Raw genomic sequence first — 72089 nt, forward strand, 5'->3', positions numbered from 1 at the left:
TGTTTGTGCACATCTGGAGCGGGGAAATTGAATCTCTGAGCTCATTCTTTTCATTTAGTGCTGTGGCCTTCGATGCCAGGAGCCACCAGCCAACATCATTAGACTCTTCGATTCCCAGAAACGCTTCGAAGGATCATATATACAGCCACTAAGTCCCTCACCTCTCACACGTGGTGAATTAGGGGTGCTAAGTGCATTCACTGTGTATATCCCTTTAAAGAGTTCATACCAACAATCGCCAAAGTTCTCTCTATGGCCAAAGATTATGGAGAAACCATAAAACCGATGAAATCAATCAATCTTTACAATTCTTATTCTTCAGAGTCAATTTTGGTACCAAAATCTCTATCTGTGTTATTTAAAACTTTCTGTTTGGAAGGAAATTAATATAATATAATAAATATACTGTAATATGTAGTATCATAAAATGAAATACACTATGATACATCAGCCTATATATAAGCTACATATAGGTCCATTATTGTTTATTATATACTATAGGTCTAGATTTAAAATTTCCAGTGAAGCCTGACTCGTTTGCCCTTCCCAGCTACAGGCTGCCTCCTCCTACTGTGGATGTGGACTAAGAGACTGTGAGACCAATAGCTCATCACTGTTACATGATGGACACAGCAGGAGAAGTGGCATCCATGACGCAGCCTGTGCCTAAGGCTGTAGGCCCTGAATCTCCCTGGAAAGCTGCTGGTGAGACCCCACAAAAGAAGGCAGATGAGGCAGGAGGATGATGGCCTGTGATCAAGAGCCTTGATGACCACAGCAGCTCAGGAAGAACCTGGTTTTCAGTATCTTTTAGGTTTTTTGTTCTCTCTCCCATGCACTCCAGGCACATTGGATGCTGCCTCTTGTAGTTGGAATTCCTCCTACCTCAGCTGGCCTGTGATGAGGGATTCCTCTCTGTATGCGGTGGATACCATTGATTAAGAAAGAAACTGCATTGAACCGATAGCAGGGCAGAACAGAGGTAGGCAGGGAAAAACTAAACTGAATGATGGGAAAATGAAGGCAGAGTCAGAGAGAAGCCATGTAGCCCTGCCTGAGACTGATGTCAGAACTTTACCTGGTAAGCCACAGCCTCATGGAGATACATAGATTAATGGAGATGGGTTAATTTAAAATATGAGTTAGCCAGAAATACGCTTAAGCTATTGGCTATACAGTATTGTAAATTGTATTGTTTTTGTGTGATTATTTTGGTTCTGAGCAGGCAGGGAACAAACAAGCAGCCTCCTACAACAGGCACACATGGAAATTACCTCTGGGAACCTCCTTCCAGAGCAGCACAGAAGTAAAGCTGTTGATGGGGCTTAGTTCAGTCTGTGGTTCCCTATGCCTTAAAAGGCCAAGAGACTAAAATGAAGGAGAAAATTGAATTTATTTTCAGGTTGACAAAATTGGGGTAAAAGGTCTTCTGGATTCTTCCTGACATTTCTATGTCCATGTTAGAATTTTCGAAGGGGAAAGATCATAAGTCAGAAGATACATGGAAATCCAGTGCAATGTTCAAATCTTCCAGTCATCGTCGATTGCATCACCCACTGAGGCGTTCTAATAATCTACTCATCAGAAACGCCCTGGTGAGCTCCTCCTGAACTGTGCCTTTCTTGTTCCTAAGACGCTTCTCAATCAAGCTGGCAATGAAGATTAACCAGAAATCTCTTACCCAATTCTGAGTATTTGTTTAATTTGATTGTCACCATTTTCAATCTCTCTCTCTCTCTCTCTCTCTCTCTCTCTCTCTCTCTCACACACACACACACACACACACACACACACACACACATACACACACACACACACACACACACACACACCTAGTCACATTAATATATATCCTGGTGGTGTGGTCAAAGAGGAGTCACAGGAACTAGGAGAGCAAGAGTGAGTTCTTCAGGAGACAAAGAATAAAGGAAAGGAAAGGAAAAGGGAAACGGGCATCTGCCTTTCTTCAGAGGGCATCCTCAACTCTAGGTGCCTTCCCTGAAGGTTGCTCCAGCTTACTCTTTATTTCTTCTCCTCTAGCAGTTTCCTGCCACCTGATACCTCGGTAATCCTGAAACCTTAGAAATAAGGCCAGACCCCATTAGTGCTCAGGGATGAAGCTCAGGGATGAATTAGCAACATATATAATATGGGAAATCAAATATGAAGACAGTATACACATACCACCATATTTGACAAAAATTGGAAGAGATTAATCTAGATACTATTAGTTCCTGTCTTACCTTAGGCCCATAGATGTAGGCAACAGAGGAAGTGCCAAGGGAGACAAATCCTGTGCACTGTTCACATGGGCAAAGTCTCAGCACCTTGAGAATGGCAAAGACTGGTCCAGGAGACGCTCAAAGGAATGGCAAAGTATTCCTCACGGCTCTGTGTACAAATGAGTGGCCAGTGCGTACAAAAATCACCTACTGCAGCTTCTTCCTCCTAGCTGTGTTTACGGCCTGAGGCTGCTAACCTCCAGAGACCACCTACTGAGACTAGCCAGCTCCTTCCCCTCTGGTGTGTGTAATAGATCCTGAGGTTCTAGGTTCTAGGTTACTGTGGCAGTCAATTCTACCAGTGTGTACACTTCTCACATCCCCCGGCTTTTCTGTGCATGCCTGTGTATGTCTGTACTTCCTTTATTCCCTCACTAACCCAGTCAGGATTCCAGATCCACATGACATGAGTCACAGTACAAAGGATTCTAAAGATGAGTGAGTGGACCATGGCTCTTCCCCATTTGCTCTTTTCATGCCTGATTAGAATAATGAGAACATCCCATGTTTAATGCATTTTTTTTTCCTGGGGAATTGAAAAGTTCTTCTAAAACATTCTAAGTATACAGCATTGGGCCCTCCAATCCCACTAGTAGCAGATCAAGGCTCACCTCTCTGTCAGACCTAGCATGTTTTCAGTCATTAGGTAAAATTACTTACCAGAAGGTCTCTGGCTTCTACCAGCTGATAGCCAAGGACACCATCAGACAACTGCCGAGGTTAGATCAAGAAGGAACCAACACACCTGAGGTTTCCACCAGGACATTTGGAAAAAAGCTTTGATCTTTGACTTCTTTTATTCGATGGTTATAAAAAGTTCACAGGACACCTTCCACATTATGATTTGAAGTCCATAGATCTATGTTTCTGGGCCACCATCCTTCATATATAAGAATGAGCTGTCTCTCCTCCCCATTGAGGACATAGCTGTGTTTTATATGACTAACACTTGGAACTTAGAATTTTCACTTTTGGGATTTAGTTTTGTATGCTTTGATTGTCGTTGAAACAGTAGCAGGAAACATACTTATATTATTTGCTGTTTCGGCAATATTTTTCTCTGTTTTGTAATTTTATGTAAGGGTGGTTGTGACTTAACACTCACATATAGTCAACTTAAGGAAATGTTAGTTTTCCTTTAAACAATAAATATTAACCATAAACACACACACATACAAATATACATACACATATGAACAAACGACCACTAGAACTAAATCCAACCATGACCTAAAGAAACATCGAAATGTGTATTCAGTAGGTCTTTGCTATTTTACAGCATTTCTAAAGGTCCTTGCTGCAATATCTGAGCTAAAAAGAGCCCAGAGCAAAAGTTAATAACGTGTGAGAGGGGTACAAGTGCCTCTTTACAATGCATTGTCTGCCCAGGGACCGCATCTGTCTTTCCTGTTTGGTTGGTGCTCTGTTCCTGAGAGAGGATAAAGAGCCCCAGAAGAGATCTGGGACATCTTTCTGAAGAAGAAACGCAGTTATGAGAAGCACACTTGGTCAGCTGTTGTTTGTAGCCACATGGAATCACACAGCAGTAGTGGCGCCACCACCTGAAGGGAGGTGTAACTTTCCACGTAGACCAGCCAGGTTTGTATCTATCTATCTTAAAATCAACAAAAGTGGGCTCTGAAACATGATGATCCATTCATTTAGGCTGGCTTACTTTTTTAAAAGCAAATTGAATACCCACACATTTGGGAGAATAAAATGTTATTTATGCTTGACAAACCCTTCAGCTATGTTGATAGTTACTGGTCAATCTTCAAGAACTTGTGCAGAGAGTCTGACATGTGCAGACTTGAACTAAAAGCCAATTTTATTGGTAGAGAAAAAGAAAAAAAATTCTGACTAGGAGTCGGCAGGCCACCTCCACTCACAACAGTCAATGACATAGTTTGTCCCCAAGGAGACAAGATCCTATTTTATAGGGGTGGCAGAAAGGACATTAGCAGTAGACAGTAGGAGTCTGGGCCTGAGCTTGTGTGTGATGTCATGAAAACCACACATTCCCCAATCACTGTGCTGGGGAATTCAGTAGAAGCCATAACTCCAATCCTTCGCCTTTCTCTCCCTTTACAGTGGTTTTAGGGAGTTATAATTTCTTCAACTTATTTTCCCCAAAGTCATACATGCATATTAAAAATAAAAAAGGTGTGAAAAGTACATTTTGGTGCCACCATTTTACGGTCCCTGAGGGTCTATACAAGAGGTGGATACTACTGTTTGATTAAACAGGATCCTAGGGACTCTGGGCCGCAGAGCCAGGATTTCCTTCTGAAACGTACTGCATTTAAACCCTTCTCTTTTCCATGAAAACCTAAATGCTCCATTTGTAGTTAATTCAATTTTGCCTCCAAACTAAGGGGTACATGATACAAACAAGGCCATCACACTCTATCACCGTGTCTCATTCTTGACAGAGACTCAATAACCAGAAATACGCATGGCAATGACCAAGGACCAGACCAGGGTCCTGGGGAGACAGACCTACCAGGCTGATTCCTGCTAACAGCTCTGTGTGCTCTTTCAATATCTTTAATTGCCTCGAAATTGAAAGTTACCTGTATTATTTTTTAATGAGAGACTAAAACAGAATGAGAAATTATCGAAGTAGTTGCAATTCTCTATCTTTATTCTATACAAACCAGGTACACCCTCAGAACAGGCTGAAAACAAATCACCTTGAAGGAAACACGTGTAACATTTATCATGACACCTTGAGAATAGAAAATCATGGACAGGAGAAATCTGCAGTCTGTATGAGGCTGGCTGTGCACCATGTTGTGCTGGCCATCCCAGGTGGAATAAGCGGATGGGTTCTGTCAGCAATATGAAGCTGTTTAGTCACAAGTCAGGGGTGGTGTCACAGAGATAAGGCAGGAAGGAAACAAAAGGGAAAGCCGAAGACAGAAGGTCACAGGGTATCCCTTGTGACTTCCTGAGAACTTTGAAATTCTTTGTGCCAAGCTAGAAGGCTTTTGCTGTGGTGAAATGATGTAATCTCAAATGCATTTCTCAAACATGACTGCTCTTTAAGAAGAAGGAAGACAACAAGAATATGTGAGCACATGTGGCCCTGTTCACATGCAGCCTGTGTTCTCTCACATGGAACTGGACATTTGCTGTGGGACAATGGTCTTATACCCTGTAAAGATTTGTCACTTGTATTGGTTTAATAAAATGCTGATTGACTAGCAGCCAGGCAGGAAGTATGGGGAGGGGGGTGACCAGAACAGGAGAATTCTGGGAACGGGAAAGGCTCAGTTTGTAGTTGTCACCCAGACACAGAGGAAACAAGATGAGAATGCCTCACTGATAAAAGGTACCAAGCCACATGACTAATGCAGACAGTAATTATTTATGGGTTAATTTAAGATGTTAGAGTTAGTTAATAAGAAGCCTGAGCTAATAGGTCAATAAAGTAGAATTAAAGTAGACCTCTGTTGCCATGCTAGGCACTATAAAAACCTCTGTCAACAGGCATTGCTAAGTGACAGCTCAGCCTGGCTTGCATCAATGTGAGGAAAACACACACACATTGCAGAGGTTTCTGTCCTACCCAGTCCTGTAGTCATTCAGTCCCAAAGAAACACACAAAGGCCTACATTAATTACTAACTGGTTGGCATATTAGATCAGGCTTCTTATTAACTGTTATAACTTACATTAACCCATAATTCCAGTCTCTGTTAGTCATGTGGCTTGGTACCTTTTTATCAGTGAGGCAGTCTCATCTTGTTTTCTCTGTGTCTGGGTGACAAATACAGACTGCCTTTCCTCTTCCCATAATTTTCCTGTTCTGGTTGCCCCACCTATACTTCCTGCCTGGTCACCCTGCCTATACTTTCTGTCTGGCTACTGACCAATCAGTGTTTTATTAAAGCAATACAAGCGACAAATATTTACAGGGTGACCATTGTCCCACAGCACACACATATACATTCATATGTACACATCAGTTATGAATGTCACATGAGGAAAGGATCAGCCTGTCCAAGGGAAATACAAAGTTCAAAGGCTCTAGTCTGGGCCAGGAAGATGGCTTAGCATGTAAGAGCTCTCCCCGATACCTGAAGACCTGAGTTCTAGTCTATGACCTATATCGTGAAAGGAGAGAGAAGCCCCCCCCATGCAGTCACCCAACACAAGTTAAATAATGTGTTTAAAAATTATAGATATTGCTCAGAAAAATAGCACTTCACACAGACCATAATATGCATGCCACTCCTGGGGAGTGCCTAGCATGTCAACCAGTGTCAATCTCTAAGCCTGTACTTCAGATACCGTTTATCTAGGTCAGACTGGACTAGTAAATCATAACCACACATACAGACACCAAAATACCCAAATCCCAAAGTCTGCCTGAATCTAGGCCTTCATTCAGCAAAATCAGCAGCTGGAGAACAGGTACCGTTTGAAGGCAAAGTCTGCTCGAGGTGTCCTTTAGTGTCTGAGTGTCTGCACAAGCTGTGAACGGCGTGGGCCACCTGGCAGCTTCACAAAGTGCAGAAATACTTTCCTCAGTGCTGACAGGTTTGTTTTTCCTCCGCCATTGCACAATTTCACTAATTATTAGCTGCTGGGAGTTTCTCGACTTTCAGAGAAATGTCTGAATTTAGCTGATTGCTGTCTGTGCTCAGGACTTCAGAACCATCCCTGAGGCGTTCAGAATGCTGAACACATTTGTCGTGCTAGAGTGAGAAATTGGAGTCATTCATCGCCCTGCGTGTATCGTGTGGGCTGTGTAAAAAGTGCAGATGAAGTTGAAATGTGTGTGTACACAAGCTAATTCTGAGGAATAGATGCGGATTTTAACCCAGAGGTGGTGGAAGTGGGAGACTGGTTCTTGCTCCTCTATAGGACGTAAAGTTTGCGATTCACCAAGGAGTTCCACGTCACCCAGAACCGTCTCAGAGCTTTATGGATAGGAGAAAACCTTCTGGCTATTTATTTCTGATACATAAAGTTATGATTCCCAAACCATGTTTACAGACTAACTGAAGTTTTGTTAAACAGAGATATTTTCCCTGGGCTGGGGACTGCACTAAATTAACAGAGTACATGCCTTAAAAGGAGGAAATGCCATTTTTCAATCTCCAGCAACTCATAGACAGAATGTGGTAACACAGGACTCCAGCTTTTGTAAGATGGAGGTTAAAGGGTTATAAATTAAGGTCATCCTTAGCTACACAGAGAGCTGGAGGCCAGCCTAGGCTACAGAAATCTTTGAGTTAAACAAAAGGAAAAAATAAAAAAATATATAGTGTCATGATTTGCAGATGTGTTTTTTGTACTTTTGTATTATTGAGCTTATGAACAATGCATTCTGTCTTTTCTTCATTAATCCCATTCACAATGAAAGAACTGGGAGAAACATTACTACTTCCGGTACCCTGCCTCACATTCCCCTGTGACTTCCGGAAGCTCTGGCCTCAGGTGGACGGATTTGCAGCTTTTCTACTCTTCTCACTTTCAGAACTGGGACCAACAGAGCCACGTCAAGTTGACTAATTCCAGACCCTTTTAGGGTTCAGCTATTGGGCTTTTGACCTTCATTCTCTCCAAGTGACCTTTCCTCATTAGATTAAGCCAAGCATCCAGTTTATAACTTGTGAAATGTTTTACTTTTGTATCTGATGTGATAATTTTTAAAACTGCCTTCTAAATTCCGTACCTTTGAAAGATTATCCTTGTGTCTATTCATGGTATACGGTGCTGTGCTATGAGGATCATTTCCACTGGCGCATGCCTCTGGTACCTTCCCTCAGATCCCCCGTCTAGTTCCCCCCTCCATTACCTCTCACTTCCTGGTTCCACTAGACTTTCATGTCATATCCACACACAAGCTCTAACAGATCTGCATAAAACTAGGAAGCACAGATGATTGAAAGCATGTGACCAGCTTAATTGGATTAAATTTGCTTAATATGAAGTTGTCCAGTGCTTCCATTTCCTGGCAAATTATGTAATTGTCCTTTATTAGTTTAAAAACTGCATTATTACCCAGAGCTAATGAAGTCATGGATCTTGAAGGAGAACCCACAACTGTCACATTGGTAAACCAGCAGAATCTCTAACTACGGTCTAAACTCTTGTCCTTAGCCCCACAGAGAAGTGTGGTCCTCGCTTCTCATCAAGGAGACTTCTCTTTGCCAAAGATGGAGACCATTACAGAAAACTAAACCAATCTCATTGCAGACTGACAGAGCCCAATCCTAATGGTTACATCTACAGTGCACTCCCGCACTGAAGGCTCAGGGACATTGCAGAAGAAGGCGCAGAAAAATTGGAAGAGTCAGAGACTCATCAAGTTTGCTGTGAGACTGCGTCTGTTAGTAATGTCAGAAGTTACACCCATATTGTCTCACCAACAGAATTTTATAAACCTGAGCTGGACAAGGACAACTCCAACAGACATCCCAGAGTGATCGGAGGTATGACATGAGGCCGGAGTTCTACACAAAGAAGTACACGCTACTAAGGAATAACGAGAGTGGGAGAAATAGTCTTCCTCGGGGAAAAGCACACCAATTGGTTATCCAATACTACACAGTCAGCCCTGAAAACACATATGCAAGTGAGAATATCCAGACGTTTAGGAGTACATGTGTATATACATATGCATAAATGCATGCAACAACAAGTAATAAAAAAGAGGCCATGAAGCCTGGCAGTGGTGGTACATACCTTTGATCCCAGCACTCTGGAGACAGAGACAGGAGAATCTCTGTGAGTTCAAAGCCAGCCTGGTCTACAAAGCAAGTTCCAGGATAGACTCCAAAGCTACAGGAAAACGCTGCAAAAAAAATATGAATTTGGAAAAGCGAAAGGAGGGATAGTACATGGGAGGTTTTGGATGGAAGAAAGGTAAAAGGAGAATGATATAATTTTACCATAATCTCAAAAAAATAAAAGAAATAATTTTAATGGTAAAAACAAATATATTGAATTGAGTCAAGAGAAGAGGGGCAATCCACAAAAGTCAGAACAAGCCTTTCCCCAAATCTGGAAAACCTCAACTCCTCAGGTTTACACCACAGCAGCCAGAACAGGTGCAGGCCACACTGGTTAGAAGAACGGAGACCCCTGCTGCATCAAAAGCCAAGCTAACTGCCAGAAGACCGGCTCCCAAATCGAAGAGAGAATTCTTACTAGTCAGGGGTCATTCTGGTTGCCAGAAATCCAGGACACAAAGACTAGGAAACTGAAGAGGAAACAAAAACCAGGGAACAAAACACAAAACACACATCCAACAAAGATAAACCCCCAAATCAGGACCTAGACCTAATCATCCAAACCCAGGTGCCTAAATGCAAGCATGATAATACAATCACCAACAGTCAGGGCAATATGATACCACCGGAGCCCAGCTATCTTTGCAACAGCAAGCCATGAATATTCCAACACTGCTGAAACACAAGAAAATGACCTTAAAAACAATTTTATGAAGATGATAGAGGTCCTTAAAGAGGAAAGGAAAACCTTCTTTAATGAAATTGAGGAAAAGACAAGCAAAAAATTGGAGGAAATAGATAAATCCCTTAAAGAATGTCAAGAAACAAAAACAGACCAACAGCAAAAGTGAAGGAAACTACTCAAAACCCAAAAATTGATATAGAAACAATAAGGAAAACATAAGCTGAGCTTGCATAGGAAAAGGAAAATCTGGGTAAGTGAATAAGATCTACAGATATAAGCATCAACAAAAGAAGACAGGAGACAGAGGAGATATTTTGAAGATATGACAGAAGAAATAGATTCAACAGTCACAGAAAGTGTTAAATATAAAATACTCCTAACATAAAACATCCAGGAAATTTAAGACATATGAAAAGACAAAGTCTAAGAGTAATAGGAATAGATGAAGAATACCAACTCATAAACTCAGAAAATATATTTAACAAAATCATAGAAGAAAATATTCCTAATCTAAAGAAGAACATGCATATAAAGGTACGGGAAGCTTACAGAACATCAAACAGATCGATTAAGAAAAAGGAAGTGCCTGAGTCACATAATAATTAAAATCCACAGAACAAAGAATAAATATATAGAGCGGTAAAAGAAAATAACCAAAAAACATATAAAGGCAGACTTATTAGAATTACACCTGTTTTCTTAATATCTTAAAAATCAGAAGAGCCTTGCTAGGCATTCTGTAGACTCTAAGAGACCACAGATGGCAGAACAGATGACAATCGCCATAGATGGAAAAAGCAAGGTATTTCATGATTAAGTAAAATATAAACAATATTTATACAAAAATTCAACCCTACAGAAAGCACAAGAAGAAAATCTCTAACCCAAGGAAGCTAACTATATCCACAAAAACACAGGCAATAGATAATCTCATACCAGCAAAATACAAAGAAGGGAAACATACACACTACCACCACCACCAACAACAACAAAATAACAAGAATTAACAGTCATTGATCATTAATATTGTTCAATATCAATAGATTCATTTCACCAATAAAAAGGTGCAGGCTAACAGAATGGATACGAAAACAGGATCCATTCTTCTGCTGCATACAAAAGACACACCTCAACATCAAAGCTAGCCATTATCTTGGAGTATGGGATTGGAAAAACATTTTCTAATCAAATGGACTCAAGAAGTAAGCTGGTGTAGGTATTCTAATGACAAAATAGACTTCCAACAAAAGTTAATCAAAAGAGATGAAGAAGAGCATTTCATACTCATTAAAGGAAAAATCCACCAGGATAATGTCTGAATTCTGAACATCTGTGCCCCAAATGCAAGGGCACCCACATTTGTAAAAGAAACATTGCCAAAACTTAAATCACCACATGCTCACCACTGGACAAATTGTCCAGAGAGAAACTAAATAGAGAAATAACAGAAGTAACAGATGCTATAACTCAAATGGACCTATCAGCCATCTATAGAACATTTCACCCAAGCACAAAATAATATACCCTTTTCTGAGCACCTCATGGAACCTTCTCTAAAATTGACCAAATACTCAGTTACAGAGGAAAATCTTAAAGGATAAAAGAAAATTGAAATAAACTCCAGTATCTTATCAGACCACCACGGATTAAAACTGGATTTCAATAATAACAGAAAGCCTACAAACTCATGGAAACTGAACAACTCTCTACTGAAAGACCACTTGGTCAAGGAAGAAATAAACTAATGAAATCTTCCTAGAATTCAATGAAAATAAATACACAATGTTCTCAAACTTAAAAAACACAAAGAAAGCAGTACTAAGAGGAAAGTTCACAGCACTAAGTGCCTTCATAAAGAAATTAGAGATGTCTCATATTAGTAAATTAGTAAATTAATAGTCCACCTGAAATCTCTAGAACACAAAAAACAAACATACCCAAGAGGAGGAACTGGCTGGTAAAATCAAACTGAGGACTGATATGAATAAAACAGGGACAAAGAGAACAACAGGAAGAATCAAAGAAACAAAAACTTGGTTATTTGAGTAAATCAACAAAAAGAACAAACCTTGTCCAAACTAACTAAAAGACAGAGACAGAATATCCAAATTAACAAAATCAGAAATGCAAACAGGGACAAAATAACAGATACTGAGGTGAAAAAATTATTAGGTCATACTTGGAAAAACTTGTACTTTACTAAATTGGAAAATCTAAAAGAAATGGACAATCCTCTCAATAGATACCACTTAACAAAGCTAAATCAAGATCAGATAAACAATTAAAATAGACCTATAGCCCCCAAGGAACTAGAAGCAGTCGTTAAAAGTCTCCCAACCAAAAAAAGGTCCAGGGCCAGATGGTTTTAGAGCAGAATTCTACCAGACTTTCAAAGAAAAGTTAAAACCAATACTCCTCAAATTATTCCACAAAATAGAAATAGAAGGAATGTTGCCAAATTCATTTTATGAGACCTCAGTTACCCTGATACTCAAACCACACAGATTCAGCAATGAATGAGAATTGTAGATCAATGTCACTCATGAACATACATGCAAAAATACTAAATAAAATACTTGCAAATGGAATCCAAAAAAAAAAAAAAACCAAAAAGATCATCCAGCATGGTCAAGTAGGCTTCGTCTCAGAAATTCATGGATGGTTCAACATATGAAAGTATGTCAATGTAATTCACCATATAAACAAACTGAAGCAAACAAACACATGGTCATCTCATTAGATGCTGAAAAGGCCATTGACAAAATCCAACAACTTTTTGAGATAGAAAGTCCTGGATAGGTCAGGGACACAAAAGGCATACCAAAGCATAATAAGGCCAATATACAGCAAACCAACCGAAATATATATATATATATATATATATATATATATATATATATATATATATATATTCACCTTTTCTTCACGTATATATTTTCTTCATATATATATTCTTTATATATATGTGTGTGTGTATGTATGTGTATATATATATATATATGTATATATATATATATATATATATCACCTTTTCTTCATGCTATGGCATTACTAATGGTGAATAGCCTTGAGCAGAGCAGTTATAGATGTCATGCTGAGCTTTGCATTTTCCAGGGGTTGGCTTCCTCTGTTTTTACTGGACCCTATATGGGTCCCGTTTACTATAAATACCTTTGGAAACAAACACTGATTAGCTATAAAGTTTTAGAATCAATAAATCTACAAATTAGCATTTTTGGCTACCAAATAGCATTTTTGGCTACCAAATAGCATTTTTGGCTTAGGGAATTTAAATTATATCCATAAACTCTGTAAAATGAGCTCCACAGTGTTATTGAAAAGCTGCTAAGAAAAACACACCAGTACCTTGTACCCCATTACCCAGTACCCAGTATTCTAGTACCCCAGTAACCAGGACCCTAGTATACAATATCCCCAGGAACCCCGTACTCCAATACCCAGTATCCCATTACCCCATACCCCATACGCCTGTATCCCAGCACCCCAGGAACCCAGTACCCATACCCCTTTACTTCATTACCCAAATACCCAGTAACCCAGTACTCCATACCCCAGTACCCCTGTACCCCAGCAGCTAGGGATAGGTTTGGTTTTAGAATGTGAGGACAAAATTCATAAATTTAAGTAATTCACTAAGACAAACGAGATTTGATCTAGCATAGTGTCTTCATAAGCTTTCGGCTTCCCATCTGTAAGATGTGGATGAGCCTCATAAAAGCTTCTCCAATGCAAAGTGATCAGTGCTGGGACTGAATACACACAGACCACAAAAATGGACTTGCTTTTGTTTGATTTCTAGATTTATGCATTTATGTATGTAAAAATAATCAAAAATAGTTAACCATTTGAGGGGTGTATATGGGAGGTAGGAAAGACAAGAGAGATATGATATAATTATCTTGTAATTAAAAAGATAGTAGATAAAAACACTATGTGGAATATATATTTTATATATTATACAAAAATACTGTCTGATATATATATATATAATTTCAGATTACATATACTTTATATCTCATCTCAATATATTTTATAGGAGCTTAATTGTCTGCTATATGCATACATATAATCCTAACAGCCATGTGGTCAAGAGCACATGCTGCAAACATATGAAGCTGCAGAAGAGGGGAAAATCTGTGCCAAGGATGAAGCTCCAGAGGCAGATTCCTGAGGCAGTACCCAGTCCACCATGCATGCTAAAGGATGGGATGCTCTTTGCTCTGATTGGATGACGGGAACCTCTCAGGAGATTGCTCAGCATGCACCCAGTGAATGCCAGGCTGGTTCATGTTAATGTCACATGAACATTGTCAACACTTTCCCCTCCTGAGACTACTTACGTTCTTCAAAGAACACCTCCTAGCTCTAACGTCTGAAGGGTGGGATATCAAGGACTTTGGCAAGTGTCATAATTACAGAGAAAGCAATCAAATGGGGATTGTGTGTGTGGATTTAAACTTGGCTGCTTCCTACTTGACAGCATCTTTTCTTCCTTCCTGTGCTGCTCCAGCCGCTCTGTTTGGCTGTGCCCTGTATTTGGTTTCATGGCTCTGCTCCCTCTGTGGTCAGAGAGCAGTGACTTGCCATCAGTAGTCTAGGATGTGACAACCTTCTCCCTGGCATTAGGAAGGTCAAACATCATTTGCATATAAGAGGTGTTAAGGATATTAAATTCGAAGCCATAACAAAACCTGTATAGATGTGCACAAGGCTGACACAAATATTTCCTCATTTCATACCAGTTTATCAACTAGATCAAGATGTTCCCTACAGGAAACTTAAAGCACTGGGAATTCTCCTACTTGGAGTGTCATTCTTGAATGCCCTGCTTACTCTTAAAACACTGGCAGGGCACCAGGACACCCACTCTCTACTGGGAGGCCACTAATAAAGAAATGTCTGAAACAAGTGTTCTATCTCAATCTTAGCCAGCTCTTGCCTTATACTTATTTGTAAAATTGTCAATTGTTCAGGGATATGAATCTTCTCTAATAGGATTGTGATTGATTGAGCAATAAATATGGCTCAATAAAAGATGTCTAATTTGCATTGACTTATCTGTTTTTTGGGGTTTTTTTTTTGTTTTTTATCCCTATTAGAGGTTAAAAAATCCAGACAAGTAACTGTAAATTTCATTTCTAAAACAGGAATCACTGTTTTTTAATGTAATGAGTGTGGAGCTATATTAATGATCACTGTAGTTATTTGTTAAAGCATCAATGCATTTGAGATTCTTCTCTTACCACTACTGAGGGAAGAAATAACACAATGTGATCTTAACTAGCTCTCTCTCTCTGTGTATCCCTACACAATTAATCTAGTGTAGATGTAATTAGTAATATAGTTTTGGCTCATTAGAGCAGTTTTGAAGTAGGCAAGATTCTTCTGTGTCCACAGAGAAGTGTAATTTCTGAACCTTTGCTGGCACTTTTGTTGTCAAAGAGATTTATAATTGCCGACTGCAGTCTCCCTGTGACATTAGCGCTGGCCCTGGAGCCCCAGGCAGAAACAAAGAAAGCCAAGATACATCTAATAATCCACAGCCATTTCACCATTATTTTTTTCTCTTGTCAGAGCAATATAGCACAGAACAGTTTACTACTTTCATATTAGAAAGAATTTCAATCATGGAGTTAATAATGATGCTTTAGAGATTAACAATATGGATAGTCTGACTTTGAAAATTTAAAATAGAATCATAAACATCACAGTGGAAAAGCACACACCTTTTCACACTTCATGCATCAAAATAACCCATATAAAAGTCTGACTAAGGGTCAGTAAATTTCATGTTTTGACAGTGTGGATATACTCTCCAGAAATTAGTAATTTGTGTCGGCTTCTTGGGTCATTAAGGAATTCCAAAGAATGTTGAATTCAGATAAAGGGTACAGTTCACTCAAGGAGAGACATCCAGGCAGAGAGTCGTTTTAAGCAAGCTTCTTAACAGTGAGGCTGGATTAACCTATGTGAGACCCGTTCAGCATTAAAGAGAGAAATGTGGATGGCCAAGAGCTGCCATAGTTTTGGAAACAGCACAGAGAGTTTCCTGGACAGGACAGAGTAGCATAGTTGAATGTGTCTAAAGGAGAAAGGTAGCCTACTTGAGTTATGTATTGTTCTAGGCTCATTTCCTCTGGCCACTTGAAGAAATCATCCTAAATGGTGTATTAACCAACTGAATTTATTTCTTCATACTTCTCTACTATAAAAGCTGTTATCAATATGCCAGCCAAGTGACTCTTCTCATAGGTCCCTTAAAGTAGCTTCTCCTATCTTTTTACTCTCTGGTGACTCTGTTGAGGATTCCAAAGTCTGTGACCTCAAAATGTTCATCCCTGTCTCTTTCTTCTCAGTGCTGGGGATTCAAACCAAGGCCTTGAACATTCTAAGTCACTGCTGTGCCACCTGCCTACACACTCAGCCCTCTGATCCATCTCCTCCTGCCTTCTGCCATGTCAAGTTTCTACCGAAGGCAATCTCTTTGTATTTATGACTCAAATAAAAACCAATATGAGTTTGCCTCAGTCTGTAAAGACTCTATTTCAAGTAAAGTCACCTCTGAAGTTTGTAATAGGTCTGACCTGGGGCAGAAGGTAAACATCATTCGATGTACTATAAAGAATGTAAAGAAAAGAAAGTTACAGAAAAAATGGCAAAAATGTAAGACATAGAATGATCATAAATGCACACCCCAGTGACATTGAAGTACAGAATGCTACATTTTGTGAGGTCCTGAAAGATACATGCTGTCAACTGTGGAATGTCAAATATGGAAATATTTAAGTGCCAACAAAAGCTGGTGTGTATAGATGTGAATTTTACAAAAGAGTAAAGAGAACTTACAGCAGAAAAGCAAGACATGAATTATAAAATTATAAAGAAGGGAAACTGAAGAAGTAAGGAGGTGTGACCAGGGGCCAGGAGTATTCTCTGTCACAGGCTTCGATGGACACACTTGTGTCTCCCCATAATATCAAAATTTACTGAATGACTCTAAGCAGACAAGCGGCTTGGATATTGTAGGGTGCGAGTGTCCAAGTAGCCCTGATTTTCCTGGACAGCCAGCTGTTGGCAAACACAAGTTCTTTCTCTGCAGTATTAATTACCCTTCTGCGCTTCACACAGTGAGGCATCCTCTCTATTGGTATACACAGACATGTTGCTTACGGAACGGCAGCAGAGGTGTGAAAGAGGCAGCAGGAGAAATTAATCAGCTCTGAAATGCTCTGCTGGAGACAGAGGCAGAGTTCATGCTCATGCAGAGAGTTATGCAGTGGTTAGATGCATTGTTAACAACGCCACCGGGAGAGTCATTAGAGGCACTTTTTCAAGCAAGGCTGCCTGGAAGTGATGTGAGTTGAAGAGCCATGGGATGTAAAGAAGAGGTGCAGTCTGGGTGCAATGCAGAAACAGAGTTATTTGCTGATCTCTCCCTCCTGGGCAAAGCTAAACAGGAGCAGCCTTTGTGGTGGTTTGAATGAAAATGACCCCCGTAGGCTCGTAGAGAGTGACATGTGGCCTTGTTTGGGTAGGCATGGCCTGATTGAAGGAAGTATGTCCCTGATGGTGGGTTTTGAGGTTTCAGAAGCTCAAGTCAGGTCCAGAAGCTCACACTTTCTTCCTGCTTCTTGTTGAGCTATAGAACTCAAAGTCCCCTCTCCAGCACCATGTCTGCCTGCATGCTGCTATGCTTCCCACCATGATGAGAATGGAATACCTATACCTCTGGATATGTATTCATAGCCAGCCCAAATTAAATGTTTTTTAAGAGTTGCCTTTGTCATGACAGCTCTTCCTAGCAATAGAACTTTGGCTAAGATAGTCCTCCTCTGCTATTAGAGAAGCCAAATGCTTTGAAATGGGATCACTCAGGACAAGGCTCAACTGAAGACCATGTTTGGCCTTCAGAGGGTGAGACAGCAAAAGCATCCATTTTACAAACAAGGGAGAAGGTTTAGAATAATTGTCGGACACCACCAAGCTCTGATGTACTAAGGGTGACATGCAAAGCTGGGCTTCCTGTCCCAGTGGCCACAAGGAGATAAAATATCATCAAAAATCGCTGAGCAGAAAGACAGGTCTCAGGCCATACACCGCACACGTGAAAATCTGAGAACTTATCAGGGAAACATGTTCGTTCTAGTCCAAGACAAACTGGGAAAAGAAAATTCATACTTTCTCTTGAAAGACCTGGATAAATCCAGATCCCCCTAACAGGAAAATAGAGCCAAAAATCTAGCAGGAAGAGAAGAATCAGAAATCTAAGATTAACCAGTTCCAGGGTTCCAGGTACTAGCTGAAGATAAAGGTGGATTGTAATCTTGAGAGTAATCTTGAGAGACAAAGAGATCCCCCCTAGTAATTGTCACCCCCTAGTAATTATCACCGGAATAGGAACTAGCTGATTACGACCTTTGAGAATGATCTTGAGAGGCAGGGAACTGCCCCTTTGTAATCATCACTGGAATTTTCGGAATCTTCTGTGACAACCTCCCTGCCCCCTTTTTGGATTACTGGGCTATGTGGTTTCTTCCTATAAAAACTACTTCTCCCAGTCACTCGGGGTCGAACTCTTCCCCTGCGTGGGTTATGAGTCTCGGCCCCAGTGCACTGGTCCCCATCTTGTCATCTTGTCATTAAACCTCGTGTGATTGCAGCAAGGACGGTCTCTCGTGAGTTACTGGGGGGATCGCGTCTTCCCGAGGCTCGAGTGAGAGTCTCCCCAAATCGGGGGTCTTTCACTCTCAGTCTTTCCTCCGTCAGTGTTACAGTCTATAGAGGAGAGGAAACATAAGCCAAGGCAAAAGCTTGGGATTCAGTGGGTTTAGCTGTCAGATAAATCACCATAACCCCAAGGTGTCTACTCAGGTGGAGGCCCTGCCTGGGTTAAAGCCTTTTCGATATCAGCATGAGCGTTGCAGGGACGGAAGCACTCTGCTTCCTGGGTGCTCCCCCCCCCCTTGTATATTACAGTTGTGAATGGCTTCCCAGGGACTCTGCCCTCTAATGGTGGCTGATTGGCATTGTCTGAGAAATGACCAAGAGCGCTCCAAGTTCAGACAACTATTCCCCAGGAACAGCAAACAAGAGGGAGACTCTGCTCTGGATGGCTATGTTAACAAATGCGCAAATAGCTCACACTTCAATAGCAGACTACAAGGTGCTTGGTCAATCCTTTTCGCCTGAGAAAAGAGAAACATAATAACTATTTGTTCTGGCTATTCTAAAGCGTAACCTAGTACGGTGAGCTTACTGTGGCCAACCTCCATTCAGCACTTTATTTGTAGCTCTTAAGTTTCCAAATTATTAAGCATGCAAATTTTGGTCACTCTATATAGTTACTAACTGTATTCCCATGTATTCTGAATAATGTCCCATTATGGATGATAAAATATACTGTCCGAAGCAATTTATAGAAGCCATAATCATCATCGAAATATTACATTTTATCTGAATGCGAAGAGCAAGGCACTGGTGGCTATGGGTCATGGTGTATAATTTAGACCTTGTACTGCTCTGAGAATATTCCGCCTGTGTCCCTCAAGTGAGTCATATGAAGTGAAATGAGGAGAGGTGCATCAAGACTCTCCTTTTAGGCAGAGGGCTGGTATCTCGGGTTCAATGTCGGCGTATTTTTGCCCCCTTTCCCATTCTCAATTGAATTAGATTTCAGACTAAGAAAACCATCTTGGCGTGCCCGCCCTTTAAAGGGTTTAGTACACTGGTGGGGTTCTCAGTAATTCACACCCCACCTTCACCACAGACGTGTAAATCCCGAAACTGTGTAGGAGTGTCGCCGCACCCTTCCTGTGAGGTTAGTGACTCCTGTGGGGAAAGGGACACTCGTAAAGTCTAGGATTTATGAGTGTGCTGCATGTTTGTAAGGTGTGAACTGCAGAGGAACTCCAGAGAATGACTGAATGTTCAACTGTGGCGAGCCTCGCGCCCCTGTGTCCCCCTGGGGAAGCAGTGACTGTGAACAGGAAGGGAGAGGAAGGACACCTGGGTCCCTAGAACCATCACCACACACGAAAGCAGCCTTGGAGACATCCTGGCTGTTCAACTAAAGGTAACAAAGCTATTTCTAAACTGGCTGTGAACTAAGAAATTAGCACAACCATGTTTAGCATGAATGAAGTGAACTTATTTAAGTACCTGAAGCTTGTCTGCCCTCTAAATAGTATAGTTATCTAAAATGTACTTAATGCCAGAGGTCTCACTATTAAAGAGCGAGAAATATTAAGCGGGAAATATTAAAGAGCGGGAAATATTAAGTGTCAATAAACACAGTAACCAGAACTTTAAAATGGTCTTGCTTCAGACAGTTATGGACAAAATTAAGAGGACATTGAAAGTCAATCTGTCCAAAGGTTGTGAGCCCAGTAGCACTAAGTCAATGAAGTTCGTGAGCAAGACTTGCCCAGTTTGAATCTGGGAGCAAAGCACATTTCCCGTATAATTTTTCCACAGACACTCAAGAGTATGTTGGAAAAGCCCAGGCAGGAAACTCGGCCATCGATGTTCACACAAAGATCAAAGCTCCTCATGGTATTCTGGAAAGTTGGGCCCCAGGATTGTGGTTTAAAAGCATAGTTCTAGTAGCAAAGTTGATCACCCAAGATCCTAGGCACAAACGTACTCAGGGCAAATACTGGTAGAAGCTTAAGTGTTCCTTGCATTTAGGCCAGTGTTGTTGTCTTTGGCCCTGAAGCCTCCAATTCTTCTTCCCTTACTGTGAATAAAAAGGAGGGGACAGAACCATCCTGTCTAAAGAAATCTTAAAATTTCTCCATGATGGAAAGTGAGAAAGAACGCCCTGCCTCCAAATGATCATACCCTGCAGAATCACGGAGGTGAGGGTGGAAAGTCATTGGACCTTTAGGTCTCAGCAGCTCCAGAAGAATAGGAGAAAGAAAGAAATATATGGGGCAGAGAGAGAGAGAAAGAGAGGAAAAAAGAGGGGGGGGGGAGAGAGGAAGAGAGAGAGAGAGAGGGAGAGAGAGAGGGAGAGAGAGAGAAAGAATATTCCTAGGCTGTTTCTTGCAAAATGTAATTTGAAGTCAAGCACAAATCTTCATTCTTCCTTTGTGTCTTGTGTGGCCCAGTATCTCAGGGGCTTCTGTTCTTCCAGCACCTTGATATCTCCACGCAGGAAGCAGGTACCTTCATACTAAAGCCATTGCTTTGTGTCTGCTCTCATTTGAAGCCCACGTTCCCAAAGTCCTATGCTCTGTATCAATTAACTCATTTCAGCTCCCCCTACCCAGGCTTTTCTTTCTCATTTGGTCCTGTATACAAATTCAAACTTGCTTTTCTTACTTTACACCTTTCCTTTTGTTTTCCTGCCTAATAGTTGAAGCTCTCTTAAAACACAGTTTAAAATGTGTTTCAGCCTTTTCGTCTCAGTTGCTTATCTACAGATTACTGTACCACCATTTCCTCCTGACATATGTTTTGAAGAGGTTTGACAGACTATTAAGAATATGAACTTAGGAGGCACTAATTTGGTTTAAATCTCTTGTCGTTCACCAATTCTGTACTTTGCTTAGAAGTTCTGGAGCACATGTGCATCCTCAATTAGACTGAGATATTAACACTTGGTAATGCCTTCACAGACCCAGCTTGGTGATGTTCACTTGCTTAGTCACTGTGACCTGAAGGTCCCTGAGAAAACCATGCCTTTGATAAGACTGAGCAGGTTGGTAGACTGCCACAGACTCCATGTCTGTACAACCAGAGTGCTGCAGAACAAGATGCAAAAATGATCTTATTCTAACTGTACTCCTCTGGGTAGCTAATTTCCACCCTTGATTTTGTAACCCAGCATCCTTGTGGCTATCAAAAACAACCTTTGAAAAGCACTAATTTGGCAGATGCTTTATAGCTAGTTGCTGTGGGAACTCCTTCAGCTAATAGCCTTTAAGATACCGGCCCACTTTGGGCATGGTCTCATGTACTATAAATGCAGATGAAATGCATGCAAAGGTCTCTTGGCTGCTGGACTTGATTCCAGTTCCCAGAACACACAGAGGACTGAGGATCACTACCATTTCTGTGAGTTTATCCCTAAATAAATATACTCCATTCCAGGCTATTGTGGAACTCTTTTGTATGCCAACAGCTAGTTTCTCAGGATTGAAGAATCCTTTCTCATCAGAGGCTCTTAAAAACTTAGGAAGTCAAGAAAACTTATAAGTCAGTGTGGGGACCTACAGATACGAGCCTGTTCCACCTTGACTGGAGGTCAGAGAGTTTGAACTTGTTTTAGTTCTCTCAAAGTTGTTGACAACAGATATGGCTATAAGGGAGAGATTCTGACCTAGGGTGTGGTCAATTTGTATTTTGGGTATAGAAGTGGATCCACTCCAGCTTGACCGAAGATCAGAGAACTCAATTCTATTCCTTATATCATGTTAATGAAGTCTGTTCATTAACAGTCTGCATCCTCATCCCCTTTTGGAGTAAATTATATAACTGTTTGGAAAATAAACCAGGTGGATTCTCTGAGTGTCCCTCGATGCTGTTCTGTGTTTCTGTCTCTTATTTCTCTTATACCTCTGCTCCTTTTGTTTAATAATTCTAATCCTTATGCTCCTGCCCTGGTTCACATGCATTTCATCAAAGCTAGTCTTCTACAATGCAGGAAATAAATAAGCCACAAGTCTTAGAAAAGTTCTAGAACTTATCCAATCTGCAAGTACTCTTGCCAAGGTAATAAAAGCAGGAACACTTGCTATAGTCAGAGGGGCTGCCTGCAGGGTCTTCGGAAAGCCTTCACAGATGTAGCTGCCTCGAGTAATGACCCATGTTTGGGTAGGCTTTGTATTGATGTCACTGCCCTTGAGCCACACATGCTGCTGAGTGACCCTTCCTATACCCTTGTAACTAACCCAAGCTAGCTCCTTGGTTCAGAAAGTGACTGGGCAGTATCCTTGGTTTGTTTGTCATCTTTACCTTATCTAGGTGAGCACATTTGTTTACAGTGCTCCAAAAAGAGTCAATCACGAAATACACACTATTAATTTACTTCCACTGTGCCGGAAGTTAAGAATATTATCAGATTAGGCCACAACCTCGTGGTGATATACAGACTAATAGAAATGGGTTAAATTAATGAGTTAGCCAATAAGAAGCTAGAGCTAATGGGCCAAGTAGTGATTTAATTAAAAAAAGAATATTATCAGATAATGTCTAAAATCAATGGCTAAGCGTTTCCTAGTTCATTACCACCCTCCGACCTGATGCCCACCAATGCATTTGGTAAATGCTTTGCTATAGCTTTCTTTTGTTCTGTGTCTAGAAAAGTTGGGTCACTGCTTCCTTGGTGGAACCTGTCACTCAAGGCCACCTAAAACTCTCTTCCTGGACCAAGAGAATCACTGGCCAAGGTGAATCACTGGCTCAGAGGAGAAGATCTCTGACTCCCTCTGAGGTGAGAGCTGTGTTTTATATCAACAGCAGAGTGATTCTAGGAAACTTCTAGAAAGTGATTATCATGGCTCTGTTCATTTATGGGGAGGAAAAAAGGAGACTTTTAATTTTCCTTCTGTAAATACATGTTGAAACTTGGAAACTAGCACTGTTTGGACAATACAACATTGAACTGATGCAGGCGATGTGGACCTCTGGATTTCAGAAGGTCTCCTGAGCAGCTTGAACTGGGAATCTAGTTTGTAAAAGACAGATGTCAAGATCAGTGTTGCACTGTTACTCCTTGTTTGGGTAAGTGGGTGTTTTTATTTGTTTTCATTTTGGTTTCTGAGGCTCTCTTTTGCCCTAAGAGACTCTAGTATACAAGTACGTAACGTGAAGGGCTGGCTTGTTGGGGTATCTGTCCTGCCCAGTACCCCACAGCCGGCAAGCCCCAAAGAAAATCACACACAGGACTCCATTAGATTATAAACTGGCCCATTAGCTTAGACTTCTTATTAACTAATTATTACATCTTACAGTAACCCACGATTCTTGTCTGTGTTAGCCATGTGGCTCAGTACCTTTTCCAGTGGGGCAGGTTACATCTTGCTTCTCTGTGGTCTGGCCAGGAATGGAGGAATGGGCTTCCTCCTTCCTAGCCTTCTCCTGTTCTCATTGACCCGCCTCTATTTCCTGTCTAGTTGACCTGCCTATACTTCCTGCCTGGTCAATCAGCATTTTATTAAAATACATGATTGACAGAATACAAATAATTCTCCCGCACCACTTTCTCCTCTTTCTTCTGTTTTGAGGAAGGACTTGAGTACAAACCCCTACTCAATCCATTCTGAAGAAGCTGTATTCAGTGCACATGCACATTCCAACTCAGCTTCTCTCTCTTCATAAGTGAGGTTGATTTGTCTTCACCAAGTGTAACATTTTACTGGGAAAAGCAGCATGCACACTGCCCAGTATTGAAAGTTATAGAAAAGTGTCTATGTAAAATGACACTTCAATGAGGCAGAAGGTATTCAAAAATTTACAACCAAAATTACAGGATAGTGCCAGGGATAGGAACGTCATTGAAAGTTCTTTATCCTAGCAAAGTGATTAGTAATTTTTAAAAAGTTGATTTTTGGTCGGGCAGTGGTAGCACACACCTTTAATTCCAGCATTTGGGAGGATCTCAGTGGATCTCAGTGAGTCTGAAGCCAGACTGGTCTCCAAAACAAGTTCCAGAACAGCCAGTACTGTTAAACAGAGAAACCCTGTCTCCAAAAAGCAGTTTATTTTCTTCACATGTCTTTATACTTCAACCCTCAATATTAAAGTTTAATTCATTTGATGGTAGTGACTTCAAGTAAATTGTCAATCTTCCTTATTTGTTGCATTGAAAATTAAGAATGGATTAACCAATTCTAATCTAATAATGATGATTAGAGAATAATTAGTAGCAAATTAGCAGGCTTATTGTTAATAGAAAAAAGTAATAGCTATTCTAGATTTAATAAATCACCTCATCTAGAAAATAATTACTGGCAAACACTGGCTATAAGAAGGTGAGACACCCCAATCCGAGATCATCAAAGAATATGCTGTTTTCTTCTCATGACTGAACCATTTAGTTTTCAGAGCCAAAAAGTATGTCAATTGACTTTTGGAGATTAAAAACACAACGACTCTGTCTTTGTTCTTCAGTTTCATTTTGTAAACTAGTTCCTGCGGTTTTATAGATTTCTATCTTGGATATTAGTCTCTATATCCATACAGTTAGGTCTTTCAATGAACCCAAAAAGAGTGATGTACATATACAACCATTTATAGATGCATGGATTTATATTTAACATGTTATAGTATCCTACACTGTACAATCACAATCAACATATCTATTTAAGAGTCAAAAGTTGGGTGGTAAACATCTGTTTCTTTTCCTGTAACCTAAATGGGGAAAGAAATCCCTGAAAGCTCAAGGTCACATAGAAAAATGTCCATATACAACATAGACACATACCTTGCCCTCCCTGACTCTCATTTTTATGTCATTAATGATCAATAATGAAAATGTGCCATTTCATAGTGCTATAAGCTAGCTGGCCGTTTTCACTGACAGAGAATATGATATAAGTGAAAGATCAATGAGAAGGAAAGAGAATTTCTTGTTATGAATTCATCCCAATTTGTTCATAATGAGCAGACCTTCTTCCTCTGACTCATGGAAGTAGGCACCTGGACTCAACCTCTCTTCTGTGCGTGTGGTGTCTGCCAGGGGGTTACATGCTCTACCAAAAGAGACTCTGGAGAGTGAAGCACGACAAGCATGAACCTGTGTGTTTTCAACCTGAGAAAGTGTTTACCATGGAAGATGTAAGAGGATGCATGGCTTGGCTTTCACAGATAGCATCCCTTTTTTCTATGCAGTTTCTTCACATGGCTGCAGTATTTCACAAGGCTAAATTTCTTTCTTTCTTTCTTTCTTTCTTTCTTTCTTTCTTTCTAAGTTTCTTTCTTTCTTTCTTCCCTCCTCCTCCTCCACCTCCTCCTCAACCTCTTCCCCCTCCTCCTCCTTCTTCTTCTTCCTCTTCTTCTTTGAATTTAACAATTTCATACTGCAGATTTTAGGGAAAGAAAAGAGGGTTGGCACAATGTCCATCTTGTTCTTAAGTTCTCTGGTCATGGAACAAAAGCCCCAAGCACCTTGTGTAACAGCGACTCAAGCTTGTAAGGAAATACTGAGTCAACTTTTTGGCTTTTGCTCCTGCAGTAGTTGAGGACCATGAAATTTGACTCCCAACTCCATCTCTGTGCATCCACTGATCCATGTTCAAGTAGTTCCAAGGTCAACCATGTATACACACGTGTGTGTGTGTGTGTGTGTTCATTGAGAGAAAATGGTCACTTGTTCCACTCCTGTCTTTCATACACCTTCTGCATAAATAATCACACAACCACTGTTTTCAATAAATGAGCACTTCCCAGGGGACACCTGAGGATGTTATCCATTTCTCCATCTTCTCATTAGCAGTATACAGTACTCACCCTTCATGTAAGCACAGCACCTCCTTATGTAATGGTTCTTTTCTTGTTTATTCAAAGGAATATACCAAAATGCACACATATTGCTAAAGGAACTCCTGAGAAAAAACTACTGTGGCAAAGAAAAAGTTCAACAGGAGTCACAAACAATAACATACAAGCTAAAGTCACCATCGTAGCTGATGGGACCCTGGGCTAGCTGTCAGCAGGCAGACCTCAGGCCAGGCCCTTCCTTTTAATTTTATTCTATCAGCTTCCCCACATTGCTCTTTCTAGACTGTGTATGTTTTAGTACAGTCAGTTGTTAAAGACTTAAAGTACAGCCCCAAATTGGTGAAGGAAAAGAGAAGGGGATTAGGTACCAAGGCCAGACATAAAAACACTATTGCGCATTTTGTTGATGAAATATGTAGGTTTTCAGAGGCAATGGCAGGTTTCTTTTCTATAGTTTACCTCTTTAAGTACCCCATGTGTGGTACCTGCATATGTGTCAACAAAAACACTCATACACGTGAAAAGAAAAGGTTGGTTATATTTTCAGTGAGGGTGCTCTACAATGGTACAACTGAAGGAATGGAAGCCAAACATTAAATACAGTAAGAGAATGTTCTCTCTGCTTCCTAAGTATAACAATTATGTTCTCTTCAGTATTATGTGATATTCTAGTAACAACCCCATTATTTATTTGCACCACACCAAGCCTTCTTTCAATAATAACACAATTTGAAGAACTTGTCAAAATCCACTGAGCTACAGAATAAAACTTAAGGATGCGTCCCCTAGTAGATAAAGTGTCTGCTACAATGGACACATCTTACCCACTATAATTTAGTGAATTATACTTGAAAAATCCAACAACAAATATATAACTGGCATTTGAAGTCCAATATGAAGACACGTAAGGTTCGCATCCTCCCGGTGTCAGCTGTTTCAGGAATGTTTGTGACTCACTGGCCATGAAGGGCAGGACACATAGCAGTGGTGGAGAAAGCACTGTCTAGGAATTATGAGACAGTTGTCATTGTTAGCTCCTCCTCCTATCAAGGAGCTGGACAGAAGTGTCATTCCCACAGTGGCAACACATGCCAACATCACCAGTAAGCCAAATAAGTGGGAATAGTGTCTGTGACACGTAAAGAAAAGATACAGGGGTCTTCTTGGCTGGCAGGACAAGGGCACTGGCAAGCTGTGTCTTTAAAACATTGGAGGAACACGGCTTCCCAGGGCCAGGCTAATAAAGGGCACAGCTCCAAGCAGCCTCATTAACTGCAGGCATTGGCAGTCTTTGGAGTGTGAAGTCAGGAGATGGCCATGGCTGGCTTCACCTTCTAAATCATCCCTCATTACAGCTGGGAAGTCCACACTCTATTAAACGTTTTCCCAACATCCAGAGAACAAATCTGCCCACTGAATTATGTGAGGAATATTCCTGTTACTTTTCCGTGATTCTAAGTCATGATGCTCATTTTGGCTTTGAATGTGTTTGTTCTTCTACTTTTGTGAATTGAAATTGCAATTCATGTCTTTTTTCTCTGTTACCTATATACGTTTTATCTAGAATGTCAAAGTTGACAGCTAAAATATAATCTAAAGTTTATCATACCCTATGTAATGCATATTGTCGACCTAAAGAAATAAATTAAATATCACTCTTCATCTCATTTTTATTACTATAATATACATCCTTCAGGAGATAGGGAACATTTGTAAGTTCTGTCTCTGGTAAATGTTTAGAGAGGAAAATGCTTAAATGCCTTTCTGTGCCCAGAATGGCACATTTCAATAACGACCATGAAGCCAGTCTTTCAGGCAGTGCCAGGCACTGGCATCTCTCTCCTAGTGCCTTTTTGTCCGTGTTAAAAATATCAAGTTGCCTAAGAGAACACACACACAATATTAATAACACTTGAGGTAGCTCTGCTTTCTAATTACCCATAAAACAGTGGTGCCTCCTTTTGTCAGGCAACACACTTCTTAGAGATATCTATAAGATAAAATATTCAGCATTTTTTTTAAAAGAAAAAGTGTTTCGTTGAAATGCAAAAGAAATGTAAACTTTTGTCTTGCAGTGGGATGACTGAGCCACTGACTTCACTACACAAAGTTTTAAAATACACAAAGCCTCGGACCACCATCGTTGGAGGACTGCAGCTAGGCAGGGCACGACATAGCCGTCGCCATCTGCCATATGCTCCTCCACACAGCTCCCACCTTATGCCAGATCTGTGCAGGCTTTGGAGAGTCAAGGAGTCAAGTCTACTCCTCTCCTAAGGTTTCCATGACTGATCAAGGGAGACAGACGCAGAAACGAGCCCCCTCTGTGCAAAGCACCGAAGACAAAGCCAACCCCCTGCTTAAGAAAAGGAAGAAGCTTGAATGGGTTAGGACTTGAACAAGAGGATAATGAATTGAGAATGATGGTGGGTGAAAGGTGGCGGGGGAAGGGGATATGGTAGAATCAGCTTCTGAAGTCCAGCAGGCTGCAGGGGTGAAGAGAGGAGAGGTTTGGAGCGTCCTGCCAAGGATGTGACAGAGAGCACCAATACACTGTAGATCCCAGGCCATAAGGGAGATGTGAGTGTGTGTGTGTGTGTCAGGGAGAGGGGATGGGATTCTGTCCCCATCATTTTAGAGTTTGGCTTTCACATTTAACTCAAAGGCAGATTTTACAAAAAGTCCTGCTTTTAGGGCTTGAGACTTTGTGAAATCTTGATCTAGGGAAAGTATGAGTTTTAGTTTTGTTAGTTTTGTTTCATTTTCAAAGTGCTGAGGAAGATTTAATATGGTTTGATTTGTTCACAGGAGAGTCTCATTTCCAGTGTTAGGACAAAATATTCCTATGTGGTAAAGTGAATTAATCATGACATTAATTCTTGAAATGAAAAGTGAAGCCACAAACCAATGCATTTGTGTGAGTCAGTGTTGATTGGAGGAGTTTCACTGGAAATGTGAAGATCATCTGTCAAATGAAAATCAGGGATTATTTTCTGAGATTCTATTTCCTAAATACAGGTTATGGAAAAAACTTCTGCTACTGTGGCTTAAGAAAAAAAATCTATGAATTTCTCACTCCAGAAGCTTTATTTGTGTCACCCGCATTAATTTTAGGCTCTTAACTTTGATTCTCCAGAGGTACCATTGAGCTGGTCTTGGTATTCCCAGTAGACCTCTTGTCCAGCGGAGACCTTCATGTCTGAAGGTATCATGTTAAGTCCTGTGAGTTCTGTGTTTGTGTGTGTGTGTGTGTGTGTGTGTGTGTGTGTGTGTGTGTGTGTGTTCTATGGGCTGAGGTTATGGCTGAATACCCTCTATTCTCTTGTTATTAATAACGTTTTGGAGTTGCTTGCCACTCTTATCCACAGAATGTCTTCAAGGACAGTGGACAGTAGCTCCCTCAATAGTCTAGTCATCTTGAAGTCCTGGGGCTCCCCTCCCCCAGTGTCCTTAGAGAACCTTCTGTATGACTGAATTAAAACACCATTTCTTCTTAGTGTACTGCTGTACACTAGTTAGGATTAACTTTCCCATCCATCCTACATGTTCCATATTATGATGCATATGCATTTTGTCTAGGTGTGCCACAGTAGCATTGATTCCTAAGTATTTTTAAACTATTTAAAAGTTTAAAACTATTTATTTTATGTGTGTCTGAGTAATTGCTGGCAGAGGACAGGAGCTGGAGTTACTTAGAAAGAGTTTTTCTGTCCCAGTAGCCATTTTCAAAATAACCAACACTGAGGCTTAATATTACTTATATGTCCAACCAATAGCTCAGGCTTATTACTACCTAACTCTTATATTTTAATTATCCCTTATTTCTGTTCTATCCTTTGTCATGTGGCTCATGACTTATTTCCTCATGTTATATATGTCTTGCTTCCTCAGTGGCCTGCTTATGTCTCTTTTCACTCTGCCCCTCTTTTCCCCATCATTCTTCTTGCTTGGTTGTCCTGCCTGGCTACTGGCCAGTCAGTGTTTTATTAAACCATTTCAAGTGCAAAATCTTTACAGTGTACAAGAGGATTATTCCACAATGGTTACTATCTTTTTTCAGCCAGCTGATGTGAATGTGGAAACTGAACTCTGTTCCTGAGACAGAGCTGTAAGTGCTGTTAACTACTGAGCCATCGCTCCAGTCTTGACTCCTAAGATTTTATTGTCTCATTGAAGATCTCTCACACTTTGTGACACAAGGAACATTTTTCTAGCTGAATTATAAAACCATTTCCCTCTGGGGTCTTCCTACTCCTTGATGTGTTGACGGGAACCAGACTTGACCTTTTGTGGCCCCTGAGATACTTCAAGCTTTTCTGCTCAGCATCCTGAGAAGTTGCCTTTCTAGTTCAATTGAAAAATCCCCTAAAAGCCCAACACTTAGAGCAAGAAAATTGTTACTTTAAACAATTGTGGTTTTTCCTCGGGAGATTCTGTAGTGATTTTCTACTTGAATCTTTTGCTTTAGAATTTATATCTCATGATATATCCTCTCTTAGGCAAAGAAGTAGTTTGTCTGTTCTCTACTAAAATGGAAAACATAGATAGGAATAAAGCCACCAGAGGAGAACACAAATGCAATCCTAACATACGTTACCATGACTTCACATCACCTTATACAATTAGGGCTTCCTTAAAGCATGCATATTGTCCTCCCACCCCTAATCCTTAATTGGAAGCAAAACCCCTCTGTATTCCTGAATCAAAAGCCAATCAGTTACACAGATAATCAGTTAGTTATTTCAGGAAAGCACAGTCTATAAGCAGCATCACTTGAACATATGTTCATAAAGTAAATTACTCAATCTGATCACCAGAATGTTGCCTGGAAGAAAACACTACCTCATAACGAGGTGTCTTTTTTCTTCATTTGCACATTAACATTGGATGGTGAAATTAAGATTACACTTTCCTATGCAAGTTCAAGAAACAGGAACAGTGAGAGGATGTAGTTTCTAAGTACAGTACAGTAAGTAAAGAATCCATTCGTTTTCAGAGTCATTTTCTTGACCTCTAGCCTTTGATCATCTATCACAAACTCAGTCTATCTTGGAGCACCAGAGGTAGAAGAACAGAACAAGAATGCCACGAGTGCTCAGAGTCACTCGTCCTTTCCAGTGCCAAGTATTTTCCCTGAAGAGTTCACTGGAGGAAAACAAGGGTTGGATGCTCATGTAGGTTTCATGGTCATGTTCTTCAGAGCCAACCAATCTCATTCAAACGGTGTGTATAGTAGACTGGGCTCTGACCTCTTCTGCATGCTTGTCATCCGTGGAAAGTTTGTAGGCTGCCACATTGTGTTTTGTTGTTCTACAGGCAGTGTGAACTCCCCACTTCCCCATTAGGATGGACCTCAGGTGTTGGAGGCAGAGATGAATTCATCTAGAAGACAGCTACAAAATCGGGAATTCATGAAGAACCAAGGGCACCTTGCTTCTTTTCCTAAATTGTTTGTGATATTTATGGGTCTTCTCGTGATAGCTTAGAAACATCTTCTATGAACTGTAGATTGAGGAAACCCACTGGCATGCCAGAACACAGTGTCCCCATTGTGGAGGAGTATGAGATAGGGCAAAAGAATGACCTGTTGATTTACAAGACATCTTCCTTATGTGGACAAGCACTTTCCATAATGGGAGTTTGGGGAAACAGATATTTGTCTTAAAACATTACTTCATGATCCAATGAGAGGGGTGAATACAAATTCACAGTAGACAATAGGGCATTAAAAGTCAGCTATGACCAGATTTCTTACGTCAGTATTCTGCAGAGAATTAAACATTGGATCTTGTTGGTGAATTCCAATCTGACCTTTGACTTCAATCTCATCTGCAGTTTCTAGGCCTCTCGTTGAAAACGACTCTCCAGTGATTTCTCAGGCTCCTTCTGGTCATAAACTTCTAATATCCTTGAAATCAACAATGTCTGGTGAGAGTTCCCCCGACAGCTTCAGCAGCGGTCTTGCTCAGTCATTAAGACGCAATATTGAGTAATTTAATTCCTTTTCTGATTCAGAAATAATCTTCTTCAAAGACTCAATAACTCTCTCTCTCTCTCTCTCTCTCTCTCTCTCTCTCTCTCTCTCTCTCTCCTTCCTTCTCACCCCCTCTAGGTTTGGGTTTGGGGTGTGTAGACACACATGCATATTTGTCCATATGCATATTAAGGTAAGATATGAATAATCGGTGTCCCTCTCAATTACCTTCTACTTCATTTCTGAAACAGTGTTTCCCACTGCACCTGGAGCTCACTGATTCTTTGTCCAAACATAAATACCAAGGAAATAATTCTTTTCCACTATTTATTTGCTCCCTAGCTCCTGGTTCACATTCTATCTTTATGACTGTAACCATAACCATTTTTCTTCCTGGGGGTTCCCTGGGCTTATGCGCTGCACCATACTGTAAGAGGTTTCTATCAGGTCCTTAACTTCAACGGTCCAAAGGCAACAGCCTCAGAATGAGTCACCAGCACTGCAGGCTTCAGTTCACCGTCACACTATATCAGACTGGGTGTTTATCCTTCCCACAGCTGGGAAGGATGCTGCTTAGCAGAGCTTGTATATATCAAAATACAGTGCAAATCCTTCCCCTCCAGAATCAGGACACCTTCTGTTCACTGTCTTTTTCATCTGTTCCCATGCTCCTGTGCACGAGAAATCTGTCTCAAAGCTTTCCCACAGTCTGGGATATATACACATCCCTCTGGAGTACCAATACACACAAGGATTCCAGAAATTGAAGATACAACACACACACACACACACACACACACACACACACACACACACACACACTATGCCTTCTAAGGACACAACTATTGCGATTCTCCAAAAATCATTTTTTTTATTCCCATACAACTTCTTTTATTGATATCTGCTTGGATTCCTCCATTTGTTGGAGAATTTCAGTTTTCAAATGGAAACTAAGAACTGAGGTGCAGTGCATGAGGAGATCAGCAGCAGAGGCAGAACCATTCTGGTCAGTCAAGAAAAGAAAGTCTTGAACGCCTGAGGAAGGGCAGTCTTTGTTGCTTCCAGATGGAATTCTTCTTGTCTCTCTGTTTGAAGGGTGATGCATGTGTCCAGAGAGACAGAGACCCAGCTAGTTTTCCCAGAAGGAGACATTACCAGGACAAGCCAATCTGGTGGGAGAGAAGGAAAGTCAAGCCAGGGATGTTCCTGAATGCCCATGAGACACACCATTCTGAACATACCAAAGTAAGCAGAGCAGAAGGAAGGAGGCAGGTGAGCCATGCTCAAGCTTTAAATGCTGGGTGGTGGTTTACATTTTCTTCAGCTTATGCATGTAGAAAAGGCTCATGGCTTTCGCTGGACTGCTTCCTCCCGAGATAGGTGCAGATTTTAGTGACTGGCAAATGAACCTTTCTAGAAACAGAGTGTCTACTATGAGAGAAGTTCATAGTGTAGCAAGAACAGGAAATATCTCTGAGATGAGGAGACCCTGACTTTGCAGATAGTGATGAAGACAGTCATGCTGGTGTAACTTAGAGATTGTTACGAACTGCTAAGTCCCTGAGCTCCTGAGCATCAAGCAGAGACTGAAGCCAATGGCTAGAAGTTTGCCTGCTGAAACTAATGAAGGTCTGATGTCACTGACTGTTATAGGGACTATGAGGAGATAAATAGAGGCAGATTCTGAGAGAAGAGAGCAGACTCTACATGGTAACCATGGCTTTTATTTTCTCTTCCCAATCGTCTATGAAAACTAAGCCTGAAAGTCTGAGCCTATTCGTCTCACTTCCACAGGCTTTAGTACCTTAAACCTAGTGGCTGGCATTCCTCTCTGCTTCTCCAGGGCCATGACCTATAAAAATACCCACCTAAGAGCTTGCCTGGCCTATATGAAACTAACCAAGTTGCTATTGATTTTCCTATAGAGTTTTGTCGTATGAACTGCATTTCACGCTTATGACCTGTGCTAACCATCTTGCTGTACTTCCTCATTCTAATAACTCAGGGTTTCAGGAGAACGGAGTTACTGGTGTCCTGCCCTTCGCTCTCACTCCCTCTGAGTCTCATTTTTCCCCTTGATTATTGCTGTCCTGTTCCCCAGATGCCTGTCCTTGCAGCAGTGGGAACCCAGGTCCCTGTGCCTTCTTAGAGGCTTCCATTTCTCAAGTGCTGTCTTCCCCATCAAGGCCTTCTTCCCTCGACATTCTGAGCTTTGACTCTGACTCATCGTCTCTGCGATTTTCCTTCTCTCCTTTTCTGCCAGTTTTCGACTGGGATGGTTAAAATGCTCTTACAGGGCAGCTGGAATGGGATGGCGTGTGAGAGAGAGCTAGATAGGGAAATCTTACTTTTCTGCCACTGCTAACATTATAAAAAGAAATAAAAGGGGTTGAAGGTCAAATTTGGGAGAACAGGATATCAAGAAAAGCCTTGCTACTTTTGAAGTATAAACGGCAAAAGCGTAGAAACCAAGATGTCCAAAGTAATAATAATAGCAACAGAAACAATGGCTTTCCACACACCCCAGCCTGCAGGACCAGCAGGAACTGTGTTGGCCAGCTGACTCACTATAAGCTACCTCTGCTTTATTTGGAGGTTCATGTTTGGAGAAATGGTCACCTATCCTTGGTAGACCTCTGTAAAATGGTAAATAATGTTGATCTTCATTTTGAAACCTTCAAATGGAAGGCTCATATTACCATGCAGATATAACAAAATGCACCCAGTAGTGCCAAGAATGAGGACTGCCAATGTGTACTTCAATCTGGATTTGTTCAAGTCCAAGGCTGTGGTCTCCTGTTAGCAGGAAGCAGCTCCACTAGTTTGGCCCAGAATGAGTGACTTCATTTATCCTTACTAGTTCACTGGCAGGCAACTCATGTACCTGCTGAGAGGGCTTGATTTGATGTGGGCCTTGTCCCAACGCCTGTAGTTCCTGGCGATCTTTCCTGTTGTTACACCTCTGAACTTTACACCCCATGTTGCGCTTTCTCTCTCTTGGTTCTCCACGGGCAGGGCAGTCTTTTAAAAGAGGTTTACAATCTGACTACTCTTTTGTTGATATTCTGAGTAGCGTTCAGTTCTCTGCTTTAGTCATTGAAAACATTGGTTGTCATGGTATTGAGGTCTCCTAACCCTTTATGAATGGTTCCATCTCTGATTGACCTTCAACACTGAACTTACACTGGCATGTTAAGAATTGATCTGTTAACAATTACTCTATCTCAAGACATCGAATGCTGGGATCATGATGTAGCTCAGTTGGTAGAGCAAATTTCTAGTATGTACTGAACTGGGTCCCATCCCCACCACCATATAAAACTAGACATAATGATGCATGTCTGCAGGCCTAGAACTAGTGAGGTAGAAGCAGGAGAATGAGAAGTTCAAGGTCATCCTAAGTTACATATGGAGTTCAAGGCCAGCTTGGGATATAGAAGATCTTCTCTCAAAGCTGCAAAATGAAGATAACAAAACAAGCGTTATTCTACAGGAAAGAGGCAGAAAGTTAATTAAGAACAAACATGAAGTAATCAACCAACACTTCAATATTTTGATTATTATAAACTCTTATCTAAATATTTAGGTCCCATACAAAAGTGTAGAGCTCCACATCCGTTATTTAATAAAGCAACATTTTAAGGTTCAGTGAGGACCACATTTTCATTGTCTAACAAGACCAAAAACATAATAATGTGTGGCTCACATGACGGAGCTTGTTCTGAAATGGTAATCTAGCAAGAATGGAGGAGAAATGGGTGAGTTCCAATGTACTTCAAACTGGAAATAATTCATATTGCCTGGGCGTCAAACTCTATTTTACTACAGCAAGACAGATTTTCCAATCAGACTAGGGATTTGTATTCAAGTTTAAAAATCAATAAACAAATGTTATGCCCTTTCAGAGTACTTTTCCCCCCAGATGAACAGCCATATTTTAAATAGCAGAAAATATATTTCAGAATATAAATACAGTGCAAAAAGATGACAGCCCAATAGTCACATAAGAGATACCAATGTACATAGAACTAAATCTGTCTATTCTGTACTATTATATATGGATTCTAATTAAATTGCTAGCTCCAGTAATTGATGTTCACTTCCTACAGTTCATCTTCTCTGAGAGGACTAAAAGCTATGTTCACTTTATATAAAAAAGTCATTATTTAGTATCTTTCTCTTGAAGACAAATATTAATTTCATTGTCAATACTTGTTAGGTTGATATCAAGTGTTTCTCTCTCTCTCTCTCTCTCTCTCTCTCTCTCTCTCTCTCTCTGTGTGTGTGTGTGTGTGGTGTGTATGTGTGAGTGTGTGTCCTTCAGATATCAAGACTTTAAACATAATGTAATACAATTTCTCGAATGTTCATCAAATTTAAACTATATTTTTTGTTTTTAATTTTACTAATGTATTATCCATGTTCATTAAGTTTAAAAGAAAAATTGAAACCCTATTATTATTTTGTTTACTTGATATCCACACTGCTTTTCCTTGAGTACATTAAGCTGTGTTTCCTATAAACAATGGTATCGTGTTATGCCCCCCAACCCACAGACTTTACACCTACACAGTTTGCCATCAAAGGCCCAAATCTCACCTGAATTTCTTCAATGAGAGAGACCAATAGTAAGCAATGATCCCCAGGGCCCAATCCCATGTTACATTTAGCTTTCATTGACCTTTGTGACTCTCTATTTCCTTACTCTTCCCTTTACTTGGATAATTCTGATGCTTTCAGATAATAAACTGTTTTGTAGGATGATTCTAGTCTGGATCTGTTTACGCTGGGCTGTGGCTGCTGGGCAGGCCCAACACAGAAATAATGTAGGACGTGTGTGCGTAGTGCATCCTGTTATTGCCACCCAGTCACAGTTAGTTAGTTCCACTACTGATATTCATGTCATTGTTAAGAGAACTGCAGCTTAGAGCTGGAGGAATGACTGATCTCTCAAGAGCGCGTGTTGTTCTTACAGAAGACCGGGGTTCAGCTCATAGTACACACACGGCTGCTCACAGTTGTCTGTAACTCCAGTTCTAGAGGCTAAGACACCCTTTTCTGGCCTCCATGGGCACTGCTATACATATGTACACACATATGTACACAGCAAATCTTCATACACATAAAATAATAATAAAATTAAAATATTAATGGCAGAAATTTTTCACTGCTGAGTTATTTGCTGACCCTTGGAGGTTGATACTTCCTGGGAAGTAAGTTTCAGCAGCTCTTTAAATCTTCAATTAACTCATAATTTAATTATTCTATAAGGTAGATGAAATCTATTATTATTTTACCTATTTTAATAATGAATTTATTTTTTCTTGATAAATAATTCCACTTCATTCTGAAGAATTCCTGATTATTCTTCAATTTTTTTGCTACATAACAAGCAATACAGACCCTTTTTTTCATGTTTTCAGATGAAATCTGACTTGAAATATTGACAACTCACTATTACTTGGTGGCTTTGAAACAAAGCGTCTTGGATCCATAATCCAGAGTAGATAAATTTGACTGTCTTTTCATAATACATGGGGAAAAAAAACTAAACACAAAACCCAACACAAATAACTCATTGTCCAGGTCAGTTCTAAGTACCAAAAGACATAGAAAACCTCTATTTCTGGACAATAAGTATAAGATCATAGATAGAGATGCATTTTAACTCATCTTCGATTGATGCTAGCACATGAACATCAGCCAATACATCAGATAGTTTCCTACGACAAAGAATGGATCCCTCTTGATAACCTGTCCCAATACTACACAAGAAGACATAATGAAGGCACAGAATTTTGCTTGTCTTTTAGTAGCATTTTTAGACCTAACTGTAGTTAGACTATTTAGTTTACACTTTGTTTGTCTGAGGATGCGCCATCATGATTTCTGAGGCCATCCTGAGACATTTCCAGCACGCTAACCTTTGTGAGGGGCACAGTTACCGAGTATGAAGTGAGCCCACCTCTGCCGAGTCTCTGAAAGTGAGATTGCACCTAGTACAACTCGGGATGGGCGGCCAGGCCGGCCCTGAGACGCAGTAGCCCCGTTGTAAAATTGTCAGATTTATGAGACACTGCAGATGTAAACAGGATGAGCAGCGGCCAAATGTGGCCCCTCCATCTTCCCCTCTCTCTGGAAAGGTGGCTAAAACCTGTGCCAGTGACCATGGGGGTATTTAATACCCTGTGCCAGCAGTAAGGGCCAGATAATCATTAAAGCGACTATAAACAAGACAGGATTGGGCCTGGGAAAGGCTGTGGGGCCTTCCTAGTGGACTGTCTGGAAGGAAGCCAGAGTCCCATCATGTGAGCTTGCTCTGGAGTTCACCTCAGCGACTGTTCCCGTTAATGAAGGACCCCTGGCCTGTGTGAGTGGGAGCTATGGTGGAGAAGGCACAAAAGACCAGTCCCACCACTAAATTCCCATCCAGGCTCCATCTACAGCTACACGTCTCTGCATCTAACCACAACACCGACTCTTGGTTAATTTTAATACATACTTATGCTTACTAAAGAAATAATATATTATGATATTGTTCAGGTAAGGTCAAGGACTTGACTTAGAATCATAAAAGTTGTTTACAGTTACAACAACTCTTAGGCCTTGTTCTCTTGAGTATCATGGGGCAGAGCACCTCACTGAATCCTGGGATTTATCTCCAAGGAGTCAGTCCATCTAGCATCAGGGAGCGACTTAAGATAACTGGGACCGAAAATATATTTCAAGCCCAAGTCCAGAGCTGCACGAGTCTCCTGTTATCTCAAGTCTAAGGCCTCTGGCAGATGAGGAAGTGATGACGTAGGGACTCAGGAGCTGCCGTTACTGCGGATTCCTTCCGCAAGAAAACTCAGCAGTTCGCTGTCAGTTTCTGTGTGCCATAGATCTGAAACAATGGCTCGAAACTGGATATGGGCCAAGCTCCAAAAATAATGCAGAAGTTTAAAAAAGAATGGCAGGGCAGGCGGGGAAGCCCAGCTAGCTAGGAGTTTGGGACACAAACTTCTAAAGCCCCGGGACTGCCTGGCTGCAGCATCAGATCAAAGGCGGCCCTTGTCTCAGAATTTAAACATGAGAAAAAGATAGTGATGTAATTGAGGGGTACTTAGCTAGCATGCCAGCAGTCCTGGGCTCCATCCCAGTCTCTGATTTTCTCCCAATTTGAATTGCTAAATCATTCATTTACTCATTCATTTGTTCACTCTAAAGATGTCTTTAGTCACCGCTCTGTTTGCATGAGATGATGTTCTAGAATTCCCGGGGTCAGATACACAGAAGACGTTTATATGCTGGTAGGAAAAGGGGGGCAGAAATAAGCAAATATAAAGACGATGAACGTTAGTTTCTTGTGTATGATGCTCTTTGACCCAACACACGGGGACTGGTTAGCAGGCACAATAAGTCTTCAATCTGCAGATGGTGCTGACGCCATGGAAACCCATTGAACTTGGAGCTGCTTCTCTTCTTTGGAGAGAACTATCTAAATGGACTCGGCTTCTTTGGAAAGGGGACATAATGGGCATAAAGACAGGAAACATTTGGAAGACTAGCTTCATTTAAACGGAAAGGAAACATTATTTGTCATCTCTCAATGTCATGTTGTGTTTGGGAAGCCTAAGGACCTTTCTTCATCAATCTGTGGGAAGTCGTAAAATGCTCCCCAGATTTAGATGAGGAGGGTGGTGTTTGTCTTCATTAGGTTCCGCCCTGTCACTGTGGCTGCAGAGAATCGTTTGCTACGGCCCCAACAGCTTTGTTCTACCGAGATCTTAAAATGAACTTGAAGTCAGAGCAACCCAGCACCCAGCTTTAAACAGGCCCATGCAGCTGGAGTTTGCTAATTTTTGATTAACAGTGATATCAACATGACTTCCTTTAGATGGCAAGTAAAATTGGACTATCTTTGAAATAAGTTACGGATGGTATAAAACCAGCAGGTCCTGTATTGACAAATTGGTGGGTTTAGATTCAAAACAAATCCATGAGTATAACTCTTCAAAGGACAGAATTAAGTAAGTTCTTCCAACTACTTAGCACTATTTCAGTTTTCCACAGAAACCACCACATTCTCTGTGAATGTCAGGTACATGGAGCCTTTGTGTATCTCACTACAGCCGGAAGAGCCTGTGCAAGAGTGAACGCGTTATTTGTTTATCCGGGAATTCTAAAACCAGGGGCTGACATGTGTCAGGAAACAGCCCGCGCCAGAAGTCACAGTAAAGATGAGAGCATCGGAGGCAAAGTAGAATTCTGGGAAGCAAGTGGCATCTTGTAAATAAAGACTATGATCCCAGGCCATGAGGACAGAGCCCTGTGTTCTGCCAAGAGAAGGAGAGAAGAGTTCCCTAAAGGGAAGCAGTGAGGCCTTTCAGTAACAGATGTGTCAGGTAACAGAGAAACAGTGCTGGAGAAATGACATAAAGTTCTGTGAAGCCCAGCATGGTCCATGAATGTGGGTGCCCCTTATCCTGACTTGGGACTTACCCAAGTCAGGTGCCAACAAGACTGGAAAAGTTCTCACCCTTCGTCAGTGATGTCATAATCAAATCCTGGTGACAGCAGAGGAAGTGAAAATCGGAACAATAGAACCATTAAACAATCTGCCCTTTCTGTTAGGAGAAGAAGGGTCAGATGGTGAGGTGTGGAGAAAGGACTGAACAGGTAAAAGAAATGCCATGTAAGCCCTTCAGAGGACAGTGACAGTCAGGGGTACAATCATTGCAAGCAAGACCAACTGGGGAGTGGAGCTAGAAGAACCAAAGAGCCAGCCGAAGCATTCTTACCTGAGGGCAACTGTGAGACCCTGGAAGGAGTCGCTGACACCCTCTGCTGATTAAGACTGGGGACTCTCTTTACTCCACATAAGATTCCATAAGAACCCTAGTTAGAGACGCTCACTTTTGAAAGTACCACGTCTGATTGTCCTTGAGGCATGCCAGATAAAATGAAAAAATAAAATGCGTACCCAAAGTCATAAGTTGATTACTTGTTTTCATCCTTCTGGTTCACATTTGCCCTGTGCTGACTCAGCATGGAACGGGAAGTGAAGAAATGGAAGGGAAAAGAAATACATATCTCAGCAGATTAGAGTCAAGGGCAGATGTTGACAACTGCTAAGCCCTGGAAACACATTCTACTTGTTCCAATTTACCACTTTTTGTTGTTTGTTTGCTCGTTCTAGACATTTATTTTCTATTATGTTTTTTATTATTTTTATTGAACTATATTTTTTCTCTGCTTCCCTCCCTTCCTTCCCTATCCCTTCTACCCTTTCCTCTGGTCCCTACACTCCAAATTTACTCAGGAAATCTTGTCTTTTTCTATTTCCCATGTAGATTTGCATAGACATAACCTCACGCAGAATGAGAAGAACAATTAGTTGATCCTTCAAAGTCAAAGCTCAATTCATGCGGCATTTTATGGCTTCCCAGAGGTTCATTCCGAATGGTCATCCACTTTCAGAACAATATTGAAATCACTAAGAACCTACTTAAACACCTACCCATAAAAGATCACTGAGATATGGTACAGTATTGCTACATACTAAAATAAAAATAGCCACAGATTTTAGTACATGTTTGTATACCTAATCCAAGGGAGAAAGGTGGAAATAAAGAGTGGAAATCGGGGAGTAGCGCAGTCCTTTTCCACAGAATGGTGGAATGTTGGAGTGCTTGCTTTGTCAGGACAAGTTTTACCACCACAGGCTCTGACAGAAATCTAACCAAGTGCTTCAGGCCCTGCGCCACATTCTCGGTCACAGAAGCAGCAGAGCTCTGCTTCCTGCAAGGTCTTCCGTCTTCTTCAGATCTCCTGCCTTGCCTGCATCTCCGTGTCTTATGAAGACATTGGTATTGGGTTTGTAAGCAGGCAGACCATAGATGGGGGGAGATAACTGGGCCCTCCCCTTGTTTCTGTCTTCATGTTGCAGGGCTAAGGAAACCAGTGGTTCTTCAGTCCAACCTGATGGCAACCTCAGCACACGAAGGAACAACCACTTAGTCTGAGAGGGAAAAAACCGGAGCTTGTCTGGAGAGAAATGCTGAGGGTTCCTGCCGGAAGCTTCCTAAAGTGGGGTTGTCTGCCTGACGGCCTGGGCCTGGCTGGAGGTCACATGGGGAGAGGGAAGGCAGCTGTGCACATCTGGGGTGGGCCTTCCCTCTTCAGTGGTTTTGAGGCGCGCCAATCATCTCTGGAAGCACTCTCCACAGTCGTAGACATGTGCTTGACTAACTTCCTAAGTGTCTCAGTCCACAATCAGGTTAACTTCATGGCCAACAATTGCAGAGGTTTTTGTGAAGGGAACGTTTCTTAAATTCTTTTCAATATGGCTAATATTTGAACGCCGCTTTTTCTTCCACAGGAAATAAATGTGTGCATTATTTGAATAGGTAAGAAAATGATTTTCTATGTTCACTTATATTTTGAATTTTCTTATTTACCATGTCAGTATTCTATATTCCCATTAAGTAAAACTTAATCTAAAACACAGAAGACTGGAAATTTATTTGAGTTAAAATTAAGTCCTTAGATAGAATAACTTGAAGATTTGCTTTTGAAAACCATTGTGCATACAAATCACTTGGAGTAGAGAAAATGGCCGGGTCTTCAAAAGGCTAGCCTCTCAGCGTAAGAATAAACCAGGCTGCTTTAGCTTCATTCAGTGACTACATCTTTATTGTTAGAGAAGAAAAGGAAAACTAACTTTAGATGCTCACAATGCTCCGCTCTTTCTCTATTTTAGAGCCTTGGATGTAGTCAGCTCCTGGGTGACCTATCAAAAGCACCAATCCCCGCATTACAGGGAAGCAGTCGCCCTCTCTCTCCAGCACATAGTTCTGGTGATCCGAGTTCTGTCATCTGGGAGGTCTACACAACTCCACAGGGAAACGGCGCTCACTGCAGAAAGCCCACGGTTCTGCTGACCCACAGAAAGCGCTCCCAGTGTGGTCTCAAGTGACAGCAGCGACTTGGAGAATGGCTTTAATTTGTAGAAATGACTATCTCTTTAACTTGTGTGACATTCAGGAACTCCCAGGGATAATCTGTGGGATTTTGTCAAGAAAAAAAACTTTCCTATGATTAATGAAATCGCGTGTTTCCACCGCTACTATAATATATGGCTGCATTTTCAAAAAACAAGTTTTCAGGTACTATTTATTTGTTAGTTTGTTTCTTGTTTTTTTGAGACAGGGTGTCTCTGTGTAGCTTTGGACCCTGTCTTGGAACTTGCTCTGGAGACCAGACTGGACCCAAACTCAGAGAGATCCAACAGCCTCTGGCCCCTGCCTCTGCCTCCTGAGTGCTGGGATTAAAGGCATGCATGTCTTGGCTGCCTTAAAATAACTCATGTCCAACGTATTCCTGTACTTTCTCTGTGCATAGTTAGCCAAATGAATTCCTAGCCTTAGTACTCAGAAGAGAGGTGGTTTCTCCATAGTCCGCAGGTTCTTCCCATTGGATTAAGTAGTGACTACCTTCCAGACTCTAGTCCTGGCTCATTTGTACCCATAGTGATAATTGGCTAGGCCTGGGTGTATCATTCTTACTTGAGAACCAGGAAAGACAGCATCCTGGCCATCTCAAGGTAGACAGAAACTATGGTAGTCTCGGGGAAATTGGGGCATAAGAAACAGCAAGCCCAGGAGATATGGAAGACAAAAGTATCTCAACAGACTAAACTGAAAACAATGCCACTGTGGTTGTAACTAAATAAGGTCACTGAGGTTCCTTACCAAAGTCAGAATTAAACTATTCCTTTGCTGAAGAAGTTAAGAGCAATTTTCATTTGACAATAACAAATCTCATAATGGAATAAATTGTGGAATATAAAAATAAGTTTAGAAACAAGAAATGCCGAGATGCAGGAAGAATCTGGGTTATATTATACTCAGGGAACTTAAATTAGCAGCTTGGGGTTTCAGAGGTAACTGCTTCATTTTCCCCAGTCCTGAGGGCATGCAAGAATAGAGATGGAATACAGTTAATGCCAAATCAACTGAGCATGCTCCCATCCCAGAGCCTCTTCCTGCAAGCACACTCCCCATGCACTGGCTGGCTTCGCTTAGCAGCCTGCCACCCTTCCTTCTGTGTTATCAGAGGAGCTGATGTCTTCATTGTGTCTGCACCAGCTGCTCTTGCCTATGGAGTCTTTTTCATTTCCTATCTTGGAGGTTAGACTTAATCATTCAAGCTCCAGAAGCACACATATCACTGCAAGTGGCTTTCCCCTTTCCAAGAGGCATCCCCTGGGGCAGTCTGGCTCCAGCCTCTATGGGAGTGAGATCAGCCTTGTGTTTGTTGGTGCCGGAGATCTCTCGGCAACAAAGAAGATTTTGGATCTGGTTCCCCCTTCCTGCCTCTCCTCTGCCCTTGATTCATCATCAATCTCCTTTCTTTCCGCTCTAGCAGAAGCCCATAGCAGTAGCACACTGTGTGTGCCCCCAAAACAGCTCCTAATAATACTGATGTGATCCCATGTGGTGTTAAAAGTTGGTTCCTTGGTACCAGAGACACCTTTGCAGGTAGTGACAGCTACTCAACAGCCCAAAGCTTGATTTTAAGGGTTGTGTGTTGGTGTCAAACCCAAATATTGACTGAGATTTTGGAATGCTGGTGTGTTTAAAAATCCTAATATTTTCGCTCTGACAAGAGCACTCCTGATCCTTTTAAGAGGCTCCAGACAGACAAATGTGGACTGACTGAGGGACTAAGTATGGGCTATACAAATGCGGGTCATTTTTCCCGTGAGCAAGCAACTAAGTTCAAGGGAGATTTTTAAAATGCATAAATCGTAGGAACTGTAGAGAGATGCTGTTTGGGTAAGTTCCACTGGTCCTTTACACATGTGGCGTCATTCTTGTCGTGAGTATCCTGGTGTGTGCTTCCTGTACATCTTTGAGCTGCCTATCATTCTCTGAAATCCTTACTGTGTAAGGGAGCTTTTCCATGACTGTCAGATAAAATTATGGATGTCTTGGTCTCGGTAGAAAGGAAGCTGAGGTGACTGCCCTTCAGAAGAGTTCTATTAGGGGAAGCTAAAGCAGAATTACCACAGAGAACCACAGTGGGGCCCTCAAGGTGCTGCAAGCCTTCAGGTCCCAAGCACTGAGGTCTTCTCTGGCCCTTTAAGACATCCTGTCTGGACGGCCCTGTGCAAAAGTTCCAGCCACGATCCAGCCAGTGTCATATGATTCATGAAGAAAGGAAGGCACTGGATGAGAACGGCCATTTGTAACAAGCAGGGGAAGGAAGGCAGGCCGTAGCTAAGGCTCTTTGTGTGGCTACAGGTCAGGCCCTGCACTCTGCAGCTGTTCCTAGACAGGCTGCAGGGTGTGGCCTGCGTGAGGCAGAGAAATCATTCATCCCTAACACAAAAGTAAACATAACATTGGTGGAAGAAATGGCAGGTAGAAGAGGAAGGAGGGCTTTTTTCCTGTCAGGAAAATGCGCCAAACGGAAAATGGAGCTCAGATCCGCATGTTCGTGTTGGCTCTCGCTCACAAGACCACAGTTCGCTCAACAAGGCCATAGTGGGCAAAAACTTGAAAACCACCAGTTTAATCCGGCAGGATGGGTAAATAGGTTCTTAATAATGAGAAGTGAATGGCTCAAATCCTCATTTTTAGCTCAGGTATTTTCATTGTCATAACACAGAGCTTCGCAAGGGCATCCAAGTAAGTATGTAATTTTCTGGACAAGGATCTCCCACATAGCCCTCATGTCCCTTCTCACTTCCCGTAGGTTAGTCTTTATTCAATTCTCCACTCATCTAAAGTCATTATTACAAACATTCCCCACATATCTAAGACTGACTCATCTTTGCCAGCACGATCAACTCATCTTTGCTAGCATATACTCTACTTTCATGAGAGAATCATTTTGCTTCTTTAAACCTGCTCTGGACCACGCACTGTTGATTTCACGAGTCTGAAAATGAAGTGCATATTTTAGTTAAGTCCTCAGCAGAAATGCTGGACTTTGTTTTCAGATAAATGATGTTTATTAGGTCAAAAGGGAAATCCTAATGATTCATTTTAAACTTTATTTATATCAAAAGGTAATAATTAGATTATAAAATAATTCTGCTAATTTTCCTTTGTGAGATAGATAAGGTACTCACATTCTACTGTTTTAAAACCAGGAGGCAGCTACAAAATGAGTAAGTACAGGATAAGATCCAGAAATTTTATAAACCTGATAATCAATAGAAATACAAATAAACCATCTCTAAAAACAATATCAAGCCAATCATCTGACATGATCAAAAATCTGTTCTATAGAGTTACTTATTATGAGATTGCAAAATCCACATTATTGTCCTCAAATCTAATCTGTTAGTATTATTGAAATGCAAACACTAACTAATCTGCATATCTGGTACAGCTGAGCAGTCAGTATCACAAAGTAGTGAAAGGTTATTGCTTCCTTTAGAGCATCAGATTATTTGAGTGTTGCATTAGCCCTTATTGCTAAATGTCTTACTTAGAATCACTTCTTAGGAAAGAGCCAGGATTCTGACACTGAGATGGAATAAATGTTCCCTCATCAGAGTGCAGGAAACACGCAGCTCACAAGGCAGTTGTGTAAGCAGGCCCAAGATGAAGGGCTCAAGGGTTGTTTTTCTACCCTGGCCTCTCAGGAGATCAGATGACCCCCCCAGACCACCCACATTCAAACCACACACAACAGGATACAGCTCCTAGGTCATCTAAGTTGTGGTTCCCTGCAGTTCCAATATCTGATTCTATAGTTTAGAAACTATACTCTATAGTGCAGAGTTTATATAACCAAATGAAGGAGGGGAAGCAATGAATGGGACTTAGGGAAGGACAAACGAAAGGCTTCGCCTCCACTCAGCAATGCACCCCTCAAACACCTTGCTCACCCAATGATCCAAACTCAATCCTAAAATCTGTAGGAGACACTGCCTTCTCAGCACAATAACGTTTCTTGCTCCGTACTCTTTTTTAAAATAAAATGTGAGTGACATTTGTTAACTACAAGCTGCCATCTCTGAGCACAGTGCAGTTAGACAGGATAATGCACCCTCAGTCTCTAGACCTTGAATTCTGCCTTGTGAATCCTAAACACCTAAAGGAATCTGAGATGAAGTAGTTGTTTCCCTGCATTCCTTGTTTCCACCAAAGTACATTTTGCTTCTGTTTCCATAAAAGGCTGAATTTGCACTTTAACGCAGCAATAGGAACACAAACGGAACCAGATTTTACTTAAAATAATGTATATGAGAGCTTTAAAAATATGTCAGTGGCTGCAATTCACTCTGTTTTGTTATTGTGTGAACCTGTGTCCAACCTGCTGCACTGTGGGTGCTGGGACAGGCTGCATTGTCTAATGTCCTGCTGTTACTGTGTGTGGTGCACTGTGTGGTGCCGTTGTCTCCTTTCAGAGTGTAGAACTACTTTCCTCAGAACTTTTGACATGCTTGCTGCCCAAGCATTTTCTCATTGAAGTTGTGGGATGAACCAATCTGTGACTCTGTGTTCCAAAAGGGTCCCTCTAGACCTCTAGAGTGACCTCTAGAAAAAGGTCACTATGAAGTAGTGGCAATGGTGAGTGTGTCCCCATGAAGGAACCATGTTGAAAAGGAGAGAGAGAGAGAGAGAGAGAGAGAGAGAGAGAGAGAGAGAGACTGAAAGAAAACACCTGTCCATCAACAGATGGCTTCTGATTGGTGCACAGACATGCTATAACTTTACAGCTTGTTTGCCTTTCACTTTCCCAGGCAAAGTGAAAGCTAGTAAATAAATACATAAAATCTAACATTCCACCCACTGGAAAAGTAAAATGTTTTGCCTTTTCCAATTCACTTTCTAATGAACTATTTGTTTTCTACCACATTAAAAAAAATGTGCCTTAAAAAAAAAACATCTAGAAAAGAAGCATTTTGCAAAATGCCATAAGATGAAAAAGCAATGTGAGAAGAGACGGTCTGAACAGCTGATTTGTGGGCCTTACAAGACTATATTCCTTCGTTAAGAGATCTGACAAGGGTCCCTCAGATAAGCTCAGGAGAAAAAAAGGGTGGAAAGAAAGAGAAAAATGAAGTCATCTGGAAGCCGAATGGAGAAAGCAAAGCAAGTTGGAGCCCTGGGTTGCCAAAGGAAAAGAAAAACATTCAGACAAATGCATACAATATTGAAGCCCAAAAGTAGACCACTTGTTCAGTAAGACTACAAACATTTGGAAATCTGTTCAGTGCACGCAATATTTCACTTTGAGGGGGAAATCACCAAGTTTACAAAGGAATGGGGATGCTTCAGATCTGAAGTCACTGGGTTTCTTCTACTGTAAAGACACAGCAGAAACTCGATAAATGAGGCAAGAGAGTGACCCTCAGAGCTGGCTATACCCACTCATTAGTAAATATAGAGAGTACTGGATCCACTGAAATGTGGAAGTGCATTTTAATGAGACACACGACAGTACGGGGACATAAGAAAGTAAAGTATATTTAAAAGGCATCGATTTTTATTAGCTGTGCATTTAAAACTATATTTATTTATATGAAAAGAGAAAACTTGCTGCAATAACTTTGGGTCAGAGACTGCTTACCCAGAGTGCAATTAAAAGTCCCATCAAGACCCCTGATTGTGCTGCATTTACTTAAGTAATCTTGCAATGCTTTCTACATTAACAGGATACACCCCAAAAGGAACTTAGGCCACATCAAATAAATTAACAAAGCTTTAAAAGCATATGTAGAAAAAACTTCTATAAAATGTGGCCTATATTTTTCTGTTTTTTTCTACACAATGTGATGTTGTTCTGATGTGTTTGTAATACCACACAACTGCAGTTCACTAAAGATTTTGTTATGAACATTTGTCTTGTCATTATGAATGAAGTGTTTCTAGGCACTATAAACTTCTAGTATATGAATATGCTACAGTGATCTTATTCCCATAGTATTTGATATGTTCTTCTTTATGATTAAGAATTTCAGCTCATTGGCAAATTAAATCCAAGAACACATCAAAACCATCATCCATCATGATCAAGTCAGAGATGCAGGGATGGTTCAACATATGAAAATCTGTTAACATAATCCACCATATAAACAAACTGAAAAATAAAAACCACATGATCACTTCATTAGATGCTGAAAAAGCTTTCAACAAAATACAACATCCCTTCATGATAAAGGTCTTGGAGAGAGCAGGGATGCAAGGAACATACCTAAACATAATAAAGGCAATATACAGCAAGCCAGCAGACAACATCAAACTAAATGGAACAGAAACTCCCAGCAATCCCACTGAAATCAGGAAAAAGACAAGGTTGTCCACTCTCTCCAATCTATTCAATATAGCTCTTGAGGTCCTAGATAGAGCAATAAGAAACCAAAAGGAGATCAAGAGGATGCATATCAGAAAAAAAGAAGTCAAACTCTCACGATTTGCTGATGATATGATAGTATACATAAGTGACCACAAAAATTCTACCAAGGAACTTCTACAACTCATAAACATTTTCAGTAATGTAGCAGGATATAAGATTAATTCAAAAATTTCAGTTACCCTCCTGTACACAGATGAAAAATGGGCTGAGAAAGAAATTAGAGAAACATCACCCATCACAATAGCTCCAAATAGCATAAAATAGATTGGAGTAACTCTAACCAAACAAATGGAAGACTTGTGTGACAATAACTTTAAATCTTTGAAGAAAGAAACTGAAGAAGACACTAGAAAGTGGAAAGATCTCCCATGCTCCTGGGTAGGGAGAATTAACATAGTAAAAATTCAATCTTATCAAAAGCAATCTACAGATTCAATGCAATGTCCATCAAAAGGACAGCAAAATTCTTCACAGACCTTTAAAGAACAATACTCAACTTCATATGGAAGAGCAAAAAACCTAGGAGTCAAAACAATCCTATACAATATAAGAACTTCTGGAGGCATCAGAATCCCTGACTTCAAACTATATTACAGAGCTACAGTACTGAAAACAGCCTGGAATTGGCGTGAAAACAGACAGGAGGACCAATGGAACTGAATCAAAGACCTGAATATTAATCCACACACCATCAAACACCTGATTTTTAACAAATAAACAAAAATTATCAAATGGAAAAAAGAAAGCATATTTAACAAATGATGCTGCCATAACTGGATGTCAACCTGTAGAAGAATGAAAGTAGATCCATATCTATCACCATGCACAAAACTCAAGTCTAAATGGATCAAAGACTTCAACATAAAACCAGCCACACTGAACCTTATAGAAGAGAAAAGTGGGAAGTACACTTGAACAGATTGACACAGGAGATAACTTCCCAAATATAACCTCAGTAGCACAGACACTGAAAGAAACAATTAAAAATGGGACCTCCTGGAACTGAAAATCTTCTGAAAATCAAAAGACACAGTCAACAAGACAAACGACAGCCTACAGAATTTGAATAGGTCTTCACTAACCTCACATCAGACAGAGGTCTGATCTCCAAAATATACAAAGAACTCAAGAAATTGGTCATCAAAGGAACAAACAATCCAATAAAAAATGGAGTACAGACCTAAACAGAGAGCTCTCAACAGAGGAATTTAAAATAGCAAAAAGACACTTAAGGAAATGTTCAACATCCTTAGTCATCAGAGAAATGCAAGTCAAATCAACTCTGTGATTTCATCTTATACCTGTAAGAATGGCCAAGATCAAAAACACTAATGACAACTTATGCTGGAGAGGTTGTGAGGAAAGGTGAACACTCTTGCATTGCTGGTGGGAGTGCAAGCTGATACAGCCCCTTTGGATGTCAGTGTGGCAATTTCTCAGAAAAGTAGAAAACAACCTTCCTCAAGATTCAGTAATATCACTTTTGGGTATATATCCAAAGGTTGCTCCTTTGTGCTACAAGGACATGTACTCAACTTTGTTCATAGTAACATTGTTTGTGATAGCCAGAACCTGGAAACAACCTAAATGCCCCTCAACTGAAGAATGGATAAGGAAAATGTGGTACATTTACACAATGGAGTACTACACAACAGAAAAAAATAATGACATCTTGAATTTTTGCAGGCAAATGGATGGGACTAACATCATTTTGAGTGAGGTAACACAGACCCAGAAAGACAATTATCACAAGTACTCCCTCATAAGTCGTCTTTAAGCATAAAGCAAAGAAAACCAGCCTACTACTCACAATCCCAGAGAACCTAGACAACAGTGAGAACTCTAAGAGAGACATACATAGATCTAATCTACATGGGAAGTAGAAAAGGACAAGATCTCTGGAGTAAATTGGGAGCATGGGGATCTTGGGAGAGGGTTGAAGGGGAGAGGTGAGGGAGGGAAAGGAGCAGAGAAAAATGTATAGCTCAATAAAAATCAATACATTTTTAAAAAAGAAAATAGAAAAAAAAAGAATTTCACTCTATATAACCCTCCATAGGATTTGATAGACATATACTATAAAAACAGAGGCAACCTTTAGAAGGCATAGATATTTATGTGGCATACATAATAGCATAGTGGTTATAGAGAACAGGTCTGTAAAATATAGTTTATATTAAGTACTGGAGGATATTGAATAGCACACTTGAAGAGACCATGACTAATGCCTACCACTGCTGTCTTTGATTGCTAGAGAACGAGAAGGGGCACTGAACTTGCAGAGCTTCCCAAAGTGTCTTAAAGCTTTGGCAAGTGCTGAGGGAAATATAAGTGTTTGCAAAGTGAAATCAGACTCTGAGTTCCACGTTATAAAGATCTCTCTGATGGTGGGCTGAACAGTTGCAGCAAGAAGGGATGGCTGAGATCTGCTGTTACAGCTTATGGCTGAAACCCAGGGAGGAGGCATGCCAGCAGAAACCAGACGCCAAGGAGGAAATGGGCACAGCGTGCAGTTTTAAACAGAGAACACGATATTTCATTGCAGGAGATAAGATGAGTATTTTTGTTGCTTGTATACACCTGTCATCCAGTCAAGCATGAGGCTGAGGTTGGGAGAGGGAGAGGAGGAAAATTAAAGGACAGCCTGGAGAGGAGGAGGACTACAGGGATGAAGAGGATAAAAGGAGGAGGATGGAGAAGAGGAGGAAAAAGAGGATGGAGAGGAGGAGGATGGGGAGGAGGAAGAAGTGGAAGAAAAGGATGAAGAAGAGAGGGAGGAGGGTGGGGAGGAGGAAGAAGAACTGCTGGCATTCTTGTAAGAGAGAACGTGAGAAATGAGGACAGCTACTTACAGGGACATTACTTAGGGGCAAAAATGAAAGGTGAAGCCTGTGGGTAGGCTTGAAGAGAAGCCCCCTCCCCTTATGACTTTAAAAGCTAGAACACACCGTTGTGGAAATGACAGTGATTAAGCAGAAGAAAGGGTGAAGATTTGGGGACAGTGGGAAATGAATGGAACACTCTGATGAAGCAACCTCCCACAGGGGCCCTGATACACTGTGGGTGATTGAGGACCTCTGCAGAGTTTGTTTGTATTAGAGGGGTTGGAAGCAGAGTGTTTCGAATGTGGTAAGAGCAATACTACTGAGAATCACCAAAGGAGTGTTTCTTCTCCTTCACTTTATTTTCTCACTAAAATCTAGAGGATCACATGCTCAAAGTGGTCACCTTTCTTTAGGGATGGAGGATGACAGCCACAACAAGAATTGGTGCAGTCTACCTAGTTGGACAAGTGAACCCAGCTACTCCCTGCCACCTATGGTGCCTTTTTGTTCTTAATAAATAAAGTGAAGCTGTGTTCTGTTCAAGTTTCTCACTTTCATCCAATGACATTTAAGATGGATCTCCATTGTCATCATCATATGACACTTGAGTTAATTCCGTAATGACTATGGTGCATTTGTATATTTTTGAAGATCATAGTTAAAGCAACATTTAGTTCCTTTACATTTCACAAAACAGAACGGGACCTGAAGGAATTATTTCTGAGCTACTTGATAATTAACTCCCTGATTCAATGTGTCTTCTAGAATAATGTCAAAGTAGTTGGCATTGTTAGGAAACAAAGTGTCCATCACTGACACACGGTTTTACAGCAGATATCTGCGGATATATTTTAACAGTGCAGGAACAATCCAGAATGCAATGACCTCATCCTCATCCCCACCCAAAGTAGACTGCTCCAACCTCTGCAGGCCTGAGATTTCCCATGTCTGAACCAGAAAGTCAGACCAAGCTGGGCTCTGCTCTGCTCCTCAAAGTCTAGGCCTCACATGACATCCCAGAAATGGTTGACACAGCTCAGGGGCTCAAGAGAAACCACTGACTGTACATTTGTACATTTGTACATTTGTTGAGAGAGAGAGAGAGAGAGAGAGAGAGAGAGAGAGAGAGAGAAGAAGAAGAAGAAGAAGAAGAAGAAGAAGAAGAAGAAGAAGAAGAAGAAGAAGAAGAAGAAGAAGAAGAAGAAGAAGAAGGAGGAGGAGGAGGAGGAAGAGGAGGAGAAGGAGGGAGAGGAGGAGGAAGAGGGAGAGGAGGAGGAGGAAGGGGAGGAGGAGGAGGACAAAGGGAAGAAGGAAGAAGGGAGGGAAGGAATTGGGGAGGGAAGGAGAAAGGGAGCTCAAGGCTCAGTCCACTTCTAACTGGCTGTACATCCAAAGACAACCTTCACCTTTGCTCCTGCCTCCACACCTGGAAGGATAGACTATAGGTGAATACTATCATTCCACAACAGTTACGTTTTATAAATATAACTTATTAAACATGCAGTATACACAGTCAATATGAATAGTTATAGTCAATGTGCTAGAAATAACCAGATACGTCACATTACCTAACTTATACTTCAGTGAGGAACCATGATGGTTTCTCATAAAGCTGCTAGAAGTTTTGGTTCTTTGCACTTCTAAACATGAAAACCTTTAATTTGATATGTATAAAAGATACCCAGAAGTCTCCTGATTAGAACTTTACTTTTTACTCCACTTTAAATTTACTAACATTTATAGATAACTATGCAAAAAAAGGAAATTCAACCAAGAAACATGTGTCTTGTAAAGGTTAAATGTATCAGTGTAGATGAGAACAATTATAGTAAATGTGTTAGGGAAAACAGATTTTTAACTTGTGAAAATGTGAGGTAGTGATGACCTCGTCACTGTCCCCTGTAGAAAGACATTTTGTATTGGGTTGGAGAGATTACTGAAAGATTAAGTGCACTGGTTGCTCTTTCAGTGGACTGGGTTTAGTTTCCAATACTGATGTAATGCTCCACTATAGTAGGAAGGCAGCTTATTTGTTTTCCAGCTGCCTGGCAGCTCAAGCCCAAAATAGCACTCAGAAACCATATTATTCTCAATACTGCTTAGCCAATAGTTTAAGTGGATTTCTGGCTAACTCATATTTTAAATTAACCCATCTCCATTAATCTGTGTATTGCCACGAGGCTGTGTCTTACCAGGTAAAATTTCAGCGTCTGTCTCTGGCAGGCTACATGGCTTCTTCTTGACTCTACCTTGTTTCTCCCAGCATTCAGTTTAGTTTCCTCTGCCTAGCTCTATGCTGCCCTATCAACAGGCTAAGGCAGTTCTTTTACTCATTAACCAGTAAAAGCAACACATATATAGAAGGACTTCCTACATAATCCCTCAACCTGTAACTACTGTCCTAGAGGATCTGATGCTCTCTTTTAGCCTCCAGAGACACAAAGCATGCATGCATGTGGCATACATACATGTAGGAAATACATCCATACACACTGAATAAAAATAAATGTGTTTAAGACTTTATTATGGCCAGAAAATTGGATGACTTTACCTAAATGGTAATGGATTCCATAGTGTATTTTAACTGTGTTTCCTTTTATTATGAGACTGATCTATTTTTAAGAACTTAAATGGAAGAGAGTTGAGTGTCAGAGGAAACGCTTGTAAATAAAAGTATATGCCCTTCACCTTGGGGGACAGCTGAAGATGAGTGGTCATAGCAGAAAGGTTAGGGTGAGTTGGATGTACTTTCTGCATAAAGAAATGGATGTTCTCCTAGAGCAACTGACTCTGCTTTGCTGTCCATGTGGTGTGCCACCTCCTGAACACTTCCTTGGTGACTTCTTTCTATACATGATCAAATGTGTTGAGACAAATGCCGAAATCTAGGGGATCAACCTGAAATAAAGAATGATTAAATGTAGCATGATTAATAAAAACTCAGAGACAGATACTGGGGTTCAACCTAAAGCCCAGAAAAGCAAAGCAGCCAGCCACTGGCTCTTACCTTGATCTCAGCCCAAACATAGTAATCTTGCCTCCAGAAAATCTCAGAATGAGAGTAAGACTGAGAGAAGTCTCCTCCTGTTTTATAATCCTCTCTAGTTCTGGGATTAAGGGTGTGCACCCCTACTGCCTGGTTTCTCTGGCAAGTTAGTATGGCTACTAGGATTGAAGGTTTGTTTCATTGATGCCTTGTCTGTAAGTGTGATTGTTTTAATTTTCTGATCTTCAGGCAAACTTTATTTATTCAAATACAAATGAAATGCCACTACAATTAAAAGGGAGAAAGGACAGAATAGAGTGCTGGGAGAAAACTGAAAGGAAGGGAAAATTCTCCAACAGCATTTACATTAGATGTAGATAAGTGACTAGTGTGATAAGACATTAAATTTAAACATAAAAAATATTAAAATGTTTAAAACATTTTAGTTAATTTTAAGAGAAATGTTAGAATCCTTGTTTTCAACTGTTATAAAACCTAGGCCATTCAGCTTTTTATTAGATCAAACAGGTGCCTTAGGCTGGCAAAGAAACACATCTTTACATCATTAAACAAACACAGCACAAACAAATGCAACACACCATTACATAGCTGAAGTAATATTCTGGACCATAAACAAATGTAACACATCTTTACAGAGTTAAAGTAATATTCCACAGCAGCTCATGGCTTGAATACCATAATGGGGTCTGCTTTGAGAACTAGTTCGCAGACTATACATCTGCCACCATACTTGTAACATTCAAGGGCAGATATGTGTGTGAATACAAACATATAGAGAGAGAGAGATATAGATATGCACACATGTATTAATGGGGCAACATATGCAATAGCAGCTGTATTTGAAAATGAGTTCGTGCCCTCAATGTGTGTATTGTTACAGTAGAAACTCTCTCATTTGTTATCTCTAGACACCGATGTACTTAAAGGTCAATAGCACTGTCAGAGAAGACAAGTAGAGGGCAAATAGAAGACCATTATTCAGATTGCCACATCACAAATATAATTACAAAAGACACCAGACTTCCATGTCTATGGAAAGAAACCAGTTTTATAAACCATGCATTTATAAACCCACCAAGAATTCACACTCTTCTGGAACACAGAAGGTAGGCTCAGGCTAAGGGGGAGAAATAAGTGGCTGTCTATCCTAATTCCTATTTCATGGATTTTTTTCTTCAGAAGAGATGGGGCAGTTGCAAAGGACAGGGAGATCCTGAGCCAGGCTGCTTTTGAAGAACAGAGCTACTTCCTCCATAAGGTGGAAAACTATAAATCAGAGACAGAGTACAATGTCTCAGCTAGAGAGAGTCTGGAAGGGTCTCCCAAGTCTCCTTTGGTTCCCTCATGGTAAGAATCTCCTATAGGAAGCGGGCCCAGAGCCAGGGATCAAGGTAGAAGCCTTAGAAGAGTCTGTAGCTCAGTAAACCCTGAGCCAAGGAAACAGGTGACTAAGCTGTGACAAGGGACCCTGTGAGGTCATCAGTCCCAGCTGTCAACAGTGGACACAAGCACAGCACCCAGAGAAAGGCCCTGGCCTACGAAGCCCTTTGGTAGTCTGGATAGCTTCTCTGTCATAGTCTACCAAAGAAGAAGTATGACAGAGGACGTTCTCAAGATGTCTACCAGTAATACAATGCCATCCTTGAGAGCATCAGGGATGTGCGAGCAAAAGCTGAGAGTTTAACTTCCAACCCCTGCGTCTGTCCTCACCAGACAGTTACATTTGATTAAGTGATAAGCATATTGGACTAAATGCAGGTTTTGATTTCCAACTCATCGCAAAGGAAACCAGGATTATGAGAGAGAGAGAGAGAGAGAGAGAGAGAGAGAGAGAGAGAGAGAGAGAGAGAGAGAATCAAAGCTATTAGTCTTTCTTGTTGTCATTTGGGCAATAGTTGTTTCTCTATAACACAAAGACCTCATGGGCACCAAGGATGTGGACACTAAATGAGAAAGTTAAGGGAAAAGTGTAGAAGGTAAGGGGGGAAGCATCCGTTGGGTAAATTCAGCACTGCTCCCAGATTCTGAACATGAACTTCACTTTTTACTCTTAGCAATCCAGCTGCCATTTTCACTGCTGAGGCTAAGAATGTTAAAGTAGCCAGGTGGTAGCGGCACACACGTATAGTCCCAGCACTCAGGAGGCAAAGGCAGGCAAATCTCTGTGAGTTCAAGGCCAGCCTGGTCTACAAGAGCTAGTTCCAGGACCAGCTCCAAAGCTACAGAGAAACCCTGTCTCGAAAAAAACAAAAACAACAACAACAAAAAACAAACAAGCAAAAAACAACAAAAAAAGAATGTTAAAGTATTAGGTCTAGATTTCAGCTTTGAAATTTACTTTAGCAATCTTCCTTCCCTCCCTCTCGGCTTCCTTCATTCTAGTTCTGAGACATGTTCAGGATATACTAAAACTACCTAAGAATCCAAAGATGAGGGGCTGGAGAGATGGCTTAGTGGTTAAGAGCATTGCCTGCTCTTCCAAAGGTCCTGTGTTCAATTCCCAGCAACCACATGGTGACTCACAACCATCTGTAATGGGGTCTGGTGCCCTCTTCTGGCCTGAAGACATGCACACAGACAGAATATTGTATACATAATAAATAAAAAAATACATTTAAAAAAATGACCTTGATCTTGTGTTACTCCTGTCCCTCTCTCCTGAATTCTGTAATTATAGATGTGTGCCACATAGCTTAGTTTATATTGTTCTGGGCATTGAAGCCGTGTGAATGCTGGACAAGCACCCTGTCAGTCAAGCTGTAGCCACGGTCTAAATTTTACTGTTCTTTCTGATAAATTCCTCTATTCAGAGATTGGGCACCAACATATCAAGAAATTCACCATTTTCTTACATAATTATCTATTTGTAACAATTTCCTCTTGTTACTTAGGTAGCTATATTTACATAATTCATGATAAAGGTTTCATTATTTATGAAATCCATTTTATAATCAAGCCCATGAATGGAGTCAACCATTTGGGCAGTAAATGGACTCAGAATGAGTAGATAAATACAAATGTGGGGACTATGATTGTAATCTTTGAGAAAAGGCAGTATCTAGTTTAAACCAAAATTACCACAAAACTAATGTTTTCACAAAATTATATTAAATGCAAAAATGGCATCTATGTCAACCATGGAACTATAATGTAACTACCAGAATTTAGAAGAATGAAGTGAGTTTCTTTGAAAGATCCTCAACTTCCTCTGATGTTAGGATAGTAATAGAAAGCATTAAAATATTTGAATTTTGTAAGAGTGTAACAGCTGGTCTTCATAATGAACATAAAGCCACTAGTAAGTGGTATTTATCCACTCAAAAGGTTTTAGAGGTCTCTAAACTCTTTAATAATGTCAATCATTTCTCATGAAAATGTTTCCTTAAGTGACACAAGTCAGGACATCCCAAGGTTATCTGCAATACTTAGTTAATTCTCTGGATTAGTGCCTGCTTTATAGTATAAAATATGTGCGTGTGTGTGTGTGTGTGTGTGTATAATGTTCCTATCATATATTATACAGAAAGTATGTGTTTAGCAATTATTAAGTCACAAAACTCCTCTGAATAGGTTCAAGAACAAGTATAAATAGCCTTGATCAGCGTTGAGCTAGGTTTCTGGAAGTAGGATCGTTACACAGGCCAATACTAATATGTCTCACCTCATTCATAGAGGTCAAGGCTGTACAGAAAAAAAAGTGAATGCCTTCAGTTAAGAGACGGTCTACTGAAAATTCTCAGTCAGTTTAACTGCAGCTACTGTGTGAACGAGGCTTCTTTTGATGATGCTTTAAATTCACAAAGGTAACAGAAATCAAAACAAAACAAGTAAAAACCTGGCTAACATAAGTTTTGTTTTATAATTATACGACACTAGTAAGCACAGTATAAAATTTTCTAGAAATTAATGACTTGGGCAGTTTCCATATCTGCAAACAGAATCAATCTTTATTGTATTTTGGGAGTGTTTGTTCAAATAAGTGAAATAACTCTTATAATATTGGATAAAAACTATTTTTAGATTCGATGGTAGAAAAAAATAATCCATTCAGTGCAGAAGGCCATTTCCCAATGCTAGGTACTTACTTTTTAATTCTTTGAAAAATTCAAATGTATGATTCCAAATGAAAGAGAATAAAGGAAAATACTGTTTCCACTCTAATAGAAATCTCGTATGTACTTAGAAAATCAAGTGTAAGAATTTTTAGAACTGGAAGCTGAGTCCCATGCCTGATTTGTACATGTCGGTCAATTCCTGAGCAAACAATTTAACATTTCTGATTCAGGGCTTGCAAAACAAGTCATTTGTTTTTTTTACTAATCTTATTAAACTTGTCAATTAGATTGTCATAAAATTGTCCCCAATATTAAATTCCTAGAACTCTAAAGAACTGGAAATCCTGAAAACCTAGACTTCAAATAAATTATTGAACAATGATGTTAAATGTATCAGATGGAGGAATTTAAAGGGATGTTTCTAAGTTTTCCTTAGTTTATATATGTCAGAAATGATAGGTCAAAGAGAGTCATGAAGAATGCGATTAAATGCTCTCAGAAAAGTAAGAAGAACCAAATGCCCGAGAGTGCCCTCCTTCTGTTCGCTCGCTTTCTGTGTAGCCACATTCCATCAGTTCAATTCGCTTCTATGTAGAGAACAGAGGACCACGGGAAAGGGACAACATTTGGCTGCAGCCTGGTATGTTATGCATGTACTAAGTCAGGTTCCCTTTAATGACTAAGTGGAAAACAATCTAAAACTACCTCTCATCTACAGTGCCTCATGCACACACCTCGTTTTTCCAGTCTTTCAAATTCTTCTAAAATGGCTAGAGCCAATTTGGCTAAAAATTAGGGCGCAGTCCGTGAGCCAAAATAACTAAGGTAGTAAATGTCCCTCTAGCAAATCATAGAGCTATATTTGTTTGTGTTCAGTTTGTAACTATTTGATCAAGGGAGATAAATGAAGTTGGTTTGCGGAAAGATTCTCCCATGAGTTTTTGAAGAATTTGCTGGCTGTTGGCCTGGCTAGATCCTGGAGAAGATGACACAGGAGGAATGGCACCAACAGTGAGCAAAATGTAAAGAAAACAATGAATAATTTTTAATAGGAACAATCCAACTATGAAAAAGAATAAAGAGGAGAAGTAAAATAAGGAGGAGGAGAAGAAAAAAAAAACAGAGTACCTCATGTAAGTAGAATAAAGACAAAAAATAATTTCAAGTTTTTACCAACCCCCAATATGTCAGAGAGAGTCTGACAGAATATGTGGTTTGGCTCACGTTCTGCCAGGTCCGTTGGTATTGGCTTTCCCCTTCTGTTACTTGGCTCTGCCTTCTTCATTGTTGGATCTGGCCTCTTTGCCGTTCTGGCAAGAAAGCTTAATTAAATGTGCCCATAGTTGATTCAACTACTCTGAGTCCAGTGAACTATACTCAGGTCAGTGGTGGAAAGTGAGGGTGGGGTCTTAGACCCAGTGAAACTTCTGGAATTGACATGAAAGGGAAATTAATATTGAGTGACTGAGTGAAGGAAAGAGAGGGAGAAACAAAGAGAAGGGGAGAAAGAAATGGGTGAGAGATACACACTTCCACACTAAGAGCAGAATGACCAAGAGGTAAGGCTATATTTCATACTGAGATTAGATTCCAAATGCTACTGTGTCTAAGAAATGTTTTTCTATGTCATGAACAGAACAGTAACATAGTAATAGTAGCCTAAAGAAGGGGAGACTTTTTCTGACATAGTGTCTGTTAAAGTCGGGCACAGATATGGTACCAATACCCAGTTCACCTGTGTGAGCTGTAGGTGGTGTTAGTCTCCTAACACTTCCATTCTTGGCAGCTGAAGCCTGCTCTCTTGCTTTCTGTGATTCAACCACTCAGTCTTGGTCCCCTCCCTGCTTTCTCGGGCCTCACACGCTCACCTCCTGTGATGGTCCCTCTTCTCTGTGCATCCCCGTCTCTTCCTGCTCCCAAAGTGACAGGTGCATCCATCCTAGAATCTGAAGCGCTTTCAATTTTCTTGATCCTCACATGACACGCTTCCTGGAGGTGTCTAGACCACCAGACTTTTAGTCCGAGAAGCTGCGAGGCTTTCAGACTCAGATAAATCGAAAGTGACGGTGAGGAATACTTTTTTAAATCTCCCTTCAGAAAAAGCAAGAGGCCTGTGTGCACATCCCCGGATGAGGAGACCCTGCGCCTAAGACTGTTACCTGCAGAGTGGAAACACACAACCCTTCCCTGGAGACGGCAGCCTTCTGACACGGCAAGCAGTGCAGCACTCATCTTTTTTGGGGGGGGAAACAAGCTTTCTTCCCCTTCGCTATTTTGGGGGCATTTAACTCAACCTATGACAATTCTATAGAGAGGTTTCAATCCACACTTTTCTCACACATCTTTGTTAGAAAGTTTCATAATTCCACTTTTTTTTTCATTTAAAAACTAATTTTCTTTGACACTATTTCTTCTTACACTGTGTGTTTTGATCACATTCAGCCCCCTCTAGCTCTTCTTAGATTTCCTCCTAGCTATGCTCCCTCCCAACTTCAAATGCCCTCTCTCTCTCTCCTTCTCTCTTTTGTCTTTGTAATAACTCACTGAGACTTATTAAGACTTCCAAGTGCAAGTTCCAATGGAACTTTGCAAATCTCCCAGTGACACCCCTCCCCCATGACACTTCCTCCACTAGAGTTACTGTCGGTAACTCTTTAGAGAATGAGGCAAAGCTTGAGAGCCTCTCCCAATCCATGCTGGAATGCTGCTGGCTTGATATTGTTTAGGTCTTATGCAAACAACCAAAGCAGCAGTGAGTTAGTGTGTGAAACAGCCCTATCATATTCAAACTGCAGTGCTTTGTCCCAGCCCTCCCCAAACTCTGCCTCTTGAAATCCTCCAATCTCTCATCCCAGACGTTCTCCAGGCCTTGTGGAGGGTGTTTCACATCTCCTTTATGGAGAACCCTAGTCACTGTAGACAATTAGTGTAGAAATGCCATTTCATCTTGATTCTGTGTATTGATTATTAACTATGGAACTCAATGTCTAGTCATGTTTCATATACCTCTACTCTCTGTCAGTGTTTCTCAGAGAAGAAATTGAAACTATCTGGTGTTCCCCAAAATCATTTATTAGGCCCAAACAGATCAAAATTTTTTCCGACCAATCCTGAGACATGACTCATGGCCCCTGCAATTGCATCTGCACCATGAACATCAAAGCAACAGTGGGTGAAACTCTGGCCAAGGTGTGCACTGAGATTGCTAGCCTTTGTGTTCTTCCTCAGCCTGGCTTCTTTCTTTTCTATCTGTTTTATTTCCCCATAAGGAAACAGCAAATAGTAAACTTTTGTCACACTCCACCTTGACTGCACATCTGTTTCATATTGTTTGTGCTGAGTTAGAGAACCTAGCAAACATTCCTGCATAGCAGCCTTCCTGAACCCAAGAAACAGCAGCAGCAAACTGCAAGGTGGGCTACCTTCTCCCTAAGGCATTAAAGAAAGCCTGGGAGAAAGGCAGCCACTACAGAGGCCAGGAACATTACTCTTCTATAGCTATGAAGAGACCCCACGACGAAGGCAACTCTTTATTTTTAATTTTTTTGATTTTTATTGAGCTTTACATTTTTCTCTGCTCCCCTCCCTGCCTCTCCCCTTCCTTTCAACCCTCTCCCATTTAAAGCATTTAATGTGGGAGTGGGGCTTCCATACAGTTGTAGTGGGTTAGTTCCAGATCATCATGGCAGGAAGGAAGTACTGTGGCACTGGGTCAGCAGCTGAGATATTTACATCCTGATTCATAGACAGAAGGCAGAAAAATGGAGTGACTTTGCCTGACACAGGCTGGGCTTTTGAAACCTCAAATCCTACCCTTCAGTGACAGACCTCCTCTGACAAGGACAGACTTCCTAAACATTCCCAAACAGCTCCTAGGATAGGGGACTAGGCATTCAAACATGCGCCTGTGGGGGGCCATTCATTCAAAACACCGCACTCTCCTTCCCATTAACAAATTTAGGATTTTTAGGGAAGATCAGAGTCTGGCGGATGCCATTTGCTACCTTGACAGACTCTCAGTATTTCAAGCCTGAGATGAGGAGATCAGCAGTGACGTCAGTGGACAGAGCTGGAAGCCGTTGTACCAAGCTGGGTCAAGATTCAAGAGAACTCTTCCACCTGGAAATCAGGATCTTCCATTAGACAAGCTAGCAGGAACCTGTCATGAGGGCATGAGTAATAGATCCAAATCTAGAGCAGGCTAGACTGGGGAATAATATTACAACAGTGTTGAAAAATAAACCGCCCCCATCATATGTGTGTACATGTGTGCACACGTACATACATGTAAATATAGGCGTTACCATCACAAATGTTGACTTTTACATATTATCTAAGGACAACATCCACCATCATTGAAACAGTTATGATTATGATTGCTTTCTTTCACAGTTTTTCATGTACCCCACTCCCAGTCTCTCTGTCTCTCTCTCCTTCCCTCCCTCCTTCCCTCTCCCTCCACACCTTCCTTCCCTCACTCCCCTTTCTCTTCCTATCTGTCCCTCCAGTAGCCAATTGCTAAGCTATGGAGGGAAACGGAGAATGGAGAAAAATGTTTGAAAGTAGTTCCACAGCATGGTTCCCATGTGGAATTTTGTTATCAGTTCTGAAAATAAGCCATGCGCTCCTGATGAGTGCCAATAGCTTGTTTTCATTGTGGTTGTCTTTGTCCAAGACTCATTCTTTTCACTGATTTTTTTTTATTAGTTCAGGTTTAATATTACAACTCACAGAAAATAAAATATAAAAAATGGTAAGACAAGAAATGTATGTGCCTCACAAGCTAGGAGGGAGGCCCTCACTGCTAAGAGTCCCAGGACAGCCCAAATCGGGCCTATCAGCAGCTGCGATCTAGCCTTGGCAACCGGTTTGGTTTTCAACTTATTTTGGCCCCGGGTATTTGAGTTTCAATTTCAGTTTACTAATAGACAAACTGATTGGCTGGCTTGGGGTCATGGGCTCACAAGAGTAGCAATGTTGGAGGTCACATTTCACAGACGTGAGCACAAGTGGCCATGGGGTCTGCAGGTTCTCGGGTCAACAGCAGGAACGTTCTAGTGAAACATCCTTGCTTCACCTCCTGTACGTCTTCGTCCATTCACTTAAGACAGAGCCTCATAGAATGGAGCCTGGCTTCAGACTGGCTGCGCAGCCGAAGATGGCCATTCACTTCTGGCTCTCCTATCCCTACCTCCCAAATGTTCCACGCATGCTCCACCACGCCTGGTTTATGTGGAGCTGTGGACAGAACTTGAGCCTTTATTCATGCTAAACAACTCTCTTCCAACTGAACTACATCCCTACCCCATTTACTCACTTTTAGACATTTATTCACCTTTGAAAATTAAGCGTTTTGCCAGGCAGTGGTGGTGCACGTCTTTAGTCCCAGCACTCGGGAGGCAGAGGCAGGCGGATCTCTGTGAGTTTGAGGCCAGCCTGGTCTACAAGAGCTAGTTCCGGGACAGGCTCCAAAGCAACAGAGAAACCCTGTCTCAAAAAGCATACAAAAAAAAAAGCAAAAAAACCCCAACCAAACAAAAAAATTAAACATTATCATGTGGTTTTAGAAATGACAAATAATGTAAAGTAATTCTGAATTAAAATTGTTAAAATGGAAGAAAATTCTAGAATGGATTAGTGGGGGCTGGAGAGATGTCTCTGATTTAAGGCTGCTCATTGCTATTGCAGACAACTCAAGGTCTATTCCCACCACCTTATCAGGAGTTGAAACCTGCTTGTGTCTCCAGTTTGAGAGGGTCCAAAGCTATCCTGTCACCCGTGGGCATTGCACCTCTGTGCAGAAACATACACACAAATATGAGTATATGCACCTCATTAAGAATTAATCTTTGCAAAAGAGGTACACATGAATGCAGGCAAGAATAAATAATGACCAAATCACCAGGAAACTGAAAAGAGAGCAAGGAGGGGTTATGTGGGAGGACTCAGAGAGAAGAGGAAACGGGAAATGATGTCACTGCGTAATGTCAAAACATAAAATAAATGATTTTATAAAGACATCCAAATGCTCCTTTAAAAGAATGAGGAAAGGATTTATGGGCCTGGTAAATAATTTGGGGACTCAAAGACTATCTGAAGCTTATTAATACTGATTTGGGGTCTTGGGTTTTACCCTGCAGAAGTTCAGCAGCTGCAACTGTGAGAATCTAATAGAAGAGGAGAGTTTGGGGGCACTTAAGTTGTGCTTCACTTTGTGATGGAAGATCGTCCAGGGTGGACCGGGTGAGCAGTGTGTAAGCCATGGCTGGTCCTGGGTTCGGGGCTATCGGGTGATCACTGACATCCAGTGAAATTCTGATACTTCCATACAGCTCTGGGCCTTCCAAGAGAGACTCTCCCTGCCATGTTCACTATGGTCAAACATCAAAATCTGAGCATTCTGAGCTGGAAGCCTCAGCACAGAATTCTATCTGCCAGACACAGCCTTGGTTTTCATAGTCACACACTCTCCTAACTGGGATCTTTGGACAGAAGTATCTGGAAAGTCCACACGAGAATGCACCATCAGCTGGGCACGGAAGGCACATGGGTAGTCACAGGCACTGTGGTGGCCAGGTTGGGAGTCTACTCACACTAGGACATGTGGAACATGATCAGGTGGAGGAGATGCTACAGGTCCTGAAGCCGTTCTTGTTAAATAGCCAACTTGAGATGAAGATGGGCAGTTTTTCCACTTTTCATTATTTGTGAACTCAATACATTTTTCAGTCAGCTCTCCTTCAAGAGACTTGAGCGAAAGTTCAGGGCATAGATTTGACTGGACTGGATTAAACTGGAATGGAATGGGATGGAGTGCAATGGGAAAGACAAAGAGAATGGCAGGAGCTGCCCTCATTAGGGGTCCTCATTGCTCTAAATACTGAATTATCCCTAGAAAGTCACAAAGGCCAAATCTTCTCCACCCTCAGCCACTTTGAGCACTGAAATTTAAGTCAGAATTGCAGTTAACACTCCTGACGAAGGTACTAATACCACTAGAAAAATTCTGTAAGGACGGAATATGATGAGTCCTGAATGAAAAAAACAAAACAAAACGCTTCTCACTGAAGTCGTCTGCAGGGAAAGAAACAGCCTGGGAAAGCCCTTGAGAATGTCCCTGCTGTCCAGGGAAGATGGCCGCCCCTCGTCTTACAGTATCCCTTAGGGATGGGAAAACAGTCATGGCTTAAATTCCTTATAAACAGAGAAACAAACAGACTTCTGCTTGCTTATTAATCTTTACATGGCATATCCAGCGCAGATGGTGGTAATGAAAGATTCAGTCGAAGGTTGCTCTGTGAGGGAAGCATTTTAAAACTGTGTAATTGTGGCCCTATTTCATCTCATCCTCTCCCGCCCTTCCTACAGTCTATCTAAGACAAACAAAGCGATGCCTATAATAAATTAATGTGAGAGTACAGTCAGTTTTCCCAAGCATAAATCTGATGAAAATGGAACTTTAACGATTCAGGCCATAAGCAGTTTTACATGGAACCGCTCCGTCAACACAGCCAGCTGTTTCCAAGTTCTATGAGGAGCCAGTATTAAAAGGAAAGTAAATATTAAGTCTGAACCCAATTCTCTTTTATAAATATTGCCATTCATTTTATAAAAAAAAAATACATCACGCGCGTCTCTCTTTTAATTGTAACTTCTTCAACTTGATTAGAAAACATTTTTCTTCTCATCTTGTAGGTCAAATAATGCTCCTCCCTGGAAATAAGTCTATTTTTTTTAAGCTGTCCTCCCTATGCCACTCAGTACCTCCCGTTCCTAACTCCAAAGTCTCCCAGAGAAATGCTATGGCAGCTACAGAAAGCTCTTCTGCAAAACTACTCAACTGTGTGAGAAATGTCCTGTGTGGAGGACCGCCTGTCACATGCAGAATTCAGCTTCTGATAAGAAATGTCCTGTGTGGAGGACTGCCTGTCACATGCAGCATTCAGCTTCTGATAAGCACTAAGAGTTTTTCATAAAGGAGACAGATAATTATATCCAATCACACTTCAGAAACCAATTCTGTACAGCATTTCACGGACACAAGCTGCTCCGCTGGTGCATATTTTTCCTTAGAATGCATTTCTCTCAGTTTTTTTTAATGCACATAAGTGTTTTACCTGGATGTATGTATTTCTACCGTTTGAGTGCCTAGTGCCTAGTGCAAAAAAAAAAAAAAGATGTCAGGTCTTCTGGAACTGGAGTTACAGATGGTTATGAGAACTCCTTTTAATCTCTGAGTCATCTCTCCAGCCTCTCGTTTTATTTGCTAATGAAATGATGTCACTTTGTGTTCGTATAAATGATAGACATTGATTCATGGAGCATTTTGATTGCTATGTGTGCAAGAGCAATGATCAAAGTATGAATAGTGTGGGTGTTCACTTTCATGTTACTGTGTGCCGGACTATTCTTGCTTCTAGCCTGGTGGTCAGAAAGATCTTTACAAATGAATTTTCTACAGCTGGAGATTCTCCACTGAACCACTGAACTTAGCCCTCTGAGTGTGAGTGACAGTTATGTGACTTGATCTATTGGAGGGGCTGGCAGTGGAACCAGAAAAGGAGACTATTCCCTATGGTGGGATACCTTTCTCAGCCTTGATATAGGGCAGAGGGGCTTGATCCTGCCTCAATTTGGTATGCCAGACATAGCTGACTCCCCAAGGTAGGCCTTATCCCCTCTGAGGAGTAGATGGGGGTGGGGTGTGGGATGGGAGTAGCTGGGAGCAGAGAAAGGGGAGGGAGGGGGAACTGGAGCTAGTATGTAAAATGAAAAATATAAAATAAGAAAATGATAATAAAAAATGAATTTTTTGACAGTATGAATATACGTGTTTGTGCATGTGGATGTGTGCATTTACTTAAATGCATGTTTATGAGGTTATCTAAATTTTTCTATTATGAACAAAACTCAGGAGTCAAATATCAGGGTAGAAACCTGATTGATCAGAGAAGCAATGGAAAGGTAAATAGTGACCTCCTCTCTGTCTCTCTTTCCCAGTCTGAAAGGGCCCATGAGCCTTTCTACGCTCCATCCCATTAAGTCCTGTGTCTCTCTAGCTGTATCCTGGGTCCTCCAAAACCTCCATGGCTAATTCTGATCACCTAGTAACTAACTTCACCCTCTGATTCAAGGTAAACTTTATTGTCAGTCATGAAGTGACAGTGTAAACAAACACTCACAACAGCATGGTAATACTCAACACACTTAATGATCCATTACTCCTAAATATAAGTACAGTTTAGATACTACACAGTGTAATTGATACATTGTCATATTGTGGTTAATGGAGACCCTGCTTCTAAAGGGTCTCCAGCCAAAGGTCAAGTAACCAATCTGGGACACACTCTGACAAAAATAGTTTGGGAGCCATTGTCTCCTCTGGCCATTAGGAGGTGTGGGCCCCCTCCCAGGGAGACATTTCTGCACTTCCTCAGAAGATGGTGGTGCCCATACTTTATCCTCAGAGCAACTGCCACTGTGCTGCCGGCCACTCCATTGCTGCTTGCCAGTGTCTATTTTCGCTCAGTGCATTTTCAAATCAGCACTTATTGAAAAGGAAACCTCCATTGTTGGAGCCGCTATTGTTTTCTAGAACAGCAGAGACATTACTGAAAGCAAAGCTGGATTCGGCCCTTACCCCGAGTTTTTATTTTTCACCCGTAAAAAGAACAAAGCCTCCGACGAGACCATTGTCCGACCCATCTGGAGCTGACCTTCCTCCCCCTAGTCTTGTGCACCGCGCACAATATTTAATGTTGTTTAGTTTGTAAAACAATCGCCTATCAAAGCATCCAGGTCCCCTTGATAACGGAGCAAGGCCTTTCCTGCCATTGTGAGCCAGGAAATGCTGGCCCCTTGGCAAGACTCGCTGTGTCCTGCTGCTTGTAGCCTCCCTTCTGCTGGCTGGAATGTGTCACTTTAAAGCACCTCGACTAACAGGAAGAGAAAATTGTTACTTCTTTCCATGTGACAGAGGCAGGCATGGGAAGGCAGGCAGGCGAGGCACTGTCTGAGGACTTGGGGGAATCCATTCTTAGATTCATTCGCTGCGTAGCAAGCTGCAGCCACCAGGGAAGTCCCCAGCTTAAAACTCAGTCAGCTTTTGATCCGTTCAAAGGTCTCTGTTCCCTAACCCCTGCATCACACAGGCTGCCCAGGGCGGAACAGTAAAGACAAGATCCCAAAGGCCGTCCTTTGTCCTGGCCTTACACAGAGTGAAAATCTGTCTTGTACTATAGAGCTGTGCTGAACGTATATCGCTCAAATAGAACCACTGAAATAGCAAAGCATTTCTTCACTGTGACTGATGTTGAATCAGCGTTCAGTGTGACATCGTACCGACCTCCACTATCAGCCTGCAGGATCTGAGAGAGCGAGACACTCACACCCGCCTAGGTAGAGAATCCCACTGCACATGTGATCTGTGACGTGCACGATGTATAAATGGGGCAATTTCCTTTGCTGTTGTCTTCTGAGAGTTTTCCTTAAACAAGTTAATTTTAAACAAAACAATCACATATTCAGTGTGAAGGGCACTCACTGGTAATGATTATGCTGCCATCTCAGGCAATGCTGTCACCCCAGACAGTGCCGCCACCCCAGACTCTGCTCTAGATGCCCTTCTCAGGATTTGGAGGTTCTGTCTATCCTGCAATCAGAACCGTGACTGAACATCACCTGTGACCACCCCTAAAGAGGGCTCACTCCACCCAATCTCCGTTGCTTTCCCTGCTGTCTATTAGCCTGCAGCCCTTAGCAACTGTGTGTACTTAGATGTATGCAATATTACAGAAGTCTGCATGCTTGCTTTTCAATTATTCATTTGAACGTTCTCCTCATAAGAAGCTAGGGCTTTTGTAAGAGGAGGGTGCTGCCTTTACGGTAGTGGTCAAAATATCAGGGGAGCAGGTGACAGACACTGGGTAAGCAAATGGTGGCCCAGTAAGCTAATTTCTAGGCGCTTCAGTTCTCACTCACACCTCCCACTCAAGTGTCTTTACACTGAGGTCAGAACCGGCTACCTCAAACCCATTTCCACCAAGGCGCTGTGGCTCCCCACTGCTCCTCACAGAACAGCGTAACCCTCACCCACGGCCACGTTCGCCCTCCTTGTCTTCATCTCACTCATAGGCGAGCATCAGGCTGAATTTTTGCTTTATCTGTATTATCAAAGTGGGTCTGTTCTTCCAGTTTTCATTGCTAAAACTACCGCAGAAATCACTTTCTAAAAAAAAAAAAAAAAAAAAAAAATCTGTTCTAGTTTGCTTTCTGTTGCTAAGATAAAGACCGTAACCAACAGCAGCTTGTGGAGAACGGTGTTTATTTCATCTTGCAACTTACAGTCTGTCATCCAGGGGGTCAGGGTAGGCACTGAAGCAGGAACCTGGAGGCAGGGACTGAAGCAAAAACCAGGAACAAACACAACTGACTGTCTTGCTCTCCTTGGCTTTCTCAGTCTGCCTCCTTATGTAAAGCAGGACCAGCAGCCCAGAAGGGGCACTGCCCACAGCGGGCTGGACCCTCCCACACCAATCGTGTTTTCAAGTGTCCCGCAGATTTTCCCACAGGTCAATCTGATGGAGGAAATTCCTAGGCTGAGGTTCTGTCTTCCCAAGAGTCTCCTGTGTGAGTCAAATGGGTGAAATCTAACCAGCACAAACAGCATTGGCTCTTTTACTTCTTTAGTTCATTTCGTATAGTATTTTTAAAATCTTTCGTCGATAAAATATGAACCATATGCGTTGATAATATGCTGTGACTCTTTTAATTGGTCTCCATCTCTCACAGAAATGACATCTTTTCCGTACTCTGACTTTTTCGTCTGCTTCAATTCCAGCTTTAATAGTGATCCCCCCAACTGCTCTCTCAAATGGGTGTCACTGCCAAATTATTATCCTGCCACGTACCTTGCCTGTCACCTTGATTACCATCTGCATTTTGAGGGATCAGAGCAGACACTACATCTTGAAAGGGACCATTCTGATTTCCCTCTCTGCTTCTCTGCCAAACTCCTGGGCTTGGAGGTTTTCTGGTTTTAATCTGTAATAACTGATCATATAAATTATAATTTATAATTTATAATATTATTTATAGTATTGCTCCAACCTTTTCAACTTTATTTTAAATTTTGCAAAGATTCTTTAAGTTTGTGAAAACGATTATTTATGGGTCTCAAAATATGCCACAATGCCTGATTAACCTGTCAGGTGAATAAACAGAAATAGTAATTGTTGTGGCTGAGTCTGCATCCCCTAAGCTGGCTATCAGTACCTTCATCCTAAGTGTTTGGCTGTCATGAGAAATTTTGAATCAGGTGTTTCTGTGAGATTATTTTCAGAAATTTCTTTCTATGTTTAAAAGTGATTTGCTAATCTCAAAAATGCCATTTAGTGTATTATTCTAATAATATCAACTAATAATAAAAGAGAATAAGAAACCAAACAAATAAATGGAGGATTGGGAATGTTGGTCAGTGGTGCAGTGCACCCCTAGAATGTATGAGGCCCTAAATTTAGTTCCCAATGATGACAAAAATTAAGTAATATAAAATGATGAATCAAAACAGCTAAATATCTTGTGGACAACATAAGATCTATAGTATAACATAAAGATATACCTTGAATTATGACTCTAAAAGACTATTCTATTGGATGATATCAAAAGAGAAATTAGACCTCCTAACTAAGAA

At 41.1% G+C, this 72089-nt stretch overlaps 1 long non-coding RNA gene across 1 annotated transcript; it reads left to right on the forward strand.

The window, feature by feature from the left end:
• The first annotated feature begins 19648 nt into the window (after positions 1-19648).
• LOC146890045 (uncharacterized) lies at positions 19649-43303 on the forward strand. The gene is made up of 2 exons (XR_014999246.1): positions 19649-19805; positions 42895-43303. It is a non-coding gene; the product is annotated as an uncharacterized LOC146890045 (long non-coding RNA).
• Positions 43304-72089: the final 28786 nt, after the last annotated feature.

The sequence above is a fragment of the Myodes glareolus genome, chromosome 20 (assembly GCF_982192425.1).
Source record: "Myodes glareolus chromosome 20, mMyoGla1.1, whole genome shotgun sequence".
Classification (NCBI taxonomy): domain Eukaryota; kingdom Metazoa; phylum Chordata; class Mammalia; order Rodentia; family Cricetidae; genus Myodes; species Myodes glareolus.